This window comes from Phragmites australis, chromosome 10 (assembly GCF_958298935.1).
Source record: "Phragmites australis chromosome 10, lpPhrAust1.1, whole genome shotgun sequence".
Taxonomy (NCBI): domain Eukaryota; kingdom Viridiplantae; phylum Streptophyta; class Magnoliopsida; order Poales; family Poaceae; genus Phragmites; species Phragmites australis.
The window spans coordinates 26,151,085-26,223,173 of NC_084930.1; the positions used below are offsets into that span (position 1 = coordinate 26,151,085).

Sequence of the window (72,089 nt, forward strand, 5' to 3'; positions counted from 1 at the left end):
TAGAGGTTTCAGCAAATTAAAAGCAGATGGCTCAAGCATGTGTGTATGACACGAGGGCTCAAGGCTGATCCTGTCAGGTCCCTTTCAGCATACGGTGCTGCTGTTTTCGTGCAACGAAATGCCAATAAAAGTATGGCAATGTAAACTGATACTTAGAAGTGTGGGTTTATTCGTACAATAATAGACATGGTTTTGCAGAATTTACAGAAAGAAGTTCAGCATGCTCGAGCGCTTAGGGTGTGTGTGTGGTACAAGCCAGCATGACATAAATCAATTGTACCTTTGCATATCAACATAGACATGCTAAGCTATATATATGAGCTGAAAATGTGCACAGCTCGTGATCACATCGTTCAATTAAATATGTCAAACCATTTTTCAACACTCTCATAAATAATTTAAAAGTTTCTATCTTTTTAATTTCTTTTACCTCTATTACGATGACTCGAAATGTGTGTTTCAGTTTCATGCCAGGAGTGAAGAATCTGAAACCACTAAATCAACCACCAGAAATTCAAGCAGTGAAACGACCAGATCTGATCCAAACTCTAGGGAGTAAAAGAAATTCTCCTAATTTTATATTACTCACATATACTTTATTTGCGACAGACCATGCATCTATATATTTCCACGTGCCAACTTTTTTTTAAGCCACCGCCTGCCAACAAATTTTTAGGCTAATACCTGCCAACAAATTTTTAGGCTAACACCTGCCAACAACTAACAATGCTGATAATATGATATCTAGTACACACAATGAACAATTAATACATACCGGGTCAAAACCTGTATTCAGTGAAGAATATACATTGAAATTTAGTTGTCATCTATCGTTTTTACATTATATAAAGAGTATAAAACATGCACGAAATTTGTAAAAATTATAAAGCATGCTTCTCACAAATCTCCTGAACAACGACCGAGCAGAAGTACTATGTATAAATTTGTGATGAAAATTTAGTTCTGTTATACACACACACACACACACACACACACACACACACACACACACACACACACACACACACACACACACACACACTGTGATCTTACAAGCTATAACATATATTATAAACAAATGTAATGATAACAGTTTTAGATACGACGCATGTCAAGCATGTCAAGAATCCGCTTGACGCAGTATTTTGAAAGGGAATATATATATATACATGCTTTTTAATTTGTGTCCTTTCATAGCATTTATTCGCTGCCATTAGAACATCATGGGGGAACATTTGTGGCGATTAAAAAGCATGCCTGCCTTCATCAAACATATTTGAAAGATCTGAAATGCATGTCATGTACTTAATGCCACTGCCTAGAATATATATATATATATAATGCCACTGCCTTTAAAATCCTGCGCAGCCTCCACTTTTATTCCACACATGAATCAACATTGAAACAACAAAATTACAAGCTTCAACAACATGAGCTCACCACCCAATCTCAGGCACCTCAAATCCCTCTCCCAACTTGTTGTGAATAACTTTCTTGTCATGATCTCTGTGCCATTTGCAACCATCTTGCTCCTCAAAGCCACACAAATTGGCCCTGCCAAACTTCTCACATGGATACATGATGTGCGGTATGCCCACCTCTCTCTAGCCACCTCCCTTCCAATTGTCTTAGTAACCCTTTACCTCTTGCACCGCTCTCGCAGTGTATACCTTGTGGACTATGCTTGCTTCCGCCATACATCCAATTGCCGTGTCTCCATGGCCGCATTTATCGAACATGCTCACCACATGCCATTCATTGACGATAAAAGCATTGACTTCATGACTCGCATGATTAAGCATTCAGGCCTGGGTGATCAGACCTACACACCCCTTGCTTCCCACTACATTCCACCGCATCACACTTTGAGTGATGCTCGTAATGAGGCTGAGCAGGTTATCTTTTCATCCATTGATGACTTATTTGCCAAGACATGCACCAATCCTCAGGAAATTGACATACTCATCACAAATTGTAGCGCTTTCAACCCGACGCCATCCTTGGTTGACATGATTGTATACAAGTACAAGCTACGGGGTGACATCCACAACATCCACATCTCTGGGATGGGGTGCAGTGCAGGGTTGATCTCAGTGGAAGTTGCAAAAAACCTCTTGCATGTTGCTTCCAAGGGTGCACTTGCACTAGTGGTGTCAACAGAGATCATCTCACTCCACTTCTACACAGGGAGGAACCGTTCGATGCTGCTACCAAATATCCTATTCCGCATGGGTGGGGCTGCGGTTCTATTATCAACATCTAGGTCTAAATCCCGGTTTAGGCTCATGCACATTGTACGCACACTCACTGCTGCCCAAGATAAGTCTTATCAGTGTGCATTCCAAGAGGAGGATGACAAGGGTGAAATAGGAATGAACCTATCGAAAGACCTTGTGGCCATTGCTAATGATGCGCTCCAAGCCAACATAACTACAGTAGGGTCCCTTGCCCTCCCATTCTCGGAGAAACTACTATTTGGGCTCTCATTAGTTGCACAAAAATTGCTGAATAGAAAGGTAAAGCCATATATCCCTGATTTCCACAAGGCCTTCAAACACTTTTGCATCCATACCGGTGGGCGAGCAGTGATTGATGGTGTCCAACGTAGCCTTTGTCTATCAGATGAGGATGTTGAGCCATCACGAATGACACTACACCGATTCGGGAACACATCGAGCAGCTCTTTGTGGTATGAGCTTGGATACATTGATGCTAAGAGTCGGTTGCAGAAGGGTGATCGGGTATGGATGATTGGATTTGGATCAGGATTCAAGTGCAATAGTGTCGTGTGGGAGTGCATCCAGTCTGCTAGCAACATTGATGGACCATGGGCTGATTGCATCCATCAGTACCCTGTGGGCATAACCAAAATGGCCTAATGAATGCTTTGGCTAAGGTTTAAGATACACATTCAGGAGTGCAACAATCTCATGTTGCATGTTGGGTATATGTGGTGTAAACTGTTGAAGTCTACTTGCCAACAACATATATAGTGTCTTGTTGTAATCCAAGTGTTTCCAAAAATGTTAAAATATGAAACAACTGAATTCCATTCATAACATTTCTTACACGTTCTACATCAATTCCACGAGATTTTATTTTACCCAATGCTAATTAGAAGTTGTAAAGAATTACAATTCTTTTTGCATCCCATTAGTTTCATAGGAATTTCGCAGGGGGATCACATGAAACAGTTCAATTCTTGCATGGATGCAGAAATTTTTAGGGGGGGGGGGGTCTTCCTGGACTCAAATTTGAAGGGATAGAAATAAATTGCGGGGCTCATATGAAATTCATGAACTCTATATAAGATAAATTGAATTTCAACACCACTAACCACGGCCTCCTCCTCCTATTGTCACCGATGCCCCGCCCTCCTACACCCACACACCCAGTGGTGAATCTCCCGCACCCAAGAGACCCACACTGCATACTAATGCCACTTGAGACCACACATGAAACACTATGATTAATCAGACTGAAGAATGTTAGTGCATAAAGTTTGTAGATGTAACGACCTTCTATTAGATACAACTATCTATGGGTAGTCCAGGGGACGAGGATGTGGAGGACGATGCTGACGATGTGGTGGTCACCGGCCAAGAGGGAGAGGGGGCGGCAACATGTAGCAAGGGTGGAAGCAGCGTGCAGCTATGGCAAGATAGATAGATAGAGAGAGAGAGAGAGAGAGAGAGAGAGAGAGAGAGAGAGAGAGGGAGAGAGAGAGGGGGAGATGAGAGATGAGGGAATAATCCTAATGTATTGCTTGCCTTGCCTTGTTATATGTCCTATCTTTATATAGGGAAGACCAACTCGACCGCTAAGTAAACTTAAAGATAGAATTTGACCTTGCCTAAAATACAAAAGATAACTTCCTAACTTAGATAAGACATCTAATTTAAAGAACCCTTCATAATTAAGATAATGGTCCGCCAGATCGACTCCTTGATGATAATGGTCCACCATGGGTGTTGCTGCCTCTGGGTTGGGCTGGCCCACCCAGCCCATGGGCCCTTGGCCTAAAACATTTCTCCCTTCATCGACAATCCGTGCATCCTTGTGTTGGGCCATGCAACAACTAGGCGAATCAGGAGGAGGAGCTAGTGAAGAAGAAGTGCGCCACCACAGTAATTTCTAGAGATTGACAAGCATTATGTTGTTGAGATGATTGCACCGAGTCCTATCGAGGGAAAAGAGTGAACTGATAGGAGAGTTTGCCGATAAAGCCTGCCATGGTGAAGCGATGCGGTGTAGGCCAGGTCACATCCTAGCGAATAGCAGGAGTACCTGGGCCATCAATGTAGTGCAACCATATGCCCACATCCCAAGGAGGCATCCAATGGCGGTGAAGGGATGGAATGGTGGTGAAGGCTCTCTCGAGGTAGCAGATAGATGTTGAGGGCAAACAAGAATGCATCCTTTGACCTCGAGTTGGAGCTGGTGAGGTTGATGCAGTGGCCAAAGAGAATAGGGGTACTGTAGATGTAGAACACTTTGAAGATAGCCCCTCCAACTATGAGGAACTCACAACCTAAGTGGTCGATGAATGTGATGGTTGCTGAAGCCATTGATGTATGTCGCATCTCATGGGGGAGGAAGACTGACATCAGAAGAGAACTCGGGACACCGATAGAGGAGGGATTGTGAACCCTCACAACAACATGGTGCAGGAGGGCCTTCTCACCGATTGCAAGGATGGCATTGATGATGGTGTTGAGGAGAGGTGATGACACAGGAAGGTAAACATGACTATCAAAGAGGATGATACTATTAGCAGCCTCCCAAGCTCTAGCACAAGAAACCTCCTGTATGTTGGCCATGATGGCCATAAGATTGGGCACCTCATGAACTGCACAACAGGTGTCATCAAAGATGGTGAGTTTAGGTGACAAGATGTCAAGAACTAAAGCCAAGTAATGAGAACCACTCAACATTGAGAAGGATGGACCAGAGGCACCCCATCCATCAGGGGAGAAGCAACAACTAGAACTAGAGATGGCGGCATCATGGATGGCATTGGCGGCGAAGTAGCCCGGACACCTTGCAGAGTGACATACCACTCCTCATGCCAAAAGCTCATAGTCAGCATGGAAAATCCCACAGGATGGAACCCAAAGTAGCGAGCCATGGTGTACCGAGAATGATGTCGAAGCCGTTGTTGAGTAGAGCTATGTATCCATCAAAAGAGAAGACCTCCTGCCCAATGATAGCAACAAACCTCGGCAAACCCCATGGCTAGGCACTTGTTCACCGTTGTCCATTATGATGCCCACATGAGCATGGCGAATAGGCAAGTTCAGTCAGCGTGTGAAGAGTTCATTGATGATGTTGTGGGTGGAACCAGTGTTGAGGAGGATGTGGGGGCGGGGGTCACGGAGTGCCCCGTGCAGCCGCATGGTGCGGCCACCTAGGAGCATGCTGGTGTCATCGCCGGAGATCATCATGAGAGAGGCGTCATCGATGTCATCGTCGTTAGTAGTGTCATGAATATTAGTGCAATCCATCTCTACCACACCATAACCCATATATCTCATGTGTACGTCTATTGGTGCAATCCATCTCCACCACACCATAACTCATACATATCCCATGTATGTCTCATTGTGTGACCGTCTTCACGAGCACAATTCCCTAGCCCGAATGTCATGCATGACCTTCTGGCTGTCTTTACCTCAGTTCCTCCCTAGACCTAGTCCCAGTCGTGTCATTGACTATGTTTGTGCTTAGGATAACACCTGAACATAAACAAAACAAACAACTAATTTTGAGCACAAGTTCTCATAAACCTGACTCAACGTCAATCCGCATAACACCACTTACATGAGCGTATTACACATATCAAAATCACAAATAAAACTATGCTACCATGAGCATACCAAGCAACATATTATCAACATATACATTCATCTAAATATTAAATCGCTACATAAGAAACCAACAAAGGAGACACCACATTAGTGACGGCTGCTCAACACGCGTCATTAATGTCTTATTAGTGACGGGTCCAATAAGGACGCGTCACTAATGTCCCTTCTGATCAAAACCAGATATAGACCCGTTACTACTGAGTGGTCATTAGTGACGGGTCGTAACATGACCCATCACTGATGATAATAGTAACGGGTCAAGTTGTGACCTGTCACTAATGACTAGGTCATCAGTGACGGGTCGTCCTATGTCAGTCATTAGTGACGGGTCAATTTGTGACCCATCACTAATGATAAGTTCATCAGTGATGGGTCGTTTTAGGTCAGTTATTAGTGACGGATCATCCTATGCCAGTCATTAGTGACGGATCCACTTGTAACCCGTCACTAATAACCAACTCCAGTAACTAATGACGGTATTTGCAAATATTTTTTATTTTATTTTATTTTTTTCTTATTTTTTTTCTCACCTCAGCAGTACTAGAATAGGAACCATTTTACATTTTTTCTCAAGTTTGATGTAAGGCATGGTGGCTATGGACACAAGCGCGTGTTCCAAAAAAGGTGTAGAAACTTCCGGGGGTGAGAACTCAATATTTCAAGTCATTTTTGGCCTCAAAAAATTATCTGAACCCGACAAGATCGGGGAGAAACAGATGTAACTTTTTTTAGATATCCGTAGAGTCAAAAAACGTCGAAATCAGAGTCCGTATGCGAAAGTTATACTCGTTTTACTGAATACACTCCGGGTCACCTATCAAATTATAACTCTCAACGAAATTTGGCAAAATTAGTCATTAGTGACGAGTCATGGTTATGACGCATCACTAATGACCTTCGACAAAGAAGGTTAAAAGGATAAAGTATCCGATTTCTATCACAAGTATGTGATAGTAGAGGTGATAAGGTGGCTATACGTGCGAGTAGGAGGTCATGTGTTCGACTCCAATGGAATGCAAACTTAAAAATAATGTGAAAAAAGTGTAGCTTGTGAGGCATATGGGATGAGCCTGCGTTGGGATGGCTTGAGTGAATTTTTTTTTTTTTACTTTTTTTATCCAAAAAGTACGAAAAATATTCATCGGTCATTAGTGACGGATCAAAATTATAACCCGTGACCCATCACTATTGACTGAACATTAGTGACACGATAAGAGTGATGGGTACATGACCCGTCATTAATACCAGTTATCACCCGTTACTAATGACGTTTTTTCACATAGTGAATCACTTTGCCAATTTTGCCAATTTCACAATAGAACCAATTTTTGAGCACACATGATCTCAAAAAAAATGTCATTTGGCTTTATCTTAAGAGAGGAGAGTACCGAACCCTTTAGTAAGATACTCACCTGACCTGCGAGTACCTGAATTCGAGTTTAGTGGATAGCCTCTCAAATGAAGACTTTATCAACTGAGCTATCGCTCGGTTCTTAGATTGTCAGTCTCATGCCATTAGTTTTTCTAACCTGTCCTACATATTTTCATTTGCCTGCATGCATACCTATAACGAATTGGCCAGGTTCTTGGAGCATATTTAGCCAACCTAGCAGCCAATTAATTGCTTGCCTTCGTCGTGAAGCCATAGTTATATACAAGAATTATTTCTTATCTGCCCGATACAACACTAGAATAATATGGGTACAAAGTGAAAACCGGTCATTTAGCATTGGTACAGAGGAAACAGCACACTCATTTTACATTGGAATATGAAATATACCCTATATTGATGTACACTCATTAAAAAAAATATGATTTATTTTTTTGGAGAGAGTACACTATATTCATATCTTATCACATACACCACTCGAATAATACGTATAATTCGCTGGAGCCCTAAGCAATTGAGCAGCCATGAATTGCATCCTGAGAACCTTTCCCAATCCTGTGATGCTGCTCATTCACAGGGCATGCTACTAGACCTGGCCCAGGCTTGATTCGAGCTTAGTTGAGAAATATTAAACAAGCCGAGCTCGAGCATACACAAAAGCTCCTCGAGTTGCGCTCAAGCGCTTTGGATAGTCACTTTGGCCCGAGCTTACTCGAACCAAGGTGACGGATCAGTGATATTTAACCATCACTACCCGGAAAACGGATAAAAAAGACATAATTTAGTGACAAGTCATTACCCTACCCGTCACTTATGACATATCTGGTCGGAACTGGGTATATACCCATCACTTATAACATATAATAAGTGAGGGTCATAATATTACCCATCACCTATGATATAAATGACGGGTAATAAATAAACCTGGTCTCTCCACACCAGTCATAGGTGACGGGTCATGATACGACCCGTCACTTATGACTTGGAATAGGTAACGGGTCTCCTTGGACTAGTAATAAGTGACGGATCGTAATATGACCCATCACTTATGAGAAGTAATATGACCTATTATTTAGATCTGTTATAAAGCTGGTCAGCCACTGTGCGGGCCGAACAGTGGTCAACAGTACCGCGCGCTTAGTTCTGGCGATTTTCTCCGATTTCACTAGAGACTCTCTAATATTTTGTTAATTTGAAGTTTGAATTGGTGCTAGGTCTTTGAAGGTTTGTATCTCCTCCTTTCCTTCTCCTCTAATACCAATTTGGCAGACTTGTTGTGCTTTGAGTTGTAATCGGTCATTTTGCATATTTATCTAAAATCTTAGTACAAGTGAGTTGTATTTATGTTAGATTTGGTACTAGGTTTGTCCGATCTACCGCGAGATACCACAGATCTAGTGTATTTGTTGGAAATTTTTAATCGCGTGCTTAACCACAAAATTAAGGTTATTATTAATGAAGAATGAATATTTTTACATTAATTATAGATGATGGACAGAAGTTGGATATACCTCAAGACCCGGACTTGTACAGAGTACCTGAACGGGATGAATCATTTCATGAGTGCTGCCTTGGTGGATATGAAAGATCATGGTATAACGATAATGTATTGTCCATGTCGCGACTGCAGGAATGAAAAGAAGTTCCTGAAACCAGACAATATCCATGCACACTTGGTCATGCGTGGATTTAAAGAGAATTATACATGTTGGAACAAACATGACGAAGAAGGCCTTAACGAGGAAGAGATGGATCAGACCCTCATACCGACAGTGTGGATCAAGGACTTACACCCGATGAAATGGATCATGATCTCAGGGATGAGGACATATTAGGTTTGAATGATAATGATCTCGAGGATTTTGTGGAGAATGTGGACTAGATGGTGTGGGATGTTGAGCGGCACAACGAGTATAACAATGGTGAGTTTGCTAAATTCCAGGAATTTGTGATTCCAAAACGCCCCTTTATCCCAACTGTAAGGAGAAGTACACGTGGATCTTTGGGAACCTAAAGCTTCTACAGCTAAAGGCAACCAATGGTTGGACTGACAAGAGTTTCGAAGCATTGCTGGATCTGCTAAGGGACATGCTACCGGAGGGGAATTTGGTGCCCGAGGGCGTCTACGACGCGAAGAAGATAATTTATCCTTTAGGACTGGAAATAGAAAAAATACATGCATGTAAGCAGGATTGTATCTTGTTTCATAGAGAGTATGCAGAGCTGGATCAATGCCCCGTGTGTGGAACCCATCGATATAAGCGTAGAAATGATGGTGGTGACGGGGAAGAAGGCAAGAAAAGTAAAGGTGGTCCTAGGAAGGTGGTATGGTATTTTCCTGTAATTCCCCGTCTGAAGCATCAGTTTGCCAACAGAAAGGAGATCCAAATGGTGCGTTGGCATAAGGAGGGTCGTAAGAACGACACAATGATATAGCACCTGGCAGATTCCACTCAGTGGCGAATTGTTGATTCCACATTTGGTTGGTTCGCCGAAGAATTGAGAAACATTAGGTTTGCTATGAGCACAGATGGCATGAATCCATTCGGTAACATGAGTACCTCACATAGCACCTGGCATGTTATATTGTCGATCTACAACCTTCCACCCTGTCTTTGTAACAAGCAGAAATACATTATGTTATCGATCTTGATATCAGGCAACGATATAGATGTGTACCTCAGGCCTTTAGTCGATGATCTTAAGAAACTCTGGTTGGAAGGCGTCGAGGTTTGGGATCAGTACAAGCAAGAGTACTTTACCTTGCACGCCATGTTGTTCGTCATCATCAATGATCTGCCAGCACATCGTAACTTGTCAGGTCAGAGTAAAAGAAAAGGTGAAGCATGCCCCCATTGCTTAGATGACACATGCAGTTTGAGGTTGAACAACTCAAAGAAAATAGTATACATGCGGCATCGACATTTCCTTCCCAGGAAACACCCGTACCGAAACATGGACAAGCAGTTCGATGGCACAAGGGAGAAAGCGTTACTTCCGAGGCATTTCAGCGGGGAAGATGTCCACAATCAGGTTAAGAATATCAATGTTGTCCTTGGCAAGCGAAATCAATCCTCTAAGGATGATGAACAATTAGGAATGTGGAACAAGAAATCAATACTATTCGAGCTAGAGTATTGGGAAAAATTAGATGTTCGTCACTTTATCGACAACATGCATGTAAAGAAAAATATCTGTGAGAGTCTGCTCGGTACATTGCTCCAAATGAAGGGAAAAGGAAAGGATCATGAGAATGCACGAACTGACCTTGAAGAAATGGACTTAAGGCTGGAGCTCCATGCACAAGATACGGACAAAGAAAAATACCTATCCCAGTAGCTATCACTCTTTCTAGGAAGGAGAATAAAGAATTCTGCGAGTCCTTGCACAGTGTGAAAGTCCCCTCCGGTTACTCGTCCAACATCGCAAGACTTGTCTCGGTAAAAGAGCTAAAAATGAATTTCGCCATGATGAAGTCCCATGATTGCCATGTGATGATGATGTCACTGCTTGCGGTAGCAATTAGGAACATCCTCCCAATAATGGTTCGCGAGGCTATCCTGAGCCTGTGCTTTTTCTTCAATGCAATTGAACAAAAGGTGCTAGATCTAGACTCGTTGGAGGAGCTAGAAAGAAGACACTTTGAGACTCTATGTATTCTTGAGGTGTATTTTCCACCATCATTTTTCGATATCATGGTACATCTTACTACTCACCTCGTGAAGGAGATACACTACTTTGGCCCCATGTTCCTGCATCACATGTTTCCATACGAGAGATATATGGGCATTCTCAAGTCGTACGTAAGGAATCAAGTATGTTTGAAGTGTTTCCAAGACATTGTATGTACACGCATGGCATCACCACAAGCCCTAGATCCAATTATATGCATATAGTCATGGTTATTTTTCTTTCACAAATATGCATGTACTCTGGACGCCCTCATGCTACGTTTAATTTTGAAAGAAAGTCAAACCGAATTAGTAAAGCAATGTAATCATAGCAAAACTTGAATTGTAGGATGGGGAAAATGTCATAATAATCTCTGGTTAATTCTAATATTAAAAACATGCATGTATCTTGAAAGATGAAAAAGTATGTGGTAGTATACTACATGAAGGACAACTATACGTCCAGAAAAGAATATTGCAATGCAGTTGGAAACTTGGAATCTCCTCCTAAGGCGGGGGCTCGAGGTGAATCTTGGAGATTCTTCATACTGCTAATCGGAGCCATTGGAGTTAATTAATTACAAGCAGCCGTACTTTCTTTGCCTGGTTCTTTACATTCCAGTTGCACCATCACATGCATTGCAATACGTATTATATGTAAGCTTCTTGAGCTCCATGTCTGTTGCTTTTTTCCTTCATGCGCCTCAAGTGCCACCGTTGGGCTCGCAAGTTGCGTGACTTAAAGACTTAAATAAAGTGATGGCAGCTCTAATGGCTCTTAGAGTGTTCTTAGAGCACCATAAAATGTGCATCATGCATGCATCATGATCTCCCCTCTCCATCTGATTCGGTATCTCTCTTCCTCTGTTTTCTTTCTTCAGGTAATCTCTCTTCCTTTGCTATTAGTGTTACTTTTCGATTACTTATATATGTTAGTTGGGTGATAAGGTTTGTTATGTATTAGTTGGAGCCAATGGGGAAATTTGGATCATAATAGGTCCGTGGTGGTGTGGTTCCTTCGAGTAAAGAAGGCTTTGATTCACAACATGCCTCATGATTGGGTTGGACCTTGCTCACCTTGGTTGCTTTCATTTTTCTTTCATTTTAGGCACGAGTACTAATTTCTTAAATATATGGAAACTTTTATTCAATGGGTTGAGGATGTGCGGTTTACTTCACACGTATCTATATTCTATAGTTTTGCTAAGTACTATTTTGTGCACTACCATCGGGATATTTCAACTAGTAGGTTTAAGAAAATCGTTAACCTTGATTCCTTTTCTTTCCTCTAAGAAACCATGGGGAAGAAGGGGACTATCACCCCTAAGAAACCAAAAGCACAGAGGATGCTAGCACTAGAGGCCGCCCCGGCACAAGATGGGGCGGATAGGAGCCCAAGCCCGCACCCGACGTGCTCCTCTGGCAGCAGTGAAAGCCAGTATCACAGCCCGAGCCCTGACCCGTCACCGAATCGGGAGAGCCGACGTCAAGCAAGTGACGAAGAATACAATCCTGCCGAAGAGGTATTGATACGAGCAAGTCAATACATTTTATACTTGTTGAATGGAGGAATATTCTTTGTTTATGTCAACTGCCCTTCTTTCTCTCTAGATGGCGTCAGCGCAGTCTCCAAGCCATACAGCTGGTAGTGTTGCAAGAGCCCGAAAGCCAAGGACACAAACACAGTGACCGACGGACAAGGTTACCGTCACATGAATCAATGCTGATGGGCTGCCTACGGATGAAAAGGCCCTGAAAGGATTCCAGAGGGTTGCAGGGCTCATTGCTCGGGAGAGGGTGCCGATAACGGCTAAGTTCAATGACCTCAGTGACGAAGTGAAGAGGGACTTGTTCAATAATATCATCATCGAGTATCTGGAGTACCCTGAAAACATGAGTGAGTGTCAAAAGAACGCTGCGATCAATGCAGCAATGAAAGCGATTGCGAAACTCACTGAAGCTTTAAGAGCAAGCTTGTGAATCGATACTTAGCAAAAGGGGTGGCACCCTACGAGAGCTACAAACACTTGAAACTGGAAAGATTGGGATGCTTTTGTGCAGATGAAGAACTCAGAGCAGTTCAAGAAGGAGAGTGAGAAGAAGAAGCAGCTTTGGGCTAAAAACAAGCATGACCACAGGATCGGCGCAGCCGGTTACGCTGGGAAAAGGGCGAAATGGCAGGCAGAGGACGAGAAATTAGCCAGAGAAGGCCGTGAGAATCCTTGGAATCCATTCTCGGGACGATCGCAGTCATATTTGTGTGCAAGGGGTGAGCTGTCTGATAGCGGGGAAATCACATTCAGAAACAGCGAAACCCAGGTAGTCGCAGAAAAAGTCAAAGAAAAGGCAGCTGAAGCCAGCCAAGGTTCTTTCACCAGGGTTAGGAAAAGTGATGTTCTCACAGTGGTGCTGGGAAACCCAGAGCACCCAGGTCGAGTGCGAGGTGTATCAAGTTCCCAGGGCTGGAAATACGGCTTTCCCGAAGATATCGCGATGTACAAGAAGAGGAAGAGGTCGGATGCAGTGGATGTGGATGCATTGACACGGGACATCACCTAGAAAGTTTACTCAAGCATCATGGGGTAGCTTGCAGCAAAGGGAATAGAGATTTCCATGCCACAGGATTTTAGCCCTGGAGCTGTAGTGAAGAGTAGCTGCGCCTCCAGGGAGGTCGAGCAACAAGTAGCTGCTACCAGGACTGAGTCAGATACAATCGACCTGCTAGAAGGGCCCACATCCTGCAGCCTTGTAATCAGGCCTGGCAAATATCACATCGAGGTTGCAAGGGGCCAGGTGCTTCCTAGTGTCCGTATCTTACATACGGTCCTGATACATGCAGGCTATGTTGTGGTTACAGTGGATATGGTACATAGCAATGCCACTGATCATGTGTTGGAGGTTCCCCCCAATGAAGAAGTCATAACTCTCAGTGAAGCTCTTCATCAAAGGATCCAGTGGAAGAGAGGCGACATCGTGGTGTCCAGTGCATCCCAGTCTAGACGAGCTTCAAGTGCACCGCTGCCGTGCCGGTCACCTCCTGAGAAGGCAGCTTCTGCACCGTCATCATGCCGGTCACCTCCTGAGAAGGCAGCTTCATTGCCTTCTCCTCCTCCAGAGAAGCTGGCTTCACCACATTCTCCTCCGCATCCGACAACCTCGCTTCCAGACCCAATACCGCCTCCCCCAGAGAGCCCAAAAAAGAAGAAGGAAAAGGAGGTCGAGAAGAAAGACTCTAAGAAGCCCTTGCTGGAGATGTCGAAGGTCATTATACCGGTGAAGTCGAAGTCCATTGTACCAGTGAAGAAGTCCACGGACATTGCACCAGTGTGGACTCAGGCCAACACGAAATTCAAATATGGGAAGCCCTTGATGTTGGTAGATGAGCTAGCAAGGGTGGGAAAAACATGTATCGACCTGCATAATTACTACATACAGGCTTGTAGAGATAGCAATGATCAATGCATAGTCGTACAGTACAAATGATGACACATATTAAGTGATCAAGACGGCTACTTCATTGTGGGTTTCAATGACTTATACGACCTCTTCAACCTTGATGGCCTGGACATATCGTTATTACAGGTCTTCACATTGTAAGTCCCTTGATACTAGATATTCATTAATTAATACCATTAAGACTTGAATCTAACTGTGTCCTTATCTGTAGACACTTGATGAAAGAAACAAGGAAGAACAAGGATCCTGTCGCATTTCTTGACCCTGAGACCATTACAATATCGGTCATCCAACTTCACCCCGACTACGCTGCGAATCATGTGGCCAGGGCAATGCAAAAATACTCAAAAGTGAAGTACCTGATGAGCGCCCACAACACCGTGGCCATTGGATCTTACTTAACATTTGCCTCGAGTGGGACTTGGTGTTCTACGTCGACTCATCAAGACCAACATCTGCAAAAGGCAAACTTAGATTGTGTGATTACAGCATTGTAAAACAACTCCTTGACACGTAAGTTCTGCCTGTCTTAGTTCACATATTAAAATTTTCTAACATTCAAAGGCTCCATAATCGATCCCTCTTTATGCAGGGCTTTCGACAAGTACCATCGAGCTCAACCTAACTACAACGCGAAAGCCGGTCGTAGGTTGACACACAAGACCGGGTATGAGGTAAGTGCTACCAAACAAATTACCAAATATTCTCTGTTGCTATTTTTTTTTTCTCTTTTCATATAACAGTAAAGTTTCTTTTCAGTAGTGCCACCGACAACCACCGGACAACACCTGTGGATTCTATGTTGCGTGGAATATGCTCCTCACGCTCCGAGCAAAGAATATCAAATCCCCTGATGTAAGTTCAATACAAGATTATTCATAACTAATTTCGGTAATTACTTTAATTCCATGATAACATGACATTGGTTATGCGTTAAATTATGCAGCAATACAAGTGTATGTTTCTCGACGTCGGTGCACTCCCGGATATTCGACGATGAATCGCTGAGTTCATGGTGTCTGACGTTATCAGCCTACAGGGCGAGTTCTACTATAGAAGCCTTAAGTTGTGAAGTCTTAAGTAATTATGAGTTGATCAGAACTTTGCAACATTTGTGATTCTATAATGAATACATTTGAACTTTGTACTATTTGCAATTCTGAAGCGAGTACTCCTACAAGTGTGTTTGCCGATATATATTTGGATGCATTGCTATTGTTTGCAGGGAGAAGAAGGCTGCCAAGTCATGGCTACGTTCCAGGATACAGCCAGAAAACAGCTCATTCCTACCGAGCAAGAGAAACATAAGTGACGGGTAAAATGTCTACCCATCACTTAGGTTACCCGTCACTTATGGTTTTCACCCATAGTTACTGGGAGAAGGACATAAGTGATGGGTAACATAGCTACCCATCACTTATAAAGAACATAAGTGACAGGTGTAGGAGTCACCTGTCACCTATAAATTTCTCCCCAGCACATGGGAGATGGTGATAGGAATCCATAAATGACGGGTAACTTAGTTACCCGTTACTTATTATAAACATAAGTGACTCCCCAGCACATGAGAGACGGTCATGAGTGATGGGTAACAGTTATTACCCGTCACCTTTATGCATCATTGGTGACGGGTCCGTACCCGTCACCAATGACTAGTCATCAGTAACACGTTCAGGGTAACGAGTACAATACCTGTCACCCATGAATGTTATCACTTGTCACCCATATCCCTTTTTCACGTAGTGAATGAAAAACAAAATAAGACAACGCTTATTTTGTTACTGAGATTAGACGAGCTTTGATTGAGCTGAGCTCTAAGACTGAATCCCCACTAGTAGGGCTGAAAATGGATTAGATACAAAAAGATATCGCTGATTCTATATTTTATCATATATTTTCTTCTTGGGTTCGGAGTCGGATATGAATAGTGCTAAATATAGGTATAGATATATATAGTCTTAGTTATGGATACAGATCAATACAAATCGAATATGTGACGAATCCGATGCAAATAATATCAGTCACAAATATTTATTCGGATATTGAGTAGAAGCAACAAACATATATATCGCATATGTTATGATTGTTTTATCATTCCATGTATCTAAATCGCAAATACATTAAAGGTTCAACAAGCAAATCAACAATATACTCCTATAGAAGGAGTTATGTTAGAGCAAAATTGGAGAAGTTATATGTGTCCGATATACTGGCTGAAGTTTTTATTAATTATCTGAACATATTAATATCTTCAAATGAGAGGAACCGTCCAAATAGAATTATAATTAATCACCAGGAGAATCATTATTCATAATTGTAACTTCGATGATTAATCAGAATGCTATCCCGGTAGTCCCAACACGTGTTTTATACCCAAGATTAAAACATATGTCTTTTCAACATAACACATCACAACATAGCTTAATAAAGAGTCAGTAATTAATATTTATATTACAAGTCTTTAGCCATGCAACCATTTACACCAATTTACAACCAAAAGATAACAACATCTACGCAGCAGATTCATAAACTTATACAACAAAAGAGAGTGGAGCCATATGTCCTTAGGCTCCACCCAAAAAATACAACCTCTGAGACTAGTATGAGCTGCTCTTGCCCGTCACCCTGATCGGCAGTGCAACACCCTGAGTTTTAGCATTTTAGAAAATAACAAAATTCGCTCCAAATTAAAACCTTTTCTAACTACTAAACCTGTATAAAATCAAGGAAATATATATTTGAATATGTATATATTTGTATGTGTGTATTCAAATATATTATTTGGCTAAGTATTCCAAAGAGCACTAAATTAATTTCTAAATAAATCGTTGCAATGAATTTATCATATGCATTTTGGTTTAATTGTTTTTATGATTCTTTGTGTGGCGATTCGAATTTGAATGTCTATCAAATTCAAATCCGTTTAGGTTACTTCGATAACTTCCTTTTCCAAATTAATCCGTGAAAATCAATCTTCCAATCCAACTCAAATCTATAAATCAATTATTCAATTGAATTATCCCCATTTAATTTTATTCTACTCGAATTGAGTCTCTCTCCAATTTGAATCTCAATCTCGTTTCAATTCACCAACATTCAATCGACTTCATATATTCTTTTCGGATCAACCGCAAATCATATCCAAATCCCGATTCAATCAAATCTTTGTCAATTTCATATTCGAATGCAATTCTAATCATTCGAGTACAATCCAAATCTTTTAGTTCAATCGCTTCGCAAAGTCAGTTCAAATCGATTCCATTAATTCAAATTGAATTATTATACATCTCTTTGCAATTCAAATATATTCATTTGAATTTAGCCAATCTGATTAAATTCAATTTATTCAAGTTGAATCTTTACATATGCATTTACAAATCCATTTCAAATTCAAGTTCCATTTCAAATTCAAGTCATTCATTTGAACCGTCATAGATCTCAAATCAAATGCAATCATTCATTGAATCATCCATTCTGATCTAATACGATTTACTCAATTTGGACATTTACAAATTCAATTCAATTACATTCGAATTGAATCATACAAAATCCAGTTCAAATTCAAATACATCTATTTGAATTATCACACATTCCATTTACCATTCAAATACATCAAATTGATTTATCATACAAATGTCTCTCTCATCTCTCTCAGATCTTTTGCCTCTACCATTCTCCCATGCTCTGCTGATCTCTCACTGTTATCTCTCTCTCTCTGATCACCTACCAACCCAGCCCATCCCCTCCCTCTGTGCTCTCTCCTTGATCCTCTCACCATGGGCAGCAAAAGATCTCACATGCCGCCCCTGCACACACACAAGAATGCACTGCGCCGGCCAAAATGACCGCCATCATTCCCTCCTCCATTCGCACCAGCCTTCACACCCTCTCCTCTGATCTTTTCACCACAGAGCAGCAGCCCATGCTCCCATGCCCCTCTCTCTCTCTCCCTCGCTGATCTTTCAATCGGGAGGCAAAAGCCATTTCCTCTTCCTCCTCTATTCCTCCACAAGCAGTAGCACATCCCTTGGCTCCTCTGCTCTCCTCCTTCACAACCACGCCATGCATACACACAGAGCACGCACAAGCCCAAGCACACACCATACAAGCATTCACATACACACAGGCATCCACCATCGGGCACCCTGCCACCACACCCATCCTTACCGCTGCGTCGAGCTTAGGGCCGTAGCTCCACCGCACTGCCGCACCTCCGTTTTCCTCCGCATCGAGCTACTGCCCCGAGTTCCGCCACGGTGCCAAGCCACCCCGTCCTTCCACGCCGTCGCCATGCGCGCCCCATCAGCCCCTCTGCTGTGTCAGGCCACGCCACGCCGCCGTTCAACTCGAGCAGCTGCGCCACATCGCTCGCACCCTCGGCCGCGCCGTCTCATGAGCACCGCGTTGTGCACCGCCGCCCGCGTCGTCACCGTGCGCGCTGCTAAAAAGCGCCATCGCCGTGCACACTCCCAGTCCACACGCTTAGCCGCGCGCACCTCTGCGCCGTGCCGCTCCACCGAGCTTGACCGGATCTCGCCCCGGCCGCCTGAATCCGAGCTGCCGCCGAGCTGAGCCCGCTTGCCCAGCACGTCCCGCCGGTGAGCTCCTCGCTCGGTCGTCCATCTCCGTCCCTCTCTCCGGCCATCGCCCTTCTTGTCGCCCGGCCCCAGTCCGCAGCCGGCAAGCTCTACATACGCGTGCCGCCGGTGAGCTCCTCGCCCCAGCCGACGAGCCCCCTCCTCTCTCCGGCCGCTCCCTCCATCTCCCGGCGCGCCGCGCTCTCTCTCCCCGAGCTCTCTCCGCCAGTCGCCCCTCCGCCGGCGCTGCCTCCTTTCCCCTAGTTGGCCACCACCTCTGCTCCGGTCCTCGCCCCGGCCGACGTCCCTCTCCACTGGCGCCCCTCACCCCGCTCCGGTCTCCCTCCTCTCTCCCTCCGCCTCTCTGCTCCCCGTGAGTTGCCCGTGGAACAGCCGCCCCCTCCCTTATCCTTTCATGCCTCATCCGACCGACATGTGGGCCCTGCTAGCCAGCCGGCCAGCTCACCTGTCCACCGGTGCGGTTCACCATGGACCGCCCACTACAACCGGCCCCCGTTTCACAGCCTCGTGAACCGAGTCAACCAAGCCATCCCCCACCAGCTCACGAGATTGGTCCACGGTGCACCACCTTCACAAACACCTCCGGTTCACCAATCCCGTAGACCAAATCCGCAGCATAGTATCATTCTCGAATTTTCAGGATTTTTCTTTCTGGCAAATCTTCCGATGTCCGTAACTCCTTCGTTTTAACTCCGATTTTAGTGAATCTTTTGTCGATATTTCTCTAAAATCATAATATACCTCATGGTAAAATATTGTAGTTTTTGGAGTTTATTTAATTTTTTGTTCAATAATTATTTCATGTCGTGGTGTTTAATCTAGATTTAGATTTTATCTTTTAATAGTTAAAGTCGAGGTAGTTAATTCAATAACCATGTTTACGTTATAATCATATATTAGTTGCTTATGTTAATTAATCTATATTAAGCGTAGGTTTAATCATCATGTTAATTAAAGAATAGTTTTTAGAATAAACTAAATATTGCTTTTATTTTAATCGAGTAGATTGTTAATTCATGCTTAGGCTATTGTTTAATCTTGATTTAATTAAGTAATAAGATTAACTAGTGTAGCTGTTGAATAAATAAATACTAGTTATTAGAATATGATAGAATAATTTAAACGTTAATGATTAATTAAATAGATTCAAAGAATAGATTAACCTAATTAATTAATTACATGCATGTTTTTGCAATAGCAATATTGGATAGCTTAATTAGAGTAACACTTAAGTAACACTAGGTAATTAAGATTAATTACTAAATCACAATGTTTAGTGCTATAGATTAGAATAATTAATCTCCACATTTAAGCATGTATAATTGCCTAGAGTTATACTTATGTATATATGTATACATGCTCGCATATATATAGATGTAAGTATTGAACACATTTTTATGTCGGTACACGTGCATTCACTTACACGTAGAAATCCTAACTGTCGTCTTTCGGTAGTTAAACTAATAAACACTCACCCAGTTGATTAGGTTTGTTTAGGCTTTCACTTAGGCTAATAAAATAACTAAGTTAATATCTTAACCTAGCTTTGATAGATAACCTCGCTTGTTTCTATATATCAGCTTCGCATTGCTTAGAGTTGCTGATCGTCTTCTGCTAGGTTTAGCTTTCGTCACTTTCCCTATCACTCTTCTTCGCTTTGGTATTTTTTGGTTTTATTCTGGTGTTTATTTGCTTAGTCGTTGTGCATTTTTTGTCGTTAATCTACGTAGGTTTGAAGTTAAGGTTCTAAGCTAGGGCGTGAGGAATTAACTGAAGGTGATGCCTGACGATGAAGAACCTGGAAGACTCGAACGACAAGACCAATCGTGAATTGACATTCGTCAAGGCAAGTCCTATTTTCTTGATCATATTGAATCTATGTTTTCAAATAATCTACATGATCAACTAAAATTGGACTTATTATCACATGTACTACGTATTACATTTTCTTTCAAACTACTTGTAGTAGTTAATCCTATCAACAGTGCCATGCCTTACATGTCATCATATAGAATACATATCACCCTAGGAGTACCAACTGTTATATGTACTAACGTTGGAAGACACCTTGATATCTACCATGCTTAGGATTGAATACATCTCCTCGGAGACGTCGCCTTTGGGAAAAACGTCTCTTCAGAGATATCGCTTCATCATTATCAATGTTAACTCATATACCATGAATCCTTGATGTTGTGAATTCTGTGATGGTTGTGAAATCCTTGATATTATGTGGGATATGACGGGAGATGTGTAAAAATAGGTGAAAACTGTTTTGGCAGGGGCAAGCGGGATAGTCCTCTGAGAGTTGGAGGCTATCTCATACGTTGGGGGCTTGAGGTGATACTCATTGCCAACGGTGAAGGCGCCTGCTCCGGCCGCTTAAGCACCGAGTCTTGGGCCGTCATGCTAAGCCACCCCAGTGCAACCATGTGTCCTGAATGGGCAGGACTTGACTCTTCTTTCAGCAGACTGGGTTGGGCATAATACTAGGAGGCCTAAGAGGCAACATTGAGCCAAGTGTCTTCAGGTTCTGCGCAAAGGAGTTTCCGCCACCGTCGATCATCAGGGGTCTACCCTCTAAATGAGACCTAAAGAACTTGCTGGATCATGTAGAAAAGCCCGGCAGGAAAAGTGATTGAAGTGTCTCAGTATGAATCGCTCCTCCGCCTGCAATGGATGGAGGCTGAGCATATCGTATGGGTATAGTGTACAACCTTTGCAGAGTGTAAACCTATTTGAATACCGTGTCCGCGGTCATGAACATGCGAAGCATTGACCTCACTTGATTAGTCTAAGGGATGCATGTGCCTTGATGAGTGAGTGTGTGGACTAGATGTCCGTGTGATGAGGTTCCTGGCTCGATCCGCCAGAAGCTGTGTGGTACTAGAGGTACACCAGATATGATAATAGGGACTGCGGAGTGAGGTGTAACCCCTCCCAGGACCGAAAAACTCCAGATACAGCTTGTTACTGGTTTTTGAACTACCCTAACTATTTTAAAGTCATTAGCTAATGATACCACTAACCACTTGCATAAAACCTACTTTACGCTCAAAACTATTCCGTGAAGCCTTATCCTTGAAATATCCATTATGCATCTATCAACCCCTTGAAGTAGTATAGGACTTGTTGAGTACCTTCCGTATTCAGTCTTGCTGCTTTCAGATTGTTAAGATAGAGATAAACCTCAATCCAGCCGAAGTTAAAGAGAAGAAGTCTAAGATCGCATCCGCACTCGAGTTTCCTGTGGTATTGGGTTGCATTGTTCATTTCGCTCCGCAACGCTGTAGGCTCTTCTGCCTGGTTGGTCTATTGTGGATCCTTGTCCACCATGCCATCTTCTGCCCTTTTCAGATTATTATTATTATTATTATTATTTTACTTTGTTTTATTCGAAGTATGTATTCGATATCATTCTGTTGATATAAAGGTCCACACAAGAGGGTACTCATGTCAACCTTTCGCAATAAGTCCCAACCATTTGGATCAAGCATCGCTCAATGTGGAGGTATTAGAACTACTCCCAAAGCAAACTAACACCTCTGACAAGCCCGCACGCTCACACTATCGATGTTCACGCTCAAATGATCACAACTACAGAGGTATTCGGCTCACCTTATTAGATCGGCATGTGGTGAGTAAGGTAAGTGCTAAAGCTGACTACACCGACGATCGGTGCTTAAACAATGCAAGCGGTCTACGGTATCTGGGTTCCTCTCCCGGCCTGCCCCCAGGACTTTCCTCCGGAGTAGATAACACCCCTAGCACCGCCCATATCTCGACTCATACTCACCACTCATCCAACCATCATCAACTCATATCCAACATTGTGATCATTATGAAAGTAAATATCGCCTATGCTCGTGAACAATGAAATAATTCACCGCTCGACTTCTATAGAATGACCTATGCATTGCTAAGCATTTCGATTTGACTTGTAATCTAGACATCAGCAACATACTCAAGGCGATGAGGAAAGGATGAACAACAATTCAAGGTAGAAGTAATGCATTCAACATAGGACCTACCAATTTGTACCCGATCTCGACTCGACACATGCAAACATACATAAGCATAGTTCATCAATTTTAGACTTCATTCAATTGAACAAAGGTGCAATATACTTAGTTGCTTGTCTTGCTACACTTGGGTTTTCCTGACACTCCTCGCACAGAATTCACAGAAATGTGGGACCTCACTGCCGCCTTCACTCACACCCGCGTCACGCTCTAGTTCTTTGTTTAGTAAAAGGGAGAGCGCGTGTAATGATGATTATGAATGAAGTGCAAATATATATACTACAACACACATATGAGGAAATGCCATAAAATATGACATATATTGCATGAATTTTTTTTTCCTATATAGAACAAGTCATAAGAAGATTAGCAAAATTGGTTTCACCCATTTTGGACTTGCAAAGAATTAAAGGTGAATTAATGAAGCCTTAATATAATTAATTCATCCCAAAACTTTAATTAATTATTTAATAGCTGAGGACATTTTTAATAGGTAGAGGAGGTTATTATGAAACCAACAAAATTGGTTTCATAATTTTTGGAGCTACGTATAATTTTTTTATGAATTTTACAGGCCTCACATCGCTTGATGAACAGTAATTAAGGAGCCTCCGCGAATTTCTACGGTGACTTCGCATTTTTGTGGAGTTTCCGTGAATTTTTGTGGAGTCTCCGGACTACAGAGTCTCTGGAAAATTTTTCGGAGTCTCCAGACTTTCCAGAACAGCTGTTCTTCGCTGGGAAAATTGCTAATTTGATTTGCGAGCTTCTCCAATCCAAAGGGAGACATGTTCGAGATAGTTTAGAGAGTCTAGAATTCACTCATCAACGTCGCAACTCGATTCCTAACTCAAATCTCCCCAAATCCTTTAATTTGGTCCAAAACCTTAAGAACTCATGAATTTCACTCCATCACGAAATCGACCAACCAAATCACGAATTCATATCGAGGGAAGCCTAAGGGACTTACCCACAGTGCTTGTGGAGGTTGAGGACTATTGGATGATGAAGGAAACGGAGTGAAACGCTTGGGAGACGAAGAAATCTGGTATTTGTCACGTTTCAACCCTAAACATCAAAAGACACCAAAATTGGCTCGAATCCTTTGGGAAAACAAAAACGAATTGGAGGGGTGGATAGCTTATGAGCTAAGGATCACGATGGTAGTACATACTCACCTCGAATCCTTCTCTTGAGGACAAATTTTGGGAGAAAGGGACACTACTATAGAACTGGCCTTATTTGCCGAGCCATCACTGCCGGTTCCTAATGGGCCGGCAGTGATGGGGCATCACTATCGGTTCATAAGCCGCGCGGGAAGAATCAGCCATCGTGGTTTATGAACCGATAGTAATAAGGGTCATCACTGTCAGTCGGTGGATTAAGCCGGTAGTGACGGCAGTGATAGCATAACATCATTGCCGGCTAGTTAAATGAGCCGGTAGTTATGTCCTGGCTATATAAAATTTGCCCTCTCCTTCTATAAGCTGGAGCACAACAGAGAGGAGCTCTGTTCTTGCTCGGTGGCGGCCATTTTTGCTCACCAGGATCTTGGTGGCTTCAAAATTTTGAGGAATCCTCATGTCCTATGTGTTCCAAGGTGTGTAACTTCCTCTCCAATCCATTTCTATTTGAATTTTATTTTCTAAATTGCTCTAGATTTTGAAATGATGGAGATGAACCTATGGCCATGATGTTTTCAGACAATGTAGATGCAATTATAACTCATTTATGATATGGAAGCTTCAATTCTGGTGAAAAGTGTCTTTATTATTGATTTACACTAGCTATATGTATGAGTATATTTATTTTTGGCTTGTAATGAATTAGAAAATTTATCCATGATATTAAGGTATATAGTAAACTCCAATTATATTTTTTATATCTTAATTAATTAGCAAGCTCCAATATAGAAACGTTAGGTATGAGCATATTTATGGTTGATTTTTAGTGAATTAGAAAAATTAGCCATGATATTTAGGTATGTAGAAAGCTCCAATTATATTATTTCTATTTTAATTAATTATAATGTTCCCAATATGAAAACTTTTGGTATGAGCGTATTTATTTTAATTTTTAATGAATTAGAAAATTTTGCCATGATATTTAGGTATGTAGCAAGATACAATTATATTTATGTATGAGCGTATTTATTTTTTATGTTTCCTTAATGAGTCATAGATGAGGTGTTGAATAATAAAGAAAATTTTCAGGGATGGCACCAACAAATACTCATCGGAAGCAGACACGAAAGCATGTAAAAGGCGGCTCCTCCAACTCGGGCCAATTGCCGGTAGCAGATGATGAGGTAATTTATTTGTTGGTGATCGCAAAATATTCTAGATGTTATGAATTTGGATTTACAATAATGATATAATTGTAGATGGACAGAAGATGGATGTACGATGCGAGCCGTGTGAGCACAGAGTACAAGAACGGCGTGGATTGTTTCCTGGTATAAGCCGCGACGCACAAGTCAAATACACAGTCTCAAAACATGTGTTGTCCATGCGTCGATTGCGAGAACAAGAAGCAGTTCTCCACCACCCAGCAGATACATTCCCACTTGATGCCAAGGGGCTTTATGCCTGGCTATACCCGTTGGACCGAGCACGGTGAAGCTGAGATCGTACAGGAAGGGCAATACATTGAAAGAGAAGACGAAGACATGTGCACCGATATGCCGGTAAACGAATACATGGATATGCCGCCTACCAAAGATACGTTGGCCGATGATGAGGAGATGTTGGCCGATGTCGACGTCGATGATTTGGAGCAGATGTTGCGCAATGGGGAGGAGAACTTCACCAATGAAAAAGAGTTTCAAAAGTTCCAGTGTATGTTAGAGGACTTTAAAACACCGTTGTTCCCAGGCTGTGAGAAGGAGCACACAAAGTTGTGTACCGTGCTTTCACTGTTGCAATTGAAGGCAAGCAACGGGTGGTTTGATAATGCTTCACAGAGTTGTTACTGTTCTTGAAGAAATTACTTCCAAAGGAAAATGTGCTTCCAAACAACACATATCAGGCCAAGCAGGTTGTGTGCCCATTAGGGTTGGAAGTACAGAAAATATATCCATGTCCAAATGATTACATGTTGTATCATGGAGAGCATACGGACCGCAAGCATGTCTCGTCTATGTTGCAGCACGGTACAAGTGTGATGGTGATGATATCGATGGTGAAGGAAAGAAGAAAAGGCATCCCGTGAAGGTGATGTGGTATTTTCCTATAGTCTCCCGTTTGGAGCGTTTATTCGCGAATAAAAGGCATGCCGAACTGATGCGATGGCACGTCGATGAGCGCAAGGATGATGGAATGTTGAGACACCCCACTGATTCTATGCAGTGGAGAAATATCGATAGGAAATACAAAAAGCCCTTTGCAGAAGATGTGAGGAATATAATATTTGAGTTGAGTACGGATGGGATGAATCCATTCGGTAACATGAGCAGTAGTCATAGCACTTGGCCTGTGACTATGTATCTACAACCTTCCTCCTTGGTTGTGTATGAAGCGGAAGTACATTATGAAACCGGTGCTGATACCAAAGCCATGACAAACTGGCAATGATATCGATGTCTACCTGAAACTATTAATGGAAGATCTTGTAATACTGTGGAACGATGGTGTGCAAGTATGGGATGCATACAAACGAGAGAACTTCACCCTATGTGCAATGCTGTTCGTAATATTCCAAGATTGGCCAGCCCTTGGCAACCTATCGGGCCAGACTGTCAAAGGCTACTATGCATACGTGCATTGCTTGGATAAAACAGAGAGCGTGTGGCTGGAGAACAGCCGAAAAATAGTGTACCTAGGTCATCGTAAATTTCTTCACAAGGATCACCTGTATCGCAGCAATAAGAGAGCTTTTGATGGGAAAGTTGAGACTCGATCACCTCCTAAGCATCGCACTGGGAGACAGGTATATGAGATGGTAAAGGAACTTAGGGTTATCCTTGGAAAGGGATGCGGGAGTACACCGGTTTTGAAATCTAATCTTAGAGTTTGTATGTTCAAAAAGAAATCTGTCTTTTATAACTTAGCATATTGGCCAGATTTGGTGGTTCGACACGCAATCGATGTCATGCAGATTGAGAAGAATGTGTGTGATAGCTTGGTTGGTACGTTACTAGACATACCTGGCAAAAAAGGATACACTCCAAGCATGGAAGGACTTAAACTATTTGAAACTTAGATATGATCTACATCTCGAAGAGATGGAAGAAGGCAGCAAATATCTTGGCCCCGCGAGCTACAATCTGAGCAAGGTAGAGAAAATTGCAATGTGCAAGTGCTTGCATGGAATCAAAGTTCCATCCGGTTACTCTCCCAACATAAAGAGACTAGTAAACATGAAAAACTTGAAATTAACTGGCATGAAGTCTCATGATTGTCATGTGATGATGACACAGATGCTTCCAATTGCATTTAGAGGTATTCTACCGCTGAAGGTCCAAAACCTAATCATAAAGCTGTGTTCATTCTGCAATGTGATATCACAAAAGACCATCGATCCGACCAAGCTAGATAAGCTGCAGGAAGACGTGGTCGAGACTCTATCCCAGCTTGAGGCATTGTTCCCTCCATCATTTTTTGATATCATGGTGCATCTCATTGTTCACATTGTGAAACAGATACGGATTCTTGGTCCCGTGTTTCTGCATCAGATGTACCCTTTCGAGAAATTCATGGGAGTTCTTAAGAAATATGTTCGTAGCCGAAATCAGCTGAAAGGCTGCATGGCCGAGGGCTGGGGAACTGAGGAGGTCATTGATTTCTGCGTCGACTACATAAATCTCAAATCAATTGGTGTGCATGTATCTCACCATGAGGGGAGGCTATAGGGGAAAGGGACGATAGGTGCAAATGCATTCCGCACTAACAATCCCATTTCATTCATGCAAGCACATTTTGCAGTTCTGCAACAATCAGTTGTGGTGGACCTGTATGTCGAGGAACACTAGAAGATGCTACGCACCAGAAACTCAGGGAAGTCCGATGTTTGGATCACACGATTGCACAGAGATCATTTTGGCACTTGGTTACGCAGACAGGTGATGCATAAGCAGATAGAATGTGCTCAGTTGAATGTGTTGGCTCATTGACCGTCTACTACAATCCTCACATTCCAAGGATATATATGAATGGCTATACATTTTATACGAGAGCTCAAGATAATAAGAGCTCCAACCAAAATAGCGGTGTCTGTATAGATGCCTATGACTGCAATGGAAATAGGGGGACCTATTACGGATTCATAGAGGAGATCTAGGAGCTTGACTATGGAGTGTTAAAGGTTCCTCTTTTCCGGTGCCGATGGGTCAGACTCTCAGGGGGTGTGAAGATCAACAAGTACGGTATGACTACAGTGGACCAAAAACTCATTGGATACAGAGAAGAACCATCTGTACTTGTGAATGATGTTATGCAGATCTTCTATGTTAAGGACCCGGACCCGGTTAACAAGGAGGAGCGCCACATGGTTTTTCAAGGAAAAAGAAGGATTATCGGAGTGGAGAATGTTGTTGACGAGGAAGACTACAATCAATTCGACGCGCTACGTCCTTTCGAAGAGAACGTCGACCTAGGTCCCATGGAAGACACCGACGAACCTCCCTATGTACGTCGTGATCATAATGAAGGGCGAATCGTTAAGACAAAGTAGCTAAATTGTATTAATTACTATTTATGAATTTGTTTTAGATGCAATTATACCTCACTTTAGTTATGGAAGTTTCAATTTGTAGTGTATGATGGAAGATATATTTATTATTGACCATATTGATTTATTATTTTCCGTATATACAAAAATTAATTTTGGTACATAGCAAGTTTAAATTTAAATAAATATGTATTAAGTCTGCTAGGTGAACTTAATGTTAATAAATATAGATAGTACAAACTGAAATCACCTGAGTAGCACAACGGTATGTTAAGTCTTACTTGGTGTAGGACTTGGGTTCGAGTCTCTGCGTGCGCGAAGCTAAAAGAAATTTTTTGCACCCCACGGTACCAGCAATGAAAGGGGTTTCACTGCTAGTGGACATATTAGGCCGGCAATGAAAATACTTTCTCTATCAGTGTACTTATTGAGTCGGCAGTGAAAATACTTTCACTACCGGTGTACTTATTGAGCCGGCAGTGAAATTAGTTTCACTGCTTGTTGTCCTAGTAAGCTGATAGTGAAGGTACCATTTCACTGTCGGTGGTCATATTGAGCTGGCAGTGAAAGTCCTCACTCATAAAATAGCTCGACACCCTGCGCCCTTTGATACTTCGAAATTTTTTCCCGTTCCCTGTGCCATCTGCCAAAATGCCTCCTGACGCCAAGGAGCCCACACCACCGGAGGTCCATGACCCCGTGCCCGCTATCCGTGTCCTCCTCGACACCGTCATCCTCCTCCCCGCCGTTGTCGTTGTCCTCCTGCCCGGTGCCATTCCCATCCTCCTTGACGCCATCATACTCCTCCTTAGCGCCATTCTCGCCCTCCTCGATGCTATTCCCTGTCCTCTTCGACGCTGATCTCGTCCTCAGTCCCCAACATCGCCTTCTTCGGAGCGCCTGCCTCTACGCCGTCACCCCATCCTCGAGGTCACATTCCTCCACGCTGTTATCCCCATCACTATTGTCCCCAAGCTCCAATACATCATCGCGGTGAGTACTCTACTACCTGTTGTCTCCCTCCACCTCCCAGATGGTGTTTGTGGTTACTACGAAGTGATAGGTATTGTGAGGTTAATGGTTGATTTGGTAATTTAGTTCTAGTTTCACCACTGGGTGGTTTAGTCTATTGAAATTGAGCTGAGTGAGCTCGGTTCTGGTGTTTAGAACTTTGGTGCTCAGGCAATCGTTTGGTGGTGGTGCTGTGTTAGTGGAGGTGTTGTGTTGGATGTGCTTATTGACTATATTGATTTTTCCTTTAGCCGAATTGCACTGTGAGTATTTCAGTTTTCTCCTCCCTTTCATTTCTACTCTCTGGATGGCTTGGTGATATGCTCTGTGATCAAATAGAACACTGAGGTTGGGCTAGATGTTTAAGTGCAATAGGTGTTAAATCTGTTTATTCTTTGTTGTTGGATCGGCATAGATTGCCCTAATAGTAGTGGTGCATTCTATTGTTCAGTTCCTATGCTTATTGTTGGTAGTCTGTACATTGCCAGTTAGGCATGATTACTGGACTAGGAGCTGCTGTATTTGCTGATTCAATTAATCTTGTTTTGATTGAATTCTGTAAGAGCAAGAAAACCTTTGGTACTGCTATGATATTTTGCTACTCGGTTAGTATTTGTTTCTCAAAGAGTAATCCTCTCTCTGTCAACTTTTATGTCTAGCAGCATTGTCCAGGAAGAAAGCTCAATTTCAGAGAACTTTTTTTTTTTTACTTTTACATCTAGTTGTGATCTTAGCTTCTAGCCCAGCTTGTGATGTGTCAAATGGACAATTAGCGAGCAAGATATCGTAGTCCTGGGGCCAATTGTTATATTTATCTGAGAGCAATTTTATTCAATCATCCATATGCTGTTTAGTTCATTATCTTGCTTGATGGGAGGTGGTTTTGCTTTTGTACTTATGGCACTTAAGTGTATGTTCATGTCAGTGTATATGAACTACTTTGTTTCTTGATTTTTATATTCGGGTGGTCCTCAAGCATATTTTGCAATCGCCAATGATGAAAGGAGATAACTATTTACCATACATATGACTGCAAAGCTCGACTGGGATGGTTATTACACATGCACCTTGCAATTCTTTCACTATCCCAATCGAGCTTGCAGTCGTATATAATTATCTCCATAATCTGATGCGGATCAATCAAATAATAGACTCTTTGTTGGATGGTGGTTGCATATGATGGTGGTGACTGTTTTTGGTTTTTGTTTGTTGCTTTTCTTCTTACACCCTAATGTATGGATACTGATGTTATGCTTATTTTTGTACCGATCAATGCACTCTAATGTATAGATATTGATACTATGCTTATTTTTGATATCATGCTCTCTACGGAGAAGCAAACATTTCTTTTGAAATACAATAAAATAATGGCGATGATGATATGTGAGCGAACAGGAACAGCTAGCAACATCTCCTGAGTTTGTGCGCTCCAGCCCTGGTGGTCGTCGGAGTAGCTGTGCGTCCACAGGAGTTCCGGGAGCCAGCACTCCCGTGGACCTCATCACAGCACATACACCGTGTGAACTACACATTGGTTCTAGAAACATTACCATTAAGGTGGCTTCCGGCATGGCTTATCCCTGTAGCTCCCATGAACATTTGCACAAACGTCCGATACCGGAGGGCTACACCGTGGTCGAAGTAGATGAGGCAATTGACTAGTACCGCCATGTTGAGGTGGACTACCCTGCAGAGGAGGGGGCGAACACTATAGGAGAGAACAAGCACACATTCATCGCATGGGAGAAGGTCTACATAGTGTTTCCACTATGGACAGCTCCCGAGACTCTCTACTCTCCACTACACCCCGGGCTGTCGTCGCCTCAAAGATCTCCCTCTCCTGAGCCATCTCCCAAAAGAAGTCCACCTCCTCAGCCATCGCCTCGAAGAAGTCCATCGCTCAAGAAGCCAGCACCATCAAGAAGCCAGACATCATCTCGGAAAACAAGATCAGGTTCTGCAACATTTAAGCAGACGACATCATCTAAGAAGTCGGTGGCATCTAAGAAGGTTGCGAAACCCAACGATGTCTATTCACTCATTGCCGAGGAAACAAAAAAGGTTGTGGATGCCAGTGTCACGTCTCATTTCCATCCTCCACCACTTTCACCAAAGCCTGTTGTACTTGAAGATGCCTTGAATGTTTTCATGAAAATGGCCAAAGCTAAACAGACAGGGTCGGCTTCAAGTAAGCCGCCGACTGGCTATGAATGCATCAACAAGATGCAAGCCAAGAACAAATCAGGCCCAATCATTAAGGATGTTACAAGCATTACAGACTTCCTGGCTTCTTCTAAATTAACAGCAGAAGAACTAGCATGATTTACTGTGGGAGTGGATATATCAAAGTCGGATGTTATAGGGACGTTTGAGTTGGGCAAACCTTTTATCGAACCAGATATAGAAAGAAACCTTACAACTCAAATGCGTCGATTACATCAATGGTACTTGGAGCAGTCCAAGCAGGGTTTTCAGGTGTTCCCCGTGAGATACAAAGAAGAATATTTCCTCAACGGGGAAGACTTCTTCTGGTTGGAATTCTTGCACTTGTATGAACTATACAAGGAAGATGCCCCCGATGTGGCTATAGTCAGAGCATGGACTCTGTAAGTGACTTATGCATATAAGTCACGTTACATGATCTTGCACCTTGTAACTGCATAGCTAACTTCTCTCTTTCGTAGAATGGAGATCCAAGCATGCAGACAAGACTTAGATTAGAAAGTAGGATTTATCGATCCTGGCCTTGTGAACCAGAAACTTGTAACGAAGACTTCACTGAGGCCTACTTATTGAAGTGTCGCTTCACCACCAATACAAGAAATTCATACTCTTACTCTACAGCTATGAGTACATGTTTGCACGCAAGGGCATCCTCATTTTATGGGTAACTCGATTCTAGTACTAATTTTCTATGGTGACATATTCTGCAGTTTTCATTGGATCCTCTTTGTCATCCACCCAGGCTTGAGCAAGATCATTTTGTTGGACTCAGCAAAGAGAGATCAGATGACTTACCAACACCTCATCGACATGCTAAACATGTTAACTCGATCATTTAATCTTCTCAATGATTGCATCTAAGTTTAATTGGTATTCATATTCATGTACAAGGTGTACACAAGATACTGTAAGAAGAATGTTATCCACTTTCTATTCAGGAAGGAGTACGTTGTAAAAACTGACTTTCTGGTACACAATACATATTCATATCTTGCATTTCCTACTGAATAAAAAGGGTCAATTCATTCCACTGACGAATCCTTTCCTCTTGAAGTGTATGAGGCAGCCACCCGGCAACAAGCTCTGCGCGTTTTATGTTCTTACTTTTATGCACGCATTCAGCCTGGGACGCTATTAGGTTCAATGACCTTGAGGTATAAAATAACATATCGATGCATTCTTTTCAATTTCTACACGTGTTCAAGGACTAATTTTTTCGATTCTTCAAACACAGCACTCCAAACTACGCACAAGTGTGTTATAACCTGCTGAAATACATGCCCTTCAAGAACAGATGGACGGGTTCTTATTGGAACATGTTATCAACCCAAATGGCGAGTTTCATGAACCGATCGTGCCGTCCACGCGTGCAAGACCTTCAGATGACACCTTACCTTCAAGCAGAGAGTATGCGACAAGGAGTAAGGCTACCAAGGGGCTTGACAACGTATTCTATTTCCGTAATTGACACAATATTAATGAATTACATTACTTGTTCTACGATATGCCACCTGTGTGTCAATGATATGTGGGACCAGGTCCCACTTGTCATCCTCACAATGGATGGCATATCATAGAACCAGCACTTATTCAGTTGTAAATTGTAGATTTTTCCATTTATCAATGAATGATATGAATTACTATGTATGATGCAAAGTTAGTATTATCGGACGACTCTTAGACACAATGGCCTTCCAACGATGATGCAAAGGAGGAGTAAGAAGCAGTGTCTCGTAAACGTGCCCAAGAGGAGGAGGATGAGAGGCTAGCCCGTGAGCTGTACACTGTGGAGGAGCAAGAAGTAGTATCCCGTAAACGCACCCAGGAGAAGGAAGACGAGAGGGTGGCCCGTCAGTATGCTGCGAAGGAGGCCGAAGGCTCAAAACCTAGAGGCGTTCAGGTGTCAGACTTCGATGTCTTTGACACGCCGGTGAGCCTGGAGCATAGGAGACACTGCAGTCGATCAGGCAATGCCGGGTCCTCCGCTCCACCACCATCGCCCCCCCCGGCGTCCCTAGACGTACTCACGCCATCAATCGTTAGTGCGGGGACGCAGTCCTCATCGCGGGAGAGGTAGAGAGATACTGTACTGGCTCAACTCAATTGACTTTTTTGGGGGTGACTTGTAATATTGTGTGTTTGTCGATACCTGACTTGTAATATGTGTTCATTACTATGTATTAATGAAAGTGTTTTTATTATTGATTTACAGTAAATATATGTATTATTGTATGCATGTATTGAGAGAGAGACGGAGAGATTGAGGAGAGAGAGAGTACAGAGAGGACAAAGAGGAGGACCATGGAGGGGGGAGAGGGAAAACATTGCCGGCTCAAATCTTCGCCCGGCAGTGATTTCGAAAAATCACTGTTGGCCAAAGGATACAGCCGGTAGTGATAACCATCTTCACTGTCGGTCCACTGAGCTGGCAGTGATAGTCCTCGACTATCACTGCCCATTGCCTACTGCTGGCTCCAAAACCAGTAGTGAAGGGGGTTTTGGTGCCGGCAGTGAAGGGGTTCTCTATAGTAGTAGGAGAGAGAACTTGAGAGGGGAGTGAGAGGGAGCTCCTCTTTGCCTTGGCCGATTGGGGAGCTCGGGAGTGAGGTGTGGGGAGAGAGAGAACTGAGGGAGTGGGTGAGGGAGTGGTTGGCCCACATGTGGGCCCTATTTGCTAGAAAAAGAAGCCCATTTTAACTATGAATTCAATTCTTTTCTCTCCCGAATACACTTCTCTCATCTGATCGACTTTACACGAATTGCACTAGTACGCCAAAACAAATTGCCTCGAGTTTAATCATGACACTAATGATGTCCAATTACGCTTAATCATGCGATTATGGAATTTGAGATGTGACATCAAATAAAAAAGTAACAACTAGACACTTGTAGATCTCATCGAGAACTATAATTTTCATATAAAGATCGTATCCATTTGACTCGTATGAAAAAGCTATAAAATCTGAAGGATAGGTTCGAATAATTATCGGATGGTCCTCGAATATATCCGATATCCGATAGATACCTGGCTCACTATATCCAAATATGATATCCAATGCAACTATCCGAGATCCGATCCGATATCCGAGATTTTTTTCAGATATCTAATATCCGAGATCTGATTAAGATATAAATTGGATTAGCCTATCGGACACACAGAAAAAAACCGACACCTTTTCACCCATACCACCTAGGTTCTTGAGATCGGTATATTTGTTGTGGATACTGGTCCAACAAGTAAGAGGACCTTCGCACTTTCACCCGGACAGGGTCAATTCGAAGGTCAGAGGGAACCGACAATAGCAAAAAGACTTGTATCGAGTGGTAAAAATTCTATAAAAGTGTGTCTCAGTAGAGTCTCGGGTGAGGTTATTTATAGTTTATACTGGCCACTTGGAGGAGTTTACCCTCTTGCCCTTACAAAAGGTGAAGCAGGGCAAGGGGTAGAAAGGTAAGAGACCACTTTATCTTTCTAGATCATTACAAGTTTACCCCTGCAAAGGATACACGATTTGAAGGATGGTGGAGTACATAAGTAAGATTGGGTATACATATTTTGGTTCAGATGGGGTGTCTTGGCGTGTGTCCTTCACCGCTCTCTCGTATCACCTGACCTGAAGACTTGATTGTATATCTTCGGGCTTCCAGGTTCTGCGAAGGCTCTTTGGGGCCTTCGTTACCCCAGCGGCCCAACGAATGGTATCTTCCTTTTGCAAAGACCTTTCTTCGGTTCCTTCAATTAATTCCTCTTACGGCTGTCATGGGACGATGATCCGTTCCCAAACAATATTGAAAGCCCTGTTTGCAAGCAATAACGCATGCCCTTATATGTCATAGATTAGTTTTTATGTTTCTTTTTCTCCCTTTGATTAATATGTGTGATTAAGAAGAGTTCAAAATGTTTCATGCCCTGCACCTATCCTTACCTGAAAACTTGATTCTAGTTAACAGCTAGCCTACATGCATTCTGTATACTTGGATGCCACATAGATGCATGTGTTTCTAGCAAGAACGGGACCATTTTCTTTTCTGTAGCTGCCGTTTGCAAGATCAGTGTTGGGCTAGAAATGGTATGGTGTTTGAAAGCAAACTTCTTGCGGAACAAGTTCACCTTGCACAAAGTAATATCCTGTTTGTAGAAGTAGTGGGTTTTTTGATGGAGGACGATAGTGTCTTGTTGACACAGTCCAAAAGAAGTTGATCCAACACAAAAGAAGAATAGCACGTCAAAGTGGGCCACATGTTCAACCTAGTGGTGTTGATTTAGTTGTAGAGGACTCCAGTTTAAGGATCAAAGGTGTAGACCTTTCGTCAGCTATCAAAAAACCTTGGTGGAATCCTTTGGTCTTCATATACACGGAAACTTCAACGAGGAACATGATAAGATTTAATGTCCAGTGCACTAAAACAATGCCTTTTATCAGTAAATTCATAGTTTCTCAAGATCAAATTGCTGCTGATGCTCTTACTGAATTTTTGTTCCAGGGGAACATACTTTCCTGTACTACAAAAGAGTTTAGGTTGCTCAAGCTCCTCTTGTTTCCAAACCCCATAGGTGTGAAGAAATCAATGGAAAACTAAAATGAGGCTTTGCTGCCAACTCTTTGTTGTCTTCTGTGGAATAACTAGCATCCTTTAAATAACAAGGAAAAAACTATCCAATTGTTGCAACAATTAGACAAACGATTCCAAAGACAGCCTAAACTATTACATTATATTCCCATCTTCCCAACTGCAGAACCTCAAAACCAATTCGTAAACATTGAACTTTTGATGCCCGATACAAGTGATAAGAGATTTGACGATGACTATTGGATAACCATTATATTTGGGTATCCCATGATTTCTCGTAATTCTCGGGTCATATCTTTATCTCTGGGAAGGGGATCCCTAGATGAAAGGAAACTGCCGGTGAGAACCCATGGTATCTCATAAATAAGGAAGCTTGTCTCCAAAAATAGAAAGGAAGACTTCAGAGAATGTATGATACCACCTGTATATATGAAGCCTAGAGACCCTATGGAGGATGAGCGAGGCCAATCATTAGAAGTAGCACAAGCCACCGGCCTTTGCGAGCAGAGCAAGGAAGCTGTCGACTAGGGCTAGATCCATTTAGGATAGGCACACACCACCTTGTAACGAGCTCTGATCAATACAAGATAAACATGACATAGGGTTATTATCCTAAGAGAGACCTGAACCTATCTAAAAACTCCTCTGTGTGTTCCTTTGATTCGCCTACTCGAAGCATTCCCCATCTATTCTACAAGTTCATAAGATCGACAGTTCACCAATCGTCGATAGCTAGTGCTGTCTGTGGGGATCATGACAATAAGCATTGAAGATTTTACATCGACCATGCCGTCGACTACACTGACACCAAGGATTGGTTTTTTGGATGAGGGGTTCTACAACAACTTTACCCCTCCTACCAATGAGTCCGCGATCGATCATGTAAACTTTGACGAAGAACTTTCTAGTGATGACTCTAATGATGAGGTAAGTCAATTTATCGATCAGTGTGCCAAGGATTACGGCATCGAGTTTGAACCACTCTATTTCCAAGATAATTGTGAATGACCTATTCACCGTAAGTCAGGATCTTCCCCCGCAAACTCCAACAACATGGATTGTCATGATACCTATCCGGAGCAATCCGATGAAGAATCCATAATGGATCTAGACACTTCATCTAGCAGAGGTTACCCCCGAGAAGTCTTCATCATTGGAGACAGGGGTGACGATCTGGGTAATCATGAAGATGACCCAGCAAGCGTGCAGGGTCTTCCCACTCTGGGTCCAGGTGATGGCCAACTAAAAACATCACCCTAGAACCTAAACCCTAATGGAGTGCTAGTTTTATCGTCTCCCGGCCATCAGCAGGGGGCTAAGTGCTTCAGATGTGTGACTGCCAAGAGGCTCCTACTTCTACAATATGCCTTCATGCGTCCATCGACCACAGATCTAATGACCCGGCTAGCAAGGACTGGATGAACTCGGTAATCGACTTGACGAAAGAGGTTCTCACCCGAGCCGAGAATTCTCACGAGGCCCTAGTTGAAAACAACTCTAACCAAGATAGATTGCATAATCCCCTGTCACGAGACATGTCGGATTAAAAGAGGCGTAACCTCTGGAACAAGGCTTCCCGGGATGACAACCGGACGGATAATTGCCGTCGAGCTTCACCAGTCAAGAATCATTCGATCAATGACTTGCGCGAGGTCATCGATGGCCAGCGAAGACATTCAAGGACCCCCAAAGGGGCATCATCCACCCCTTAACAATCTGATCAGGGGACATCCTAACATTGTATAAGTCAGGGCTAATCCCTTAACCCCATGGAGAAAACTCCTAAGGCTACCAGAACCAAGCAGGACGTTGTCGGTGTATTCAGAACCAGGGGTCCCTAAGTCCCGAGACCAGGCCGGCCATCCACCACATGTCACCACCCTGCAAGGTAAGAAGAAGCTAAGTCCCGGGAGAAGGTGCTCGGGGCCGCCGCCTCTGGTTCCCGAGCACCCTAGTTCCCCGATGATCCGCAGAGCCCAAATACCAAGAAGGAAGTGCTCGGGAGAGAGTGCTCGGGGCTGCACGTGGCAGCCCCCGAGGACTCGGTGCCCCGAAGGTCCCACCGAAGTACTCGGGAGAGAGTGCTCGGGGCTGCACGTGGCAGCCCCCGAGGACTCGGTGCCCCGAAGGTCCCACCGAAGTGCTCGGGAGAGAGTGCTCGGGGCTGCACGTGGCAGCCCCCGAGGACTCGGTGCCCCGAAGGTCCCACCGAAGTGCTCGGGAGAGAGTGCTCGGGGCTGCACGTGGCAGCCCCCGAGGACTCGGTGCCCCGAAGGTCCCACCGAAGTGCTCGGGAGAGAGTGCTCGGGGCTGCACGTGGCAGCCCCCGAGGACTCGGTGCCCCGAAGGTCCCACCGAAGTGCTCGGGAGAGAGTGCTCGGGGCTGCACGTGGCAGCCCCCGAGGACTCGGTGCCCCGAAGGTCCCACCGAAGTGCTCGGGAGAGAGTGCTCGGGGCTGCACGTGGCAGCCCCCGAGGACTCGATTCCCCGAAGGTCTCACTCAAGTACTCGGGGGAGAGTGCTCGGGGCTGCACGTGGCAGCCCCCGAGGACTCGGTTCCCCGAAGGTTCACGCAAGATCATTCGACGACCCGAAGGGTCCCGTCGTCAGGGTGTCATCCAGTCAAAGGCCCAATGCCGCATTTAATAGGCACGCACAGCCTGACATCCTGACATCCTGACATTCTCAGCTGCCCACGCCCCAGTGTCAGACCCTGCCATGCACTGGCAGGAGGGGGGGCGTGGGTCCATTAAATGCACGGGTCCCGTCCCGTTTCATCCAGGTGCCTCGGGATAACGTTGCCAAGATCGAAGTGCTCCGTCTGCCACCCTGCCATGGCGGAAGAACAAGACAGGATGGGCGCCCCGGACACATCTGAGGCTGCCCGGCGGGCCCCCTTTATGGCGCCCGAGGGCTTCCACAGTGGCGGGTGGTCGGATGCGCGCCGCATTTCTCCACCGCCCCTGTCACTTCGTCGAGATGAAATGATTACGCCTTTCTCCGTGACACCTTGGCATTCGCATCCCCTCTTTCCCATTCAGGATATGTTGAGGTCGGCGCGCCTATAAAAGGAAAGGATGGAGAACACTAAAAAGGAGAGGACCCCCCGACGAACAAGACCGAAGGAACCGAAAGTGTGTGAAGAAGAGGACGCAGACGCTCGAACCAGCTCAAGCCAAGCTAGAACACGAGAGCCTCAAGCTCTTTGTAAACGGCTCTCCCCTTCGAACCAGATACATCCTTGAAGAATTCCCTTCAAGGATAAATATAGCGCTCACACAGGAGTAGGGTGTTACGCCTCCGTGCGGCCCGAACCTGTCTAAACCCCGGTGCACCCATCTTTTCCTCGCATTAGGGCAATCATCTCCCGCCAGCCATCGCATTTGTTTCCGTTCCCGCTTATTTCCCAAACAAGCTTTTCCAGGATCATCCCCCCGGCCGAATCTCTAAAAAGGGGTCTCTCGGGATCCCTGCGACAGGAGTTCACCCTCCGACAGACGTCATCAACGGGTGCCTAGCCTTTTCTCCAGATCTACGAAATGGAAAGTGTCTAGCAAGGTTCTGCCCTGAGTCAATCGAAGGGTACAATGGGGGCACTAACCTGGTTAAGTTCCTCCAGATCTATACCACGACCATCCAAGCGGTGGGAAGGGACGAGAAGGTAAGGGCAAATTACCTCCTCAAATCCCTTGAAGGGGCAGTTAGAACATGGCTGACTAATTTATCACCAGGGACAATCTACTCGTAGGAATAGCTTTGCAACATATTTTGAGTTAACTTCTAGGTACGTACGCACGCCCTAGAACAAAAAACGATCTCCACCATCACGAGTAGATGGAAAAGAAACCTTGCGTGAGTTTGTGCGCCGCTTTAGCAATACTCGAAACATCATCTCTAAGATCAGCGACTATGATGTCATCTAGGCAATCATGTAAGGGGTCAAGAGTCGGTGATGTGTAGAGCATATCGCTAGAAAGGACCCTAAAATGGTTAAAGAGCTCATGTAGATCATCGATAAGTCTACCAGGACCAAAGATGAGCTCTTCTACGTTAAGGAGAAGACCCAGGGCATTATGCGTCCTCAGCCGGGGCTCGATGGTGACAAAGTCAAGAGTAAGCGCAAGAGGAACACCAAGAGAGATAAGGGCTAGAAAGCTAAATCTGATGAAGTTTTTGTAGATATGCCCAACACCCATCCTAAAAAGTGCTCCGGTTCTTCCCGGGGCAAGAGCTTTCACCGAGCTCTAGCAAGCGAGACGGTAAGCCTTGGTGTGGCTTCCACCAGATCGACAACCACAACCTCCACGAGTGCCACCTCAGGAAGAAGATGGTCAAGGCGGAGGTTGAGAAAGTGGCAAAGGAAAGAAGACTCAGGTTGTGGACCAGAGTAGGGATTCCAAATCTTGCAGCAACGAGACCGACTTAGACCCAATGTATTTCTAGCTAGCCAAGAGGACGGTCGACCACATGTTCGGTGGTTCCGCCTCCTACGAATCCAAGAGGCAGTATAAGACAGTGGTTTGGGAAGTTTTAACTACTATCCCCAAGGGTTGTTAGGCTATCAAGTGGTCAAATATCAATATCTCCTTTGGCCAAGATGACTGCACTTAGAATTTTGTATGGCCAGGACACTTCCTGATAGTGGTCGAGCTTATGATCAATAATTGACGGGTCACCCGAGTACTCATCAACGGAGGTAGTTCCCTGAACATCCTCTTTGCGAGAGCACTTGAAGGGATGTAGATCTCCCAATTTTTCATCAAGCCAATTACCCAAGCCTTCCACAACCTAGTGCACGGTTCTTCGGCCCATCGGTCAGATATTGCTCCCCATTACCTTCAGGAAGCACGACAATTTCTAGACGAAAAAGATTATATTCGATGTGGTCGACTTCGATATGATACAATGCTATCTTGGGAAGACCTACTCTCACCAAATACATGGCCGCCACGTATTATTCTTATCAGTGCGTGAAGATCCTGGGACCCAAAGGAGTCATTATTGTCAAGGGTTGCCCAAAAGCTGGCCTACGCTGCGACAAACGAAGTCTGGACATGGCTACGCAGCATCAACCCAACAAGGAAATGAAAAGCTCGAGACCTAAGGTGGTCGTGAAATCCCATGGTGAAGTCAAAGCAGTTCCTCTGGACCCAGCGGAGCCCTCCAACAGTTCAGATCAGCTCCAATCTGGATCCCAAATAGGAACTAGCGCTCGTCACTTTCCTCCAGGAAAATGCTGATGTGTTCACATGGCAACTATTCGACATGCTCGGTATCACCAGGGAGGTGATTGAGCATAAACTAGCTATCCGACCTGATGTAAAGCCGATTAAGCAAAAACTCCAGCAGTTAGTGCCCAATCGAAAGGAAGCAATCAAAGGCTCACTAAGGCATGATTTAGTCGAGAGGTGGATAATCCCAAGTGGCTTGCCAACCCCATCATGGTTAAAAATCAAATAGCAAGTGGTGAATGTATGTTGACTTCACCGATCTCAGAAACACTTGCCCTAAGGACGCTTTTCTTTTTATCATGAATAGATCAGATAGTTGACTCCACTTGTGGTAGTGACTATTTAAGTCTTCTCGTTGCCTACTCCGGCTATCATCGTATTAGCATGCATCCTAAAGATAAGGAGAAGACTTCCTTTATCACTCCTTTTTGAGTCTATTGCTATGTCAAGATGCCCATCGGATTGAAAAATACTCGTGCAACATACGAACGAGGAATGCAGATAATGCTCCATGACCAGACCGATCGGAATGTCAAGGCCTACGTTGGTGATCTCGTCATCAAAACCAAAAAGAAGGAATATCTCATCTCCGACCCACAAGAAATATTCAACAACCTGTGCAAGAATTGAGTCATGTCGAACACAGAGAAATGTGCATTTAGAGTCGATGCATGGAAGCTACTCGGTTACCTGGTGTCATATCAAGGAATCGAGGTCAATCCTGAGAAAATCAAAGCCATTGAAGAGATGCAACCCCCAAGTCAGTGCGAGAAGTTTAGAGATTAACCGGGTGCATGGTGGCCCTTAGCCATTTTATCTCCTGACTTGGAGATTGAGGACTTCTTTTTTTTTTCAAGTTGTTATGACAACATGACAAGTTTGAATGGTCAAAAGATGCAGATGAGGCATTCAAAAATCTGAAGGGGTAACTTTTCTCCCCTCCCCCCGTGCTAATCACTCCCAACCCAAATGAAGATATCCTCCTATACGTCATTGTCGGACCACGTGCTGTGGGTGGTGTATTGGTGGCAGGAAGAGAAGTGTCAGACAAAGGAGAAAAAGGCTAGCGACCAGTGTATTACATCAGCGAAGTACTCCACGGTCCCAACGAGTGCTACCCACAAGTGTAGAAAGTATTGTATGACGTGCTGATGGCTTTCTGCAAGCTACAACACTATATCCAGGCTCACAAGATCACCGTACCATCAATATTTTCACTCAGCAAGATCCCATACAGTAGATATGCGATGGGACTAATTTCTGTGTGGTCCGTTGAGCTTGGGGAATTCGATGTTCACTTTGTTCCTCAAATAGTAATCAAGGAAAAAAGTACTTGCCAATTTCGTGGCCGAGTGGACAGAACTTGATCAACCCAAGGACGATCGTGATGACATCTCGGCATATGTACTCTATTCTTCGATGGATCGCTCATGCTTCAAGGCATGGGAGATATGATTATACAAATCTCTCCCATGGGAGAAATCATGTGATACGCTTTGCAGATTGATTTCTAGGACACAAATAATGTAGCTGAATATGAGGGTCTGCTCATCGGACTCTGAGTAGTTTTTGCTCTTGGTATCTATTGCCTATTCGTGAAAGGGGATTCACAGTTGATGGTGAAGCAAGTCAGAAAGGAGTATGAAACCTCTGATAAGACCATGATGGACTACCTCGTGGAGGTAAGGAAGCTGGAAAAGAAATTGATCAGACTCAATGTCAAATATATTCCAAGGAAGGACAATTGCCTCCTCGATAATCTTTCCGCATAGCATCCTCATGATCTCCAGGACAACACGGGACTTTTGTAGAGAAACTCTCGAAACCATTTGTGAAATCATCAAATGCCACAGCCAAAGGAGTGATGGTCTATGAGACCTATAACCAACTATGGGGCTCGCCAGGAATCAATGCCCCAAAAGGAGTCGCAGGGGAACTCATGACTCAGCTCAAAAGTGAAGTTTCATGGATGGACCCAATCCGCAAGTACCTTTAAGATTGAGTTCTGCCTGAGAAGCATACCCTAATGGATGACACTGTCTATAGAAAAGGCGCCCATAAAGTACTCATGAAATGCATATCTCAGAAGCAGGGTAGAAAACTACTCGAAGAAATCCATGGAGCGGTGTGTGAAGCTCATGCTTCCTTCAAAACCCTGGCTGGGAAGGCATTTAGAAAAGGATTCTATTGGCCTACAACTCTCTATGATGCAAGGAAGTTGGCAAAAAAGTGTACCAGCTGTTAACTTCACAGTAGGCGAGTACATCAACCCGCTTAAGCCCTAAAAACGATCCCCTTGTCATGGCCATTCATGAATTGAGGGTTGGATGTTCTAGGGCCCTTCCTCGTAGCGCTTGGGAGCTTCAAGTTCCTCTTCATCGCAATAGACACCTTCACCAAGTGGATTGAAGATGAGCCGATCGACAAAATTACTTTTGCAGTCGTCAAGAAGTTCATCATGAAAAGCATCATGACAAGGTTCGGCCTCCCGAGTAGGATCATAACCGATTACGACACTCGGTTCTCCAGCATGGCATTCATTGATTACTGCGAAGAACTAGGCATCATAGTTAATTTCGTGTCCGTGGCACATCCAAAAAGTAATTGACAAGTCAAGTGGGCAAACAGTCTAGTACTTAAAGGAATCAAGATCCGCATCTTTAACCGCTTATCTGCTTATGCCAAAGCCTGAGCTTTTGAGTTGCCTAATGTGCTATGGGCACTCTGAACAACATCCAACAGGGCAATGGGTGAAATGTTTTTCTTCCTAGTCTATGGGGCTGAAGCTATGTTGCCCTGTGAGCTTGTTGGTGCAAGATTTAGCAACCCGTACAACACACAAAACCTTGATTACTATCGCTTTTTGCAGTGACTCACGATAGATTTATAGGGCAAAACAACTAATATTTTCAAACTACAATGATTTATCACGGATGCTTTACGAGCAAAGCAACAAAGAACCAACATGAAGCACTTCGGCTAGCCCTAGGTGCTCACGGCCATATCAACTCTACCCTAGGCAAGAACAGAAGGAAAACAAACAGTAGATGCAGAAATTTGATGATTGACTGTTGATTGTAATCGACCTTCACCCCCTCAACTATTTATAAGGGTGGCTTGGACTTGGCCTTATGGAAATAGGAATATGACTCTTTCTCATCCATAGAACATGCCTACACACACCTTGTTCGGTCGAAAGTACCAAAAGAATCTGAACAGATCTAAAAATCAACATCGAGAACACCTCTCTACTTATTCGATAACCATTGTTTGATCAATGAAGCATTAGCACAAGCCAAAAATAGTTTTTTACCACAAAGAACACTTCTCTACTTATTCGATAACCAGATGCTTGTTGTGCTAAGTCATTTGCCCTCATATTTTCTTCTCTAAATATGTGAGTGACGGTAAAATCATCCAAAGTTGTTATAATATCTAAACATCTATCCAAATAGCTATTTAGTGATCCATCAAAGCATTGAAAAATTTTAAAAATATGTTGTACCACTAATAATGAATCACCAAATGCCTCTATATTTCTCATACCTATGGATTCTAAAATTTGTAAACTTAACAAGAGAGCTTCATACTTAGCTTGATTATTAGTACAAAAATACTCTAAGTGAACCGATGTTTCAAAACATCACATCTAGGTGAAACTAAAACAATACCAACACCTTGACCTTCTCTACAAGCCAAGCCATCAAAATATGGTCTCTATGGATGCACAAAAACAACACCAATCAACATATCATTATCAACACGATGATCAACAATAAAATTAGCTACAATTTGGCATTTCCTAGATTTGAATGGCCATTAATTGACGCCTACGGAGAGGATGGGGTCATCGGTGAGGACCTAGATCCCTACTAAACTCGCCGGTGTCGCCGCCCGACCATCGAAATATTCAACGACAACGAAGAGGAGTTTAGGAGAGAAAATGGCATTCCCCTGGACTTGTCAGTGTTGCTTCCCCGACTACTCCCTCTGGCTGCCCTCGCTGGCATGACCAGAGGACAAAGGGGATGAAGTGATCGGCACCTTGCCATCTTTAATAGAGACGCTACTAGATGCCTCCTCTTCCTCCACCTCGACTGCCGCCTCTTCTTCCAGTATTTCTACTTCTAAGAGGTCCCAGTCCACTTCGTCTTGGACTTGGGATGACTTGGAGGATGCTAGAGGCTTGCCATCTTTAATAGGATGCTGTTGGCTGCCCTCTTTTCTTCATCCTCCTCCTCGTCGGAGGAGGTATCGATAACCTCCTCCACCAAACCAGATCCAATGGGAGATGATGGTGGCGTGAGAGGAGAGTAGTCTGGTGAAGGAGGAGGTTCTATGATTGAACTCAAGTTTGATGTGGCTAAGCTTCGGCACTCGGGGGCTTTTTATAGGCTAATAGGGTAGGGGATAATATCTCTTCAATTCCCAAGCTAATAGGGTCACGCGCACCCAAGCATCACTCAGTCATCGAGGTCGCGTCTTTTCAGCTAGCCCGTGTAGACTAAGAGGCGGTTAGCCAGAGCAGCCATTTACCTGCTGTGTTTTTTGACATGTTGGATAGTTTAGAAGACGGAACAATCCATTAGTTGTACTTATGCAGCCCTTTTTCCAGATAGAGAATCTCTTCACCACCATGTGAAACTTCCACTACAATGGTTCAACTTTTGAACCCAGTCCACGATAAGTCTTATTATCCCCATCTTTTAACAGGAACATGACGATATTTTTGTGCTAATCGGGAATCATACTCGGATGGAACATCTTCTCAAGGACCCGTTTGAGAATTTGAAGGCATTCAGAACCCCGAGTAGATAATCCGAGACCCTAAGAAAATCTGGTTAGACATATCATCCTAATCGGAAACTAAGTCTTACTCGATAAAACAGTCGGAAAAATGTTTATCTTTGCTAGCCAAGTACTTGACCCGTCGGAGCCTTATTTCACGTATTGATAGGGGGCTCGATGATAACTACTGTATAACTATCATATCTGGATATGTTAGGATTTCTTGTAATTCTCAAGATATATCTCTATCTCTGGATGAAAGGAAACCGTCCGTGAGAACCTAGGGTATATCGTAAATAAGGAAGCTTATCTCCAAGAATGAGAAATAAGACTCCAGATGACGTACGTCCCTTTATATATATAGAGCATGGGGATCCTATAGAGGATGCAAAGAAGTCATAGACTAGGGTTAGATTCATCTAAGAATAGCAACACACCCTTTTGTAACAAACTCTGATCAATATAAGATAAATATAACGTAGGGTTATTATCCTAAAAGAGATCCGAATATGTCTAAAACTCCTCTGTGTGATCCTTTGATTCGTTTAATCGAAACATCTTTATCTATTCTACAAGTATATAAAATCAGTGATTTACATAACGTCAACCGGACCTTTAAATGCACTTAATTCTGTTTTGTATTTTTATTCAATCAGATAGCAAGCATTGAAAAATACGAAGGATGGTTCCTGCAAAGAAAAAGACCATGATGACAGGTACGGAAAATGCAAGAATATTATTTACTGCCGGAGTCCTATGTATGTACTTGCTCACCTTACGCTTAGTTTAAGCTACAGTATCCAAACTTACAACGTTGAACGGCCATTGTCTTTTACTCTCATGTGCTGTTGAAACGATACCGTGCGAAGATGTATCGGAAGTTCGATACACATGCATTCTGCATCATTTCAAGAAAATGCAGATCACATATGCGCACCCACGCGGAGAGTCCACAGCTGTCATAAGACCATCCCAGTTCTGTTATTTGACGAAGGGATTCTCGTTATTTTCTCTGTTTTAATATTTTCTCGTGGTTCTCTTCATAAAAAATTTCTTTTTTTTATTCGCTCCACATTAGAATTCTTTCTTATTTTCCTTCATAAATTCCTTAAAAAAAACTGTTAAAGATAGAAAAAAAAGAGAATAAGAACGAAGAGGAGAATAAAAAAGAAACTAAATAAAGTGAATACGGTTAGAGATGGTCCAAGAAAAGTCTTAAGTTGTTCTTTCTATCCATTGGGTGTTCAAAATTTTGAATAAAAAGTTTCAGTTTAAAACATAAACTTCACTCCTGAACTTTTCACTCAGAAGAACTCAAATCCCCACGATGCCTAAAGAGAGTAAATTGCATTGGAGATCGTCCCTGATTATTATGCCAAATAAAAAATTGATAAGTCATCCTTTCAGTTGGCTTTTGAGATCTAATAAAATAACGATGGGTATGCTAATCAAAAGGACCATTTTTAATGGTTCAAAAGTTGATATTTCACTTTTAGGATCTCTGACATTTTATTGATATATAGAACTGGCTTTCATGGGAGCATGTTTTTTGCATGGTGCTATGTACTAAGACAGTTACGTACATTTATGATAGTAGCTTTAAAATATCCCGTCCCCTCATCCACTCATAAATCGATGTCTACGCAACAAATACGCTACATCTTATAAAAAAGAACTTGCACTAAACCTGTTATAGATGCTCATCATTACTAGTTGTATAAAAAACAGTAGTGAAAATATATTACTGCCTGTTCTTAAACTCCCGCACTCGAATCATGATGGAGCTGCTAAGAAACGGCGCTGATACCAACTATCAGTATCAGTTTATAAAAAAAACAGCAATAACGGAACTAGAACAAAAATAACCGGGTATCCTATTTGTTAGGCTAAATGTCCGAGTGTTATATTTACTAGGCTAGGGGGTGTTCTATGAGCCTGATACATATGATGAATTACTGAAAATGCAAAATCACTCAGTGTCATGTGCACCCTCCATCTTGAATGTGGGTCCACCCCTGCAAACCGGCACTGATAGTTGGTACCAGAGTTAGTTTATTACAAGAACTGGCACTGATGATTGTGCTATAGTATAAAGGGAGATCCCTTCTTCCCTGAGCCGATCAGAACAGAATCAACTGACATGCCTGCCATTTTTGCCGTCCTTCCGTTTGAGCATTCAAAATTTGAAGGAATCAAGGTGCTCCATGATCAGTAAGATGATCTATATCTCATATTTAGTTAGATTACTTGCTAGATATCTCTAGGTTTGATGGTTGATGCTTGTTCCATGATGATAAATTTTGAAAGGAGGTAGAGCTCCAATTGAGCTCTAATTTAGAAAACGATTACAATTTTGCCATGTATAGGGATAATCTATATTTTATTCATAGTTAGATTTACTAGCTAGATTGCTCTATGTTGGAATGTAGGTAGTTGCTCTATAGTGATGAATTTTGGAAAGAGATAGAGATCCAATTGAGATCTAATTTAGGAAAAGTTTGCAATGTTATAATTGTTAGATGTATAGAGATGATCTACATTTCATTTGTAGTTGGATTATTTGCTAGATTGCTCTAGGTTTGAATGTAGGTGGTTTTTCCCTGGTAAAAAATTTTGGAATGAGAAAGAGCTCCAATTGAAATCTAATTTAGCAAAAGTCACAATTTTGTCATTTTAGATGTATAGATATGATTTAAAGAGTAGATTAAAATCAAATGTGAATAGATGTGGGTGCGTACATTAAAATATAGCTTCAATTTTCTAGTATGTGGATTGTGTATATTTTTAAAGCATTGAATTTAAATACTAATCCAATGGATTGCCTCTATTTATTAATCAATGTAGTGAATTTAACATAATTGATAGAATATTGTGCTGTAGGGATGACGCGTCCACCCACGGGTCGCAATCGGACATGGCCGCCTTTAGAAGATGGGTCCCCACACCCAGCCCAAGTACTAGAAGGAGATGAGCCCTCAAATAGGGACCAATCAAGATGCGTGGTAATTCAATGAGTGTGTTCTAGATTTTGAAATGTTTAATGATTATAAGTTGTATGGGTTTAATAATAATGATTTGCAGATGGACTGGTCATGGATGTACAAAGATCGTGGGCCAGATATTTTTAATGGCATTGAGGCTTTTTTGAGGGTTATTGTGCTGTACAAGAAGCCAAAAAGGAAGCGTACCAATCACCATATAAGCTATTCGTGTGTTGATTGCAAGAACGAGAAGCATTTTTGATATATAGAGTAGATTCGTGCACATTTGATTCTCAAGGGTTTCAAGGCTGACTATACCCATTGGACTGAGCATGATGAACTAGAAGATGTTGTGCGTGAAGGGTAACCAACAGTTGAAGAAGATACAGTCAATGATATGATGGCTAATGAAGACTTCTATATGTCGGCATTCAATGATACTTTTGTCGAGAACGATGGGGGTGATACTTTTATTGGTAATAATAAAGATGGCATAGAACAAATATTACATGATGGAGAGAGGGACTTCACTAGTGAAAGACAACATTAAAGCTCCAACGCATGGTAGAAGATTCTAAAACACCAGTTTACACGAAATGTAAAGACAAGCACAACAAGTTGCATGCGGTGCTGACACTAATGCAAATGAAGGCTAGCAATGGTTGGGTCGATAAGGGCTTCAATAAATTGTTAGAATTCTTGAGGGAATTTCTTCTAAAGAGAAACATGTTGCCCGAAAACATATACCATACCAAGCAGGTTGTCTACCCGTTAGGATTGAAAGTAAAGAAAATACATGCATGTGGAAACGATTGCATGTTATTTCGCGGCAAGGATGCAAACTTGGAAGCGTGTCGCATTTGCAATGCACCATGGTACAAGCGCAACGTTGATGATATCGAGAGCGATGACGTTAAGGTGGTGAAGAGAAAGAAGAAAGACCTTTCGTTAAGATGGTTTGGTATTTCCCTATAATACTCTGTTTTAAGAGATTGTTTGCTAACAAACGAATAGCTAGTTGATGCGATGGAACACCGAACAATGCAAGAAAGATGGAATGCTTAGACACCTTGCTGATGGCATGCAATGGAGGTGATTCGATACAAAATATAAGGAATTCAAAGATGAGGTGAGGAATATAAGGTTTGGGTTGAGTACAGATGGGATGAATCCTTTTTTTAGGTGATGGGATGAATCCTTTAGGCAACATGAGAAGTACTCATAGCACTTGGCGTGTCTATGGGGTTTTAACAAGAAGACTTGACCCGTTACCCTGTGGACGATATCACAAAAAGCAAAGTCTGCAAGCTTGTCATGCCCACCTTGAGCATTACCACCATAGTGGCTATGGGGCAAGTTGACCAATGCGTGGAAGGAGCTATATTCAATGATCTCCTGATACCGTGGGGATACGCCATGGTCAACGTGGACTCTGTATGAAGGTCGTACCATAAAGTTGACATGGATTACCCTGGAGAGACGGGTTCCAGGAGGCCCGGATCAAACGTATGTGGTTTTGTTATATGGCACAAGCGCTACATAGTGTTTGAAGAAGAGACAGACAAGTCGTCTGATGCGGAGGCGAACTCACCAAGATCCTTCCCACCACCCAGAAGATCTCTAACTCCTCCACGATCGCCGCCACTGCCACCGTCACCAAGAAGATCTCCAACTCCTCCCCCATGAAAAGAGTAACCACAACTGCCACCAAGATAGCCAACTCCTCCCCCTTGGAAGTCGACAACATGTGCACAATCTATGATCGAATAAATACTACAAGTACAAGAACAAGATTTGGAAAGATTTCTTGAAGAATCTAGAATGACGAGAGACCAACTTCTACATGAGTCCTTGGCACCAAAAGTAACCGAGAGATGGAAATTTAAGCTTGACAAACTGTTGGTCGTGCCAGACTTGTGGAACAACCTAACATTTCAACTTCAGAAATTCCATGCATGGTACATGAAGGAGTCGAGGGAGAGTACGTAAATGTTCGAGGCCAAATAGAAACATCAAGATTTCCTCCACGGGGACAATACTATTTTTATATTATTTGAGGAAATATATCAAGTGCGCCAGTAAAGTGCTCTTGACGTGTCTATCATGAGTTGCTAGACTCTGTAGGTGTCATATAGGTACAATTCATAGTATACATTTTTTAACCATTAGATTGAATGTTTTAACTTATTTCTTATATAGAATGGAGGTATACAAATACAGGACGAACGGCATCCACCATGTGGGATTCATCGACCACCATAAAGTAAACCCGACAATGATCTAAACCAAACCAAAATAAATCGAAGACTGGAGTGTATTCTAGAGCTACAATTGAAGAAATACATACTTTTACCCTACCACTTTGGGTATATGTTATCCTCCATGAATGTTCTACTCTTTTTGAGCAATACAACGTTAGGAATTAGGACCAACTAACTTATGGTGTTATATGTGCAGTTATCATTGGATCCTCATTATCATCTAACCAGACATTAGCAAGATCGTTATCTTAGACTCACAAAATAATCCAAAAGACAGCTACCAACCCATCATTGACTTGCTACAAAGGTAAACTCAATCATTTTGTTATTGCTCTTGTAATCTTTGATTTACTTGAATCTAAATGTACTTATGGTAATAATCATACACATACAGAGTGTACAGATGATACATCAAGAAAAGTATTAGACACCAGCCATACGTGAAGGAATGGATAGTCTGACACAACTTTCCTTGTAGGAAGCAGGGCCGTAACAACATTTTATGTTGTTTTTATGTAATGGAATTCATGCACAAATTCACCGGAGACGTGTTGCTCCAGAAGACCGATGCTAAGGTAGGCAACATACATATTGATGACTAATTTTTAGGTTCGATATGTATTCATAAGGGTTGATTTCTTCAATTCTTAAAATCGCACCTCATCAAGCTGGCCACAAATCGACTATTGCCTATTGAAATCAACGCATTTCAAGAACAACTTGTCGGGTTCATCAATGACCATGTCATTAGTCCAACTGGCGAGCACCATGAAATTGGCTAGTCAATATTGTTAACTTCATATAACAAGAAAAGGCAAAGTTCAGACCCTTCGATTAGCAAGAAATCCTAAATTGCTTGTACTTGTTGGAATGAAACTTGACATGTATGTGGTGTACATGTTATGTGATGAGACTTGATGTTTTATGACTTAAATTTATATATGCTTGTGTATATATATTGTGATGAAACTTTACGTCTTGTGAATTAAATTTATATGTGTGTGTCTAGAATTATGCCATAAACTATTAGCAGCAACGGCCAAAATTTAAAAATAGGCACGCTATTGGCGGCAACCACCAAAATTTGATAAGGGCAGGAAACAAATATCACTGCCGATTGGTGAAACCAACCGGCAGTGATAGTCCACATATCACTACCATTTGGATCCATGAACTAGCAGTGGCGGTGAGTTTCTGTGCCGGTTCCATAACAGGCACTGATAAGTAGTGACTATCAGTACCAAGTAATCAGTGACAGTTCAATACCCTCCACTGATGATGATTTTGAACTGCTACTGATAGCATGTTCTGTAGGGGTGTTGATGTTTCATACACAGTAGCTCAAATACCTCTACCAAACTTCCATGAACTTCATCGTCTTTGCCTCCACCATGGCACTCACAATTGCCATCTTGGCCTAGATGAGTTCCTCACTTGGCTTAATGCCACCTCACCCATCCACATCTTGGCTTTCTTATTCCTAACTATCGCAACAATCAAATACCTTATGCATTGCATATGCACTGTATACTTATCGACTATGCCTGTTTTTAGCCTAACTCGAACTTTCACATCACTGCATCCTCTTGGATTGAGAATGCACACCTAGCACATTTCCTTCTTGATGATAATATTTCCTTCCTAACACGACCTTGCAAACGCTCTGACCTTGGTAACAAGAACTGCCCCCTCCCCCCTATCCCCCACATTATTGTTTAAACTTAGCCTGTATTGAGTTAGAGCTCATCATCTTCATGGTCATTGATGACCTATTGTAGGACTGATTATATGTAAAATACCTAATCAGAGAGGATGAATGACTATAGAAGCTAAATTTAAATTTTAAATGACCCTGACAAAATATTTAGTTTAATTACAAAACTAGTTGAGGACAAACTGCTATCATGTCACTAAAAGTGATATACAAAAATATCCAATCATTGAATTGCCATCAAATTTTTATTGTAGAAACTAGACCACCATGCTAAATAGACCGATGAAAATAGGTCAAACACTAAATTCGCGAGTATACTATGACAAACTATGATGAAAACAGATTAAAAACTCAATTCATGATTATGCAAGAATTATGAAAAATTTGACCAATAAAACTTTTCAGAAGGTTAGCTTGATGGTCTAGTGTTATTTTGGATGGATCAAACCAACAAAATTACAACGGTCAAATGATCCACCGAAAATCAATCTAAAACGATGAACACAGAGAAAAAACTTATAAAATTAGATCTCCATTGTATAAATGGATTTACAAGATGCATCTCAAAACATCTTAAATTTTTTCCTACAAAACCCTAATTTTTCCTCCCTTTTCTCTCTCAAATTGATCTATTCTCTTCTATCGATTCTATCAGTTCAGCACTGTTTGGTGTCCTTTATTGCCGGTCGGCTACTTTTTTTTTGAGAAGGGATGGAATTATATTAAAATAGTAACACAGTACATCCCCATGTTACAACGAAGACCCTGTGAAAAGGAAATTTTACATCCAAGTTCCCCAGGGTCATCTTCAGGAGGGTCCACAAGGTCGTCGCCCCCGCTGCCGGTTGGAACCACCGCCGCTTGACGTCATGCGGCACCAAAGATTGGTTGGAGCTCGAAGGAAAATCCCGCCTCGACAAAGAAGCATCAAAGTTTTTCGCCAACAAGTGCATCACATCAAACAAGTCGACACAATCTTGAAACGATTAACGGCCCGGCATCACTACACGGCCGACGGTCGTAACTTCGTCATTGTGGATTGGATCTGGCACATCGAGGTCCAACACAAATCCGCTGCCACTGCCGAAAGTACATGGCCGAAAGTAGGAACTATGAGCGCCAACATAATCGATGACCCAGTAATCAAGATCCACTACCGTTGAAGAACTCACCAGCGAGGAAAAGGGACCCAGCATGGGGGCATCACAAATCTCCATCCATCCACAAAAAGGAATAGATAAACTAACCTTAACCGACCTTCACTGGATCTAGCATCGCCAAGGATGCCTTGTCCGTAGGAGTTGATGAGGAAAGAGATCGTGGGCGGCATGGATCCGATGCCGTCGCCGCTGCGAAAACTAGAGCCAGCACCACAGGACAAAAACCCCTCCGTGCTTTTGCCAAGAATAGCACCACCGCAAGCGATACGCTCAGAGACGGACAAAGGAGAACAAAAGGGCCCAGGAGTGCTACACACCATGGCCAAACCTTGATCTAACCTAGCAAACTACCCTATACTAAGCTAGATATCTACAACTGGCACTGGATCTTACTTCCCCTCCCCTTCCGCCGACCGAAGTGGCCGCCTGAGGGGAGGGAGTAGGAGAGGAGCTGGCCCCAGAGCGAAAGCGCCTCCCATTCGCCTATCTCTACTGTAGCAAGGGAAAAGAGGAGAAGAGTCGATACTTCACTTGTTGTCAGTCAGCTACTGGAGTCCCGCTCTGACACGGTCTCCACTAATCAGTTGAACGGGCCACTAACTCTGTTTCCCACTGCGCGCGCCCGTTGGGCCAGCTGAGCGCATGGGCCATCATTCGAACCAAACCAAACCCGCTTGGGTCGTGGCCTTGGCTGCCTTGGTGTGCTGCGCTAATTCCCAGAATTTTTTTTATATTTTTTTCCAAAATTTTCAAGATTACATGCCCGTTTCAAAACTAATGACCCTACCGTCGCCCGTTGAGAAGGTCTCGCACATTGAACGGATGACACCTTGTGGGCCCCGGCTAGAAGCGCATTTAATAATCAGGGAGAGGAAGGTCTCGCCCATTCAGCGGGTGATACCTTCCTCTCACCCATTCAACGGGCGATACCTTCATTCAGTTTAATTCAACTACAGAACTATATGTATAATTAGATTTTTAATAGAATTTGTATTCGGTAAATTGAAAATATTGCACATTAATTTTCTCAAATTTTTTTATTTAGTTGGTGTAAAAGTGTGTGGATGTTTTTGTATGAAGTGACTTTGTGAGAATACAAAATCTAATTTGTCGAACAATAGTAGTTATGAAGCACAAATATCATATAACCCGGCACAGAGTTTACATATGCTGATAAACATTACATGAGACATGGGGTTTTTCATTGCTGCGCGAATGGACCATAATCGTAAATAGATGACAACAAACGTTGTCATGTATGGTACAACTAAAGACTAACCTAATAGCGTGCTGCTGCTAAACCTAACATGCCTTAGGGAATGTAAATAGGTCAGGGTATAATAGATGCTCTCTACTGAGTACACCTAGGATCTTTCTTTCCCTCTCTGCTTCGTGTACTTGAGCTGCGGCATGCTCCTTCATGGCGTTCCTGATGTGCTACTCCTCCTGCCGCTCCATCCCCAGTTCCTCCTGACGTCGCTCGTACTTGCGGTGTTGGCAAGCTTCCCTCCTCCACCCCATCTCCATGTCCACCCACCGCTTTTGGTCCTCATTTTGCTCCATGTCGAGCCATTGCATGAAGTCACAGATAGGTGGAGGAGACTGGACAAAAGAAACAAGAGGGGAGATTAGTAAGAGAGTGCATGAAATCGTGTGGAATGTGCCACATGAGTGATCTATGTTGCTATACCTGTGGGTACTCATACGGTCCATGTCGAGGCTTGTCGTACTGGTAGTTGGCACACATGAAGAAGCGTAGACTATATGTGTAGGATATGTTCTAGGACTCACAAAGCCTACAAGGGTTGCCACAGAAGTACATCGGTGGTTCGACCCCCTGGGGGATGAATATCCCGCAATGTTTCTTGGGTGGGCTTGGTGGAGTTGAGGACGACATTGCAGTTGAGAGAGCTAAGAAAGGAGTGGTCCATCCATGAATAAGGGTGGGGTTATTTATAATGAATGGGGGCTGGTGCATGAACTAAGTGCACGGGCTCGGCTAGAGCACAGGATTCCCTGTGAAAGCTGGAAAAGTTATGGCATTGATATTTGGCAGAGATTCCCTACGGAAGCTGTTGCTAGGTGTGGTCATTTCATTCTACAAAAGTTTAGCAAGTAGTCATTATTGCCTTTGCATGTAAGGCAGGAAATCCAATGAAATCATTGGGCTTAGAAAAAACATATTGGTAGAATGATAAATCCCAGCCATTTATTGAAGAAAGTAAAGTACATCACATATAAGGGTCATCGTAAGCATTTATCGCATGTCTGTGGCTACAGTACGTAAGGCAATATGCACCAACTCATACCCTACTCGTACACAATCTTTGACAAGATACAGTGGAATGTAGTACTCCATCGCTAAACGAAGCATGGCTTATGGAAAGACAGATTGCCGGATGCAAGAAAGTATCTATTGGGTTAGTGGAAAAGATGGAGGTTTCTCATCTAGATATTCCCAGAGGATCTCTTGGAAGTTGCATCCATGGGGGTAGGGCTTGCTGCACACGTACCCTTGTGCCAGTCCATGTGCCACAGGCTCTAGTACAGCCGGAAGGCCGCACACGCATTCTGGAGGAACCTGCATGTTGTCGCATGTAGTGAGGTACTTATCCCACCACTCTTCATTGAGTTCTTGTAGCCTCATCTACGGCCGTTCAACATCCGCGCGCTTCATTGCCGCAGCCTCATCGTAGCTGTAGTTGATGTTCATGTACTCTTCTTCATTCGCGTACCATTCGTACTTGCACCTAGGCTTATCATACTATTGGAGGGAAGCAGGTGAATTAGATAAAATTCGTAGCATGATAGGATATCATTCACACTTACCCCACATTGAAACCAACTGACTATGGCAAGCGAGAAAATTTTTAGACTTGCAATTTTACCACAGTCGTACCGTGGCATGCGTGCGTTGTGCACTTCTATGTCCAACTCTAGCTTCCTCTTCTTTTGATCTAGGTCTTCATTTCTCCTTCGCTCTTCGTCCTCACACTTGCATTTTTCATGGATGTCGCTCCATAACTTGTAAGGGCCCATCTTGCCCTTACCCTTGTCAGACCCGCACCTAGACGCCATCGACTTGGAGCAGGTGCAAATGCACCTATCATCAAAGATGGTGCACTCGTAGATAACTCTCTCATACTTGCCTCCCTCTCCTTCCTTTATCCCTGCATAGAATTTCGTATCTCTGCTGTGATACGAGCCCGAGCTTTTGCTGCTATCGAAGGATGATTGGGTCGGGCTTGGGCTCCTATCTGACCTCTTGCTTGCATCCGCCCCATCTTGTGCCAGGACGCCCTTTATTGGGAGCAGCCTCTGTGCCGGGGAGCCCTCTATTGCGAGCATCCTTTGTACCGAGGTGCCCTCTATTGCGAGCGGGCTTGGGCTTGAATCCGACCTTCTACTTGCTTCTGGTTTCTTAGGGGTAACTGTCCTCTTATGCCTTATAGTACTTACTCGACCACTGGATTATTATTACCTAGAAAGATACCATTGTGAAGCAATATGCAAAAATATTGTTTTAGAGGAAAGAAAAGGAATCAATCTATGTATTTTAAACAAATTGTTGATAAATTTTGATGACATTTTTATAAATCCTAAAAGATTCACTATGTCGTTGTATTCTCTACTCAATCATAAAATATCCTTAGAGTCCTCACCAGCGCGACAACCCATGGCCTTTTCCCCACTGTTCTGCATCTCCGGTTGTACTCCCTCGTTAGAGAGCAGAAGATCGAGCAGATGCCAATCTTGCGCAAGATACCAATCTTACTGATCAATTTTGTCACATAGAATGAACGGGTATAGTAGCTGGACTGGATCTTGAAAATACATAGCATTCAAAAGAACTATATTTTATTTAGAATGAATTCAGAACAATTTTGTTTTGAGTAGTACTTATATGGTATCTCTTGAACAAAAATGTTTTTGTCTAGATGATCATAATTTGTCGCTAAAAAAGGTGTCTACTCACTTGACATAACACAATGTTTATGAACTTTGTATGAATTTAAATCTTAAATTAGTGATATACTATTTTCCACACAATATTAGTTATCAAAGATGGACGCGACCTCTGGGAAAAAAACTGGTAATGAGATTAGATTAGTAAACCAAGTACCCCAGAGCTCAGCCATACGTTTCATTAAACAAAGTAAATGATTTCAAACAAAAAAAATATGGACAGTAATGGCATCAAACAAAGTAAACCAACTAAACAAGTGTTAAAACAAAGAGATCGCTCTCAGTGCGGGTTACCGAATTAACGGCCATCCAACGTATACTAAGATTTACGGAATAGTGTAACAAATCACCTCTAGAGCTAGGCCGAGCTACCCAAGTTAATGATCAAGTATGAAACGAACTTAGAGGAATTATCACCGACGGGGTTTGTTTTGTCGTAGCGCTACTTTATCACTTTCTGTAGAAGCTCCATCAACCAGAATTTGAGCACAGAAAGGTAAAAAGTAGGCCTGAATGTGACCAAATTCTAGACTTCGAGGACATTGCTAGAGTAGGCAAAAGCTGAGGACAAAAGACTGAATCTTGTGAAAGCCAAATGGTGTGCTTCCACGAGGATGGCACCAATCTAGGTATGCTGGAATGAAATGGTAGGGGGGATAGTTGTTCTTGAATTGATCTTTTGGGGTTAAAGATCTGTAAGAAGACCAACTTCTAACAGATTTAAAATTGTGGGATTCAAGACTTCAAATCTCTCACAAAACATTTTTATAACAATTATTGTACATTATGGGTGTCAATTGGGGGATTATACAACCCTTGATCCGAACAGAGCACAGAGAGCAAAATTGAAACCAGATCACAAACTGGCGACTACGGCCTAGCTCAAGAGCACAAATGAAACATTAAACGAACTTAGTCTACTATCATCACAGAGCTGAGGTGCCTACCAGCAAGGCCAAAGGAAACAGAGAGCTCAAGGCACCAAAGGGCACCAACACTAACCAGACCAAGCACTAGGGCGCCCACCAAATAGAGCGCAAAGAGAAAAAATGAAATAAGATCACAAACTGGCGACTACAACCTAGCTCAAGAGCACAAATGAAACACTAAATGAACTTAGCCTACTATCATCACAGAGCTGAGGCGCCTACTAGCACTGATAAGACCAAGCACTAGGGCACCCACCGAATAGAGCACAAAGAGCACACAGAGCTGAGAACATATATTGATAGAGCACAGCAGCACGATGGCTGGGCATCACAGAGCATGGCGGCAAGATGGCTAGACATCACAGAGCACAAGAAAGGACCACGGCTCGGTGGGAGCACCGGCTACGATAGCTCAGCCGAGCGTCACAGAGCATAAGAAAGGACCATGGCTCGGCCAGAGCACTATCTATGACAGATCGATCGGGCATCACAGAGCACAAGAAAGGACCATGACTCGGTCGGAGCATCGGCTACGTTGGCTCAGCCGGGTAGAAAGGGGGGATGGCTACTCACCGAGCAGTTAGGGTTAGGGCATGCGCGGGGTCGGGGTACCTGGCGACAGCGGTTCCAACTCGGTGGCGAGGTCCTCCTTGGTACCTCAGGCGGCGGCGGCTCCACCTCGATGGCTCGAGCGGCGGTGGCTCCTCCTCGGTGGCTCAGGTGGCGGTGGATCCTCGTCGGCGTGGCGAACGGAGAGGGCGGATGGAGAGGGCATGACTCCTCATCGGGGGAGAGTGCATGGCGGACAGAGGAAGAGGGCGCGGCGGACGGAGGCGGCGGAAAGCTCGAGAGGTAGCCTGGCGACATGGGCAAACTAAGTAAAAGGCTAGGGTTTTAGGGGCCTCGTCCGATTTTATATATAGTAGTCATTTCCACAGGCGGTTGACCTTAGGAACTGCCTGTGGAAATCATTTCCACAGGCGGTTGACCGTAGTAGCCGCCTGAGGAAATGAGTTTCCACAGGTGGTTCCTAAGGTCAACCGCATGTGGAAACGTATATTTTTCGCAATGATTATTTTTTGGGAAATATTCTTCTATTACATATTAAGCTACTTAAATTAAAGCATATAATTTGAATATTTGGATATAATATTCTATTAGCTTTCTAGCGATGTTTGAGGCGGTCCTTGACTGTGGATACATTTTGAGTAAAATAACGCAAAACATCAACTTGTTTAGTCACAATGACAATTTCAGAAATAATACAATATTCAGCAACGTACTCTGACAGTTAAAGCATACAACTTGAATATTTGGATACAATGTTCTATTAACTATTTGTCTTGAACTGTTTTCCCTACACCATCAAGACGCATGTAGGACATCACAGATCTATCAAGGGTTACTTCTACAAGTTTGATCTTTTCTGGATCTCCAAAAGGCGGCACGTCGTCGAACTGATTGTATTCTTCCTCATCCTCCATATTTTTAACTCCGATAATTATTTGTTTTCTAGCAACAACTACGTGCTTCTTTTCATTCGCGAGGTCGATTATATAGAAAACATGTGCAACGTGATCAGTGAGTACCCACGGGTCATCTTTGTGGACTACAATGCTGAGATCGACAGTTGTGAAGCCGTAGTTGTCCACCACCACACCATTTGTGTGTTTGACCCATTTGCACCGAAAGACGGGGATCTGCAGATTCACTCCATAGTCGAGTTCTCAGATTTCATCTATGAACCCATCGTAGGTGACCTTTTCCCCTATTGTGTCATAGGCTTCTATCCAAACGCCGCTGTTTTGGGTCGTGCTCTTCTTGTCCTTTGCTTTGGTATAAAACGTGTATCCATTAATATCATACGCTTGCCATGACATAACTAAACTTGATGGGCCACAAGCCAACATTTTCACATTTTTGTTATCTACAGATTCACCATCTGGAAGGTTTTTGTTCTCGAACCATGTAGTGAAGCAATGCTTGTGCTCTTTCAAGATCCAATCATATGAGCAGCCTTGATTTTCTATGTGAAGCTCATTCAGGTGTTGCTCGATGTATGGTGCCACTATCTGGAGCTGCTGCAAGATGGTGAAATGTGTTTCTTCTACTGCTTTGTATTGATGAATCTTTTCTTTCCTTTGGTCCCTCTCCCAGGCAACCTTCCCTCGTGTCAAGATACAGGTACACCAATTGGTTAGAATCTTTTATGTAATCGATGCAAGACTCAATGACTTCCTTGTTACTGTAGCCCTAGATCATAGAACCCTCTGGGTGAGCACGATTCCTTACATAACCCTTGAGAATGCCCGTGTACCGCTCAAATGCATACATATGATGTAAGAATACAGGGCCCAATGCAATTATCTCATTCACGATGTGAGCGAAGAGGTGTACCAAGATATCAAAAAAGGATGGAGGGAAGCACATCTCAAGTTGTCACAAAGTCTTTACCAAGTAACTTTGTAGAGCACCCAGTTTTTCAGCATCGATCACCTTCTGAGCAATTGTGTTGAAGAAGTGACACAATCGTGTGATGACCACCTTTGTGTACCTTGGCTTGATACCCCTAATTGCAATAGGGAGCATCTGCGTCATCATCACATGACAATCGTGAGATTTCATGCCGATTAGCTTCAAATCTTTCATCGAGACTAGGTTCTTAATGTTGGATGAGTAACCAGTTGAGACTCTCACCCCACGTAAGCACTTGCACAGTGCCTTTTTCTCCTTAGGTGTGAGAGAGTAGCTAGCCGGGGGAAGATAATGTTTCCCATTTGGTCTGTCTTCAGGGTGTAGCTCTGGCCTAATTTCAAAATGCACCAAGTCCTTACGTGACTTGATCCCATCCTTTGTCTTGCCCGGTATGTCCAGTAAGAGGCCAAGGATGCTATCACACACATTCTTCTCAACATGCATGACATCAATGCTGTGATGGACATCCAAGTCCTTCCAGTAGGGCAAATACTTAAAGAAAATCGACATCTTCTTCCACAGCATGATGGTTGGCATCTCACTTTTCTTCGTCTTTTTACCCTTCGGCGGCTTCCTAAAAACAACCTTGATGCTATTGACCATTTGAAACACTAGTGCCCCACTGCGAGGTTTTGGGCCAGTACCTTCCTCAACCATGTTGTCAAAATGTTTCTTCATCTTGCGGTATCTGTGAGTTCTGAGTAAGAACCGTTGGTGTCGCGTGTACACTACCTTCTGGGAGTACGGAAGGTACACAGACGCGGTTTCATCCAAGCACACTACACATCCTTGCTTCCTTTTAACCTGTCCCGATAGGGAAAAAAGGGTGGGATAATCATTGATGGTAACGAAAATCATGGCTTTCAGCATGAAGTACTGTCGTCGGAACTCATCCCACACCCGGACCCCCTCGTTCCACAGTTTCGCCATATCTGCCATCAAAGGTTCCAGAAACACATCTATATCATTGCCAGGTTATTTTGGTCCTTGGATAAGAATGGAAAGCATAAGGTACTTTTGCTTCATGCATAGCCACGGAGGAAGGTTGTAGATGGCCAGGACCACTGGCCAAGTGCTATGTGATGTGCTCATGTCACCGAAAGGATTTATGCCATCGGTACTCAACGCGAACCTTACATTCCTTGGTTCTTCAGCGAATTATGGATACATGGCATCAAACTTTCTCAATTGGCTAGCATCAGCGGGGTGTTGAAGCTTAGTTCCATCCTTCTTGCTCTTATCGAAATGCCAATACATCAGTTCAGAGTCCCTAGGGTTCGAGTACAAATTTGCAAGCGGGAGATCACTGGTAGGTACCACATCACCATCGCATGACTTCTTCTCTTCTTCTCCGTGTTGGAAGAAGTATCTTCTTCATCATGACCGGCATTACTCTTTGTCTTCTTCGCGTTGGCGGAAGCATCTTCGTCCTCACAATCATCACTCCTCTTATACCGACTCGTATTGCACACTGGACATCTATCCAAGGCTTCGTACTCTTTACTCTTGTCGGACCATCCATTGCTGGCTTTCAACCTTAGAAGTTCAAGCACCGAATGCAACACCCTAAACTCCTTATCACAACCCTTCAATTCCTCACACAAAAGTTCCTTTGATACCTTCTGTAACGCCTTGAAATTATCTAAACCTCGCGTTTCCCTTAAAAAATGCGGTTCTGCGTGGTGCAATATTTCCTCTAGATCAAAATCAGTATCATCATCCATCATAACATCAGTGTCACCTTCGACTACTCCCTCATCATCACCATCCACTTGATCAGCAGCAATGTCCTCGTTTGGTTCGCTTGTACGTTGTTCACCGTGATTGAACTAACATGTGTAATCCTTAACAAAACCTCTCAAGATCAAGTGTGATTTGATTATGTTTGATTTGTCCTACAATTTCTAGTTCTTGCAGTCAGAACATGGACAATTTATTTCCTTTATCTTTTTAGTCAAAGCGTCCTTCTCGGCGGCTTCAATAAAAGCAGAGAGTCCTTTGATGTATATTTCTTCATGTCTTGGCGCATCGTACATCCATGCTCTGTCCATCTTTAACTTCGACCACAAATTTAGATACATTAATTAATTAATTTGAAAATAAGAATAAAGAAGATTTTTTTAGAAAAAGAAAAATTGGGCATGTTATGATTATAATATGTCTACACAATTGAATCTACATTGGCGCAAATTTATGGCTCAAAATAATGTGAATTCATTATTCTCCCTCTCCCTCTCCCTAGAGATCTAGATCTAGAGAGAGAAAAATCCCCATTCATGATGAAACCTCCTAAGGCTAAAAACTTCAAATTCTAGCTACATTTTTGAAATATAATATTAGAATCATGTGAATCTATACAATTGAATCAATATTGGTAATAAATTTTAGCTAATTTGATGATCTAAATGACAAGAACCATGAGCATCTCTAGATCACAACTAAACCCTAATTAAGCCTTAAATCTAAATCTAAACTTCAAAAAAAATACTAGCTAGGGATGAGATATCCTTACCTTAGATGGATCCTCCAAAGAATTCAAAAACAAAACCTTCCCTCCTTACTTTCCAAATCAGCCGCCACCTTGAGCTCTACTGTTCGAACAGTAGAGCTCTCTGTCTGAACGGAGCTACCCGATTGGATGCACTATTTATGGAGCTATTTCCACATGCGGTTACTTATGTGAACTGCCTGTGGAAATGGAGCTATTTCCACAGGTGGTTCACATAAGGAACCGTCTGGGAAAATTAGTTTTCACAGGTGATCCACAACTGCACAGGGCCGTAGCCACTTACTCAGGCAATTTGTCTTATGAACCACCTGTAGAAATAAAACCTATGTATTTTAAAAAATAGTTTTTTAGGTAGTGAAAAGAGAGTGACCGGTGGGTTCTTATTCTAGGAAATAACCGAACAATATCCTTTTGTTACATAATATTGTAAAAAAAAGCATGTGACGATAGCTGATGTAATCAGTATATGGCGTCTCTCAATGCTTCTATTAGTAGAGGACCTGTGGGAATAATAGCATGGTACAATTTCGATCGTGTTTAAAATCTCAATTGTGCAACTATCTGACCAACATGATATTTTTAAACGGAGTTAACATCAAAATGGACAATTTTGTGTACAAAATAATGTCTTAGTGGATCTTTATGATTCTATCATACATTCTGTTGGGTTTTGCATTTTTCTGTATCCAATCTGAATGGAATTTAATATTTTACGCCTTTGAGAAATTCTGCTAGCTCTTCCTTCGGTTTAGCCTATATAGCTGGCAAAAGTTGCTATCTAAACCACCTGATATTCTTTTCAAAATAATATTTGAAAATAAGTCTTTCTTTCGTATTTGAGAAGAGGTGTGATATTGACCAAAGATAAATTATAGTGGAAAAAATATTGTTTTTAACAGTGATAAACCATACAACCTTCATCTCTCTTTTATGAATGCTAGTTTGCAAGATTTATTTGGCATATGGTATATGTTGCTTTTGATTTACCTTTTTCCTAGAAACATAACCAGTATGTTTGGATATTGGATTCCTGTCTTCCTGGGTGGGTTCAAGGATAACTTAAAAAGATATCAGTTGGAGCTGCTTAGACCACCTTGTGCTGGGGTGGTAGAGTCATGGGGTGCGACTCCGTCTACTAGGATCTTGATCCTTGTGGGCACCTACTTGCACATACATGAGCTCCTTCAGTGTTTTAAGCGTGTGTAGCGAAAATGAGCTTATTAGACTATAATTATGATTTTTATGATTAATGATAACATAGTTATTGAGACTAACATATTTATCAAGTATATGCTTTTGTAGCTCTTATAGATGCAATATATGAAAATGCTACTATAGTTGGGACAAAGTTTGATTGAATTGAAGAAGTCCTAGCAGATTTATTTTCACCGGATGGTCCGGTGTACTGAAGGAAATACTCACTGGAGCATATTCAGTAAAGGAGAAAGACCTAATTGGATAGTACAATGCTGAGGCTCGAATACTCATCGGAGTGTTTCTGCTCAAAAGGTAAAATAGAACAACCTACCGGATGGTCCGATGATCATAGAAGGATACATACCAGAGCATTTCTACCAGAGAAGGTTGCAGCTATTGAAGATTGAACATCAACTCATCGGATAGTCTAGTGATTACAGAGATAGTTGCACCAGAGCATTTCTACGGAAAATAATATAAGGTTCAACTCATCGGATGGTCCGGTGTGAATGGGATGCACACCTGATGCTTACACTAGAGAATTTTACACAGAGGCTGCAAAAACACGGATTGGCTCAAGATAACTCACCAGATAGTCTAGTAATGGAGATAAAGTATACATCGGAGTGTCCGGTGTTCATAGTGACTTTGAGTGTGAGTCCAATAGCTAGCTTCTATTGGTGTATACACTGGATGGTTCAGTGCTTGTACCACTATTATCACCAGATCATCTGGTATTAACAGTATAGTTGAGCCATTGGGAAAATAGCTAGTTGACGGGTTTGAGGCTATAAGTACCCCTCTACTCGATAATTTTAAGGTGCTAGAGTCTAGAGAAACACATAGACACTTGAAAAAACATCCAACCCACTAAAGTCCTTAAAGTAATCATCCAAGGCAATTAAGCACAATATTACTAAGTGATTAGTGCTTATAGGCATATAGAGAGGGTTGTTAGGAGGTTGCTGCCTAGAGAGTGGATCAATGAGTGATCCTAGCTTGTACCAGGTGGTACGTCGATGCTTTGGAGTCTTGGTGACTCACCGGCATCTTTAGCTGGAGTTACTCAAGCTTGTTGACCCTCTGACTTGGTGTGGAGCGGCAGCAAGACGCTTGTACGAGGACGCAGAGACCCTTACCTTGCAGGCTCAATCTCTGAAGTGAAGACGACGACAAGCGATCGAGAGAGAGTTTAGTGGTGAGACCTTCCCTTTGTGGCTTGGTGACTCATCCAGGTTCCGGCCTTGTCTTTGTGACTTGGTGGCTCAAGAGCTATGACCGGAAGAGTCTTGACGACTGAGAGCATATCCTTGATGGAGCTCTAACGTGGACTAGGGGTGGCATTCATGCCATTGATATCACAGGATAAAAATCTTTGTGCCGAGTTTTCTCTCTCTGCCTTATTTACGTTTCTGTATTTACATACTTGCAATTTACCTTCCTAGATAAGTTGCAAGCTCTTTTGATCGGTAGAGTAGACACACTAGATAAACCTAGAGCACATTTAGAAAGAATTTGATATAGGTTTATCTTGTGTAGTTTTTGGAGTTGAATAGATTTCAAGTGTTCTAATTCGCTAGTCAAGTGCTCGGCAAGATCATTGCCTATGAGATGACCATGAATATGAGGGTGGAAGTTTCTTTCTCATCCAATACGAAGAACCTTGCTCTCACAAGCAAAGGAGCTCAATGTCAACATATGAAGATAAGGATGAGGAAGCAAGAGCAAGAGTCAAGTTCAAGTGAAAATGATGGTGATCAAGATGAAGAGAGCAATGAAGAGGATTATTAAAGCACATTAAGTAATGAAAAAATTGATCCCAAGATCGCCAAGCTCTTCTTAAAATTAGAAAAGGATATGAAGAGGATCAATACCAAGATTCATCATCCAATCTCCATTGAAGACTTGGTCAACAAAATTGACCATATCAAAGAGAAGAAGACCAAGAACAAGAGGGAGACAAGAGTAAGAGCCAAAGCATTCGTAAGCATAGGAATATGGGTGGGCGACAATGAATAGTTAAAGCTCAAGTGATGAAAGCCTCACCATCCTCTCCTAAAAAAAGCTTTTCCTCAAGGGTATCATTACACAAGTCATGTCTCAAGCCATCTCACAGGTGTTTTATAGCCAAAGGTATGGATAGCAATGTAAATGATGATAAATCTGATAAGGATTTTCCCTCTCAAGAAAAACTCCTTCATTTGATCACTGAGCAACAAAGAGCTCTTAAGAAAACAATATAAAGAACTTAAGAAATTCAATGGCCTCAATGACATTCATGCTACATTTATTTCTAATTATGAACAATTATTGAGAAAATTCAATTTGCTAAACAAGGAACATAAAGAGCTTAAGGCAAAATTTGAGTGCGTTGAATCTCAATCTAAGGCTCCTTTGGAGCAATCTACCTCTCTCTTTAATTTCAAATCTAAGGTAGATGCTTCCACTTCCTGTGATGATTTTATTGATTGATCTAGCTCACCCCTTTGTAATGAGACATGCATTGAGAATATTGTTGTAGAATCATCTAATGAACTTATTGCATAAGAGAATGATGAGCTCAAACAAGAAGTGGAGAAGCTTAAGAAGGAATTGACAAGATTAAAGGGCAAGAACTATGTCCAATTTGGGGAACCGTCCAAATAATATTCTAATTAATCACCAGGAGGATCATTATTCATAATCACAACCTTGATGATTAAACAGAATATCATCCTGGTTGTCCCGGCATGTGTTTTGTACCCATGATCGGAACACATGCCTTCCAACAATTAGCATCACAACATAGCTTAAGAAAAAGCAAGTAATTAACATTTATATTACAAGTCTTTAGCATGCAATCATTTCCAATAATTTACAACAAAAGGTAACAACAACTACGCAGCGGAAACATAAACCTATACAACAAAAGAGAGGGGAGCCACATGCCTTTTAGGCTCCACCCAAAAGCACAACCACCGAGAGTAGGATGCACTACTCTTGCCCACTACCCTGATTGGCAGGCACAAAGTAGACAAACACCAGCTCTTCCTCACCGGCAGCACATGAAAACGCAGGCATGAGTACGAAGGTACTCGCAAGACTTAAACCATATAGAGCACATATACATAGCTCGACTCCAAGGATTATGCATTGAGCCATTAGCAAGGAAAAGCCATATGGTTAAGTTAAACATAAGCGGTGAGCAACCGGAACATATATGTGTGAGCAACAAACTTAACCAACAGCAACATAACTCTAACCTGCCATAACCAACTGAACATAAATAACTGGAACCATTATGAACATACATGAAACAAAGACCAACTCAACCATCTTCCACATATTCAACCATCAACCACAAGCGAAAACTCTCCGACCGATGCAAATGGACAGAAGCATGCTCATGACCGAGAGCGCGACATTTTAAAATATTTTTACACTCTGCAGGGGGATACTCCTGGACCCACACAACTTGAGGACCATACGGCTTGCATGACCACACAGATCCATACAAGAGGGTACTCATGTCAACCTTTCCCAATAAGCCCCGATCATTTGAAACATGCATCACTCGGCGCGGTGGTACTAGAACTGCTCCCGGAGCAAACTAGTACCACTACAAGGCCGTCCGCTCACACCGTCGATGTTCAGGCCCCAAATGACCACAACTACAAAGGTATTCAGCTCTCCTTACCATTAGATCAGCATGTGGTGAGTACGGTAAGTGCTAAAGCCGACTACACCGACGATCAAGGCTTAAACGATGCAAGCGGTCTATGGTGTCCGATTTCCTCTTCTTTACCTACCCAGGGGAACTCCACATCCAGGCAGGATAAACACCTCCTAGCACCGCCCACGTCTCGTCTCATACTCACCACTCATATAACCATCATCAACAACCCTTGTCCAACATTGTGATCAATACGAAAGTAAATAATGCCTATGCTCGCAAACGATGAAACATTTCACAGCTCAACTTCTACCGAATGACCTATGCATTGCTAAGCATTTCGATTTAACTTGTAATCTAGACACCAACAACATACTCAAGGCTACAGGTAAAGGATAAACAACATTTCAAGGTAGAAGTAATGCATTCAACATAGGATCTACTCACTTGTATGCAACCTCGACTAGACACATGCAACATACATAAGCATAGTTTATCAACTTTAGACTTCATTTAATTGAACAAAGGTGCAATATGCTTAGTTGCTTGCCTTGCTGCTCAGGTGGCTGCCTATAATTACCCATGCAACACTTCCAAAAATCTGGAAGATTGGAGTCATCTTCAACTGCAACCGCGCCACGCCCTGGCTCCTTGTTCACTAAACAAGAACGCGTGCAATGATGAGCATGAATGAATGCAACAAGGTATGCCACAATGCTCAAAAACATGCTGGAAGAATAAGACATGTGAATCAATGCAACTCTACACGATCTAATCGAAATCTGAAAAATAACAGCCATCCGGAGTATCCGAGTTCGGACCCTCCAGGTGAACCTTCGGAAGAGGCGCTCGATTACTGCCTTTTTATTTGACTGGCCCGGAGTATCCGGGTGAATCCGGAATATCCGGGTTCTGGAGTATCCGGAGAAAGGCTCTCAGTTAGCCACTACTCTAACTTAACCCGGAACCTCCGGGTTGGTCTGTACTGTCCGAGATGTGCCGGACACTCCGAGTGAGGCTCCAAACGAAGCTCTCAGTTACTCAATAACGCAACTACCTATAGTCTCCGGGCTTAACCGGATTATCCGAGTGATGCAGACTTGGGTTCTTCACAACTCTTCCCCTTGGGTGATTAGACTCACTTTACAAATATATGCTACACAAACGTGCATATGCCCCATCCAAAGGATTCTAAAACAATCTCGCACCCTAAATCCTAACCAATTTTGAACACAATTCAACGGACAATTTCTGCTGAACCCGGAGTATCCGGGTGAGGCCGGAATATCCGGGTCTGTCTAGAAAAGACATTTTTGAGTGGATTTTTGGTCGATTCAAGTTGCGATCTTTTCCAAGACTAAAGGGAACATGTTAAGGGTAGTCCAAGGGTCCTGGAACTTAGTCATCAACTAGCAACATGACTCTAGAACTCATTTTTGACCAAAACTCCATTTTTGCTTCAAAAAGCTCAAGAACTGCATGAACTACTAAATTCTTGCACGAAAACGAAAATGGATTGGATAGATGAGTAGCTCTTGATCTAGAGAATGCAATGGTACCATATGCATACCTCGAATCCTCCACTTGAGCTCGGATTTTGGGAGAAAGGGAGAGGGAGCTTGAGGAGGAGAGTGAGAGGGGCTGTAGCAGCAGCTGTGCTGCACAAGTGAGGGAGGAGAGAGAGAGAGAGCAGGTGGGGCTGCCTCATTTGGTGGTTGGGATGGTGGGGCCACTTGCGGGGCCCATATGTTAGAGAAAATGGGTATTTCTAATGCAATTTCTATTCTTTTCTCTCCCAATTTTCTTTCTCTTATTCAAATGATTCTAAACGAATTTCTCTAATGTGCCAAAATAATTCCCCTCGAATTTAATTATGACGCTAATGACACATGATTAAGCTTAATCATGCGATTACGGAATTTGGGACGTGACATCCAACCTCTTCAAGATAACCATGCTACTATGGCGAAGAAGCTTGGGAAGGGGTCCACTATGACATGCTTCAAGTGCTATCAAGAAGGCCACAAGTTCTTCCAATGCAAGCAAGTCAAGAAGAATATCAAGGAGAAGAAGATCATAAATCTCTTCAGCAAGAACTTCAACATCTACACTAAGCTCAACTATAAGACCAAAACTAAAAGTAACTACTACAAACTCAAGAAAAACAAAAATGGTAAGGTGGTTCCACAAATGGTTGATAGAAAGGATTAGGGGTAAAACCAACCCATTTGGTTGCCCAAGAAAGTCATTACCAACATGAAGGGGCCCAATCAGTTTGGGTTCCAAAATGACTTAAAGCCCGAGGCGACTATAGGGATTTGGAGACTTGGCTCACAAGATGAAATAAAGGTTCAAGCTTCTATATTGTGTAGAATCATCAGGACCCAGTAGATCTCCTTTGGCTGTGAGTTTTTCTGCAGTAGATAATGGTGTACAGGCTGGCTTACAGTTGTACATACCTGCACATTTTAATATATCTGAAGTATACTTTTCTTGTGTTAACAATAGACCATTATGTGTCCTTTTTACTTCTATGCCCAGGAAATAATGAAGATCACCTAGATCCTTGAGGGCAAAATCCTTCTCCAAGTTCCGAAGCAAAGCCTTGGTGGCATCCTGAGATGAACTGGCAACAATGATATCATCAACATACACCAACACAAAAATTGTGATTTTGCCCTTGTTGAAGAAAAATAATGAAGTATCAGTCTTTGAAGCAACAAAACCAAGATCCTGTAACCTCATGCT

The 72,089-nt window shown here is 42.8% G+C and overlaps 1 protein-coding gene across 1 annotated transcript; it reads left to right on the forward strand.

Annotated features, from left to right (window-relative positions):
• Window positions 1-1,388: 1,388 nt before the first annotated feature.
• Window positions 1,389-15,384, forward strand: LOC133930191 (3-ketoacyl-CoA synthase 5-like). Its single transcript, XM_062376866.1, has 4 exons — window positions 1,389-2,855; window positions 8,759-8,820; window positions 14,977-15,058; window positions 15,331-15,384. The coding sequence occupies exons 1-4, from the start codon at window positions 1,431-1,433 to the stop codon at window positions 15,382-15,384; spliced, it is 1,623 nt and encodes a 540-aa protein (XP_062232850.1). The 5' UTR covers window positions 1,389-1,430.
• The last annotated feature ends 56,705 nt before the right edge of the window (window positions 15,385-72,089 follow it).

Coding starts and splice junctions, on each gene's coding strand:
- LOC133930191 (XM_062376866.1), top strand. CDS start 1,431: ATGAGCTCACCACCCAATCTCAGGCACCTCAAATCCCTCTCCCAACTT. Junction 8,821..14,976: donor CGGGATGAATCATTTCATGA/GTGCTGCCTTGG, acceptor CTCTTTATGCAG/GGCTTTCGACAAGTACCATC. Junction 15,059..15,330: donor CACACAAGACCGGGTATGAG/GTAAGTGCTACC, acceptor TAAATTATGCAG/CAATACAAGTGTATGTTTCT.